Raw genomic sequence first — 72,089 nt, forward strand, 5'->3', positions numbered from 1 at the left:
ATAGATTTTTCTTTTGACAGGTAATACACTATATAACTCTTCATATCAAGAGAGGTATACTTGTTTGAATTTAGGTCTTGTGCGAACTCACTTGAAACTTAGTCTATTATGAAATTTCCAACTTCAACATTCGATGCCGAAACCTATCGAATCAAGTCCGATTGACCTCAAATTTTGCACACAAGTCATAAGTGACATAATGGACCTATTCCAATTTCCAGAATTGGATTCTGACCTCGTTATCAAAAATTCAACCTTCGATCAAACTTTCCGAAAATCATCTATTTTCCAACTTTCGCCAAAATGCGTCGAATTGTCCTACGGACTTCCAAATCCAAATCCGAACACGCGCCTAAGTCCAAAATCACCATACGAAACTATTGACATCATCAAAATTATATTCCGAGGTCGTTTGCTCAAAAGTCAACTCTTTAAGCAACTCTTTCCATTTAAGCTTCAAAATGAGAATTTCTCTTTCAATTAAATTTTAAATCTTCCAAAAATCAAACTCGACCACACCCGCGGGTCATAATACATATTATGAAGTTGCCCGGGACCTTAAGTCGTTGAACATGGTGTTAATTCTTAAAACGACAAGTCGGATCGTTACATTCTCCACCTCTTAAATATACGTTCGTCCTCGAACTTGCCAAGAATCTTTCTGAGGACTTTAAATTACTGAGTGTATTTTTACACACATACTTGTGGGTGATTCTACGTTCCCACAATTTAACACGGGTCCGACGACACCATCTCAATTGAGATTATTTCTTTTCTCCATTCTTATAAGCTTTAAAGCAAATTCCCTAACTCTCCAATCATTTTCATAAGGCCTGATTTTCACTTTGACACACGGTATTAGTCTCAACTAGCTATAGTAACTCGTGCCTACGCACACATCAACTTTCTTGATAGTGTTGAAGTACTTTAAAAAATTTTCGGGTTGCTACATTCTTCCCCGCTTAGGATCATTCGCCCTCAAATAGATAACATATTTATCTCTTCCTTTGCAAATCTCAATCCTCCAAATTTTACTAACTATCTCAATCCTCCAAATTTTACTAACTCCCAAATTTTTCAGAAATTTCGGCAGAGTCCCCCTTGTAATTGGACCTATCCACCTGCCAGAGTAACACTAAAATCACTCCAAACAACACATCCACAACACAACAAAATACCATAAGGTATATATCAATAACACCAATCTCAGCATTACAAGCACTGCATTATCATAATGATATCAGGACATGAAACACATCATATGTATGCTCATCACCACATCTCTGGTCTTAAAAGTTATTCATAATTAATTCCAGCATCATCAATTAATCTTGTAACACCCCAAAAAATTTTGAAGTAGTTCAGTGTAAAGCCTCGAACTTTTCGCAAGTGAATTCAAGGTTTCGTGGTGTCGGAGTAGGCTTACATGTTTGAGGATGCCGCGATTCAGACTTTTTGGGTTGAACAATGCACTAGAAAGTAAAGGAAAATATTTGGCAGAAAAGCGCGTTTATGCGGCCCATTATGCGGCCGCATAATCACTCTGCGGACCGCATAATGGCCGCAGAGTGAAGTAGTAAGTTTGGCCAACTTGAGGTCCATTTTGCGGTCAATTATGCGACTGCATATCAATCGCATAATCCCTCTTGGGTTTTTTTGGAGGGAGTTCTACGGTGCATTATGCGACCGCAGAACGAGTATGCAGATCACATACTGGTCGCATACCTGGGCCGAAAGTTTAGGCCCCTGAGGGCCATTTCTGCGGTCACTTTGCGGACCGCATAACCATTATGCGGTCGCATATACGACCGCGGACCTGTGTCGGGGCATCCATTTTCTTAATTTAAAACCCGACCCACATTCCGTTAAAACACCTGTTTAGTCTATTTTAAAGCTCATTTATGATATTTCTAGTGTGAGAAAGGGAGGGTTCTAGAGGGAGGGCCTAATTTTCATCAATTGATCTTCAACCATCACTCAAAGCCTTGGAAATATTCAAGTAGAGCACCAAAATTCTTCATCCTAAAAGGTAAGGCTTCATCACCCTAGCTCTTAATTTCAAACATAACTATAATGGGGTATTAGTGTGATACTTCATGGGTATGAGGGTGGTTCATCTTGCATGCATGTGATAAAGAGTGCGGGAAAAATAAAAAGTGAACTAGAACCATGAACGTTTTCCTATTTTTGGGTTCAATTTGTATATTGCTAAAATAGATTGAGGTTGCTAAGGGTTTCAGATAATTGTAGAGTCTAAAGAAGCGCGATTGAGGTATGTTGGCTAAACTTTCTCTCTTGGAATTAAATTCCATAATATTTCTGTAAGTTTCAAAGTGTGGGTTACGTATTAAAAGGTTATGGCTTTGAGTCGTGTTTCAATGAAAGATAGAATTATCTAAAAGCTTTTGTACTAAATTCATGCCCATTAGTGGCTGCTTTAACTAATGCTTTGATTTATAAATATATCTAGTGTGATTCGAGTTCTATATACTCATGTGTTGAAATTATACATTGTCATTTCTGGGGGAGAGTATTGTAAGAGTAAATGGTGTATTGACTATTTATGATTTTTTATGTGTGTTTCTATTGTTGGTTGGTATACTTCATTCTTTGGGAAGAAACCTTTGTGTTTGAAGTTTCCATTTCAAATGGATTTGAAGTATATGATTTTAAAAAATATCCTATGTGTTGATACTTGATGGTGATCTTTGAAATTAAAAGAGGTAAAAGTGTGGAATATGAAATATGGCCATTGTGCCAGGAATAAAGAATCTTGTGAATGGCATAATGAGCCAAGGAAATATTGTCGTTGTGAATAACTGGAAATACTAATGAGATTTCATACAATGTGAAATATGTTGAGGTGAGTACAATTGTATTTATGATATTTCTGTTTGCAAATCAAATCAAAACTATTTTTGGGAGCATCATTAGCAATACCGAAGAAGGGTGGGTCATAAGGCCCACACCTGAAACTACACGTGCCGGTGTAGGGGTGGATGGTAATATTATTCCCCTTAATTGGGATGAAATTAGAACTTTTGTGGATTGGAAAAGTCAACCCGCACGGCATATGTGGGAAGGCGGCCTAGATGATCTGGTGGAGATCAGACGCCATATTGTGCATATGGTGGTACTACTCTTAGTAACAACTTTCTTTCGCATCACATGTCAAACCACATTGTTCGTGGGGAGATGGCCTAGCCGATCGTGCGTGATCGGACTCCGTGCTAACAAAGACGGTGGTATATCGGTGCTAATGATCTCCCAACCAAAATTATATATGAAGTTTGTATTTTGGAAATTATTATGTTTTAACTGGACGTTTGGATATTGTTGATTGTAACTTGTTGTTTCTATGTGTTGCCTTTTCTTATATGGGCATTCTATTTTGAAAGAGGATTTTTAGCTATACATACTAGTGCTATTCAACAGTACTAACGTCCCTTTTGCCGGGGGCGCTGCATCTTTAATGGATGCATGTGGTTCTTCAGCAGACGCATTGATCAGTGATAGCAGTATACTCTTTTCAGCTGATTTGGTGAGCCCTACTTCATTTCGGGGTCATGTATCTTTTGCTTCTCATGTACAGTATTTTGAGGTATAGCTGGAGCCTTGTTGCCGGCATTTCCATATTACTCTTCTATTGTATTTAGAGGCTCTGTAGACCGGTTGTGGGTTATGGTTGATATTGGGAATTGAACTAGAAATGTTGGTACTTGGAAATTATGTTTTTTATTAATTCTATAAACTCGTAATGTTTTGAAAATTATGAATGAAGCTACTAATAGGAATGAAAAGGAAGTTGTTAATAAAATCTTTTCAGTGATTGATTAATGGAGTACATCTCCTCTTTATTCATGGATGAGTTTGGATAGAAGGAAGTCTAATAGGCTTGCTCGGTCGGGTTCTCTCGGTTGAGCGCCGGTCCGCTCCCTGAGTTTGGGGCGTGACAAATCTCATATTAACTACCACCTCATTTCGAATTTTCACAACACTGACAATAGAATGTGAGACATGAAGACCTCATGATTGCTTACTCTGATTGGTGAGTCACATTTAACGTCACCTGGGCACTCATCTCATAGGTCAAAACTCAATGTTTACAACACGAAAATGGCTGAATATACAGAGAACAATATACAAGAATTATCAGATAAGCCTAACAGGCATGACTCCCTATTAATATTATTTTATAATTAAATTTCACAAAGGGAGAATTTTAAACTCGTAAACATTTCACCACAAGGACCTCGTCCTTATATAGCTTCCACCGTGGCTTGTAGCCCGGTTTAAATATTTCACATCATATAAAAATGCGAGGATCTCGTCCTCAACTCCGAATTACAAGTATTTTGCACATTGAGTCAACTGAAATTTTCAATTTCCTTTCTTTCTTCTTTTTAATATATTTCATAAATAATTTTCACAACATATAAAGAACCTTCATACCGGTAGGGCATATAATTCATAAAATTGAAATCAATTATTCTGAAATCACATCAAAACTCACAGTAGTGAGAAATAAAAAGTTACGTTTGGACTTATAGCCCTCAATGATATACAAAATAAAAATGATAGACACAGGCTAAAATCATCAAACCTCCCAACAGGGATACACATGTGAGTGGTTCACAAAATTTCGAAGCTTACCCATAAGCAGAGCATAATAGGAGGACTCAGCTCAATATTCGGATCCAAATCAAATTAAGGGAAATTATCCTTTTTATAACAAATCAGGATCATACTTGTAACGACACCAACTGGTGTATTGGCCTCAACCAAATCATAGCATTTATAACAACGAGTCGGGCCTCCACCTCTTAGGCGCTGACTACCCGTCTATCCTCCACCTCTAACTGAATATGCACATGAAGTATTAACTGGAATAAAGCTTGTAGTTGGAGTGTTATGATGAAATCCACCCCTCCCAAGTCTGGGACAATCTCTCATGATGTGCCTAGTGTCACCACACTCATAACAACCCATCTGAGTGTTTGGCTGCTCACACTGGGTCTGTGCCGGATAACTGGAATAACCATTATAGGAACCCCGTGCTGGTGGTGCATTAAAGAACTTACTGGAATACCCCGAGTATTCTGAAATTGTTTCCATGACCTTGTTGATACTGAAATATAGAATTATTAACGACGCGGGAATACCGCAAGTCCCAGCATCATCCCATACAAATCTCAGCTCTTAATCATATACAAGTTTCAGAGAACCTTTCAATACAACATAAATACATCTCAGGCCAAAACTCATATAACACATGACCCCGTAATCTGATCGTTGATAGTGGACTCCCTCACTTGGCGCGAAGCCATAGGACACATTCTGATAATCCACAACACTAACCTTCATCGCTCGTAGGACACCGGTCATAAGACACCTCAAGCCATTTATCTGGCGCATGTCATCCTTGTGATAGTTAAACTCGCTTCCTCCAGTGCCTTTGTTACGTATGTACCCTTAGCTAAATAGAAATCCCATACGAACTACATAGTCTCTAATACCACCAACTATTTCAGATCTACGTCCACCCCATGACCCTACCACAATTGTGATGATTAGGCAATTAATTAAACCTTCTTAATATCATACTTATCAACCAGATGTCAGAACTTACAGCACCTCAATGTGCACAACTGAATTATCTCACAATACTTCCGCATCCTCGATCTGGACGACACGTTGTAATAATGATTGAGCAACCCTGCCCCCCTTATAACCCCTCTATAGTATCACGAACTGTTGGTGCATAGTTGATACCGAGTGCACAATTTCATACATGAGTGGATGCAAAAGAACATAAAATATATGCTTCAAGCTGAATAAATGCCGCACGATAATGAATGAAAGATGTGAAATTTCCTAACAGTTCTGTAGCCTCTCGAAGATAAGTACAGACGTCTCTGTACCGATCCGCAAGACTCTACTAGACTTGTTCGTAACTCGTAGAACCTATGAACCTAGTGCTCTAAAACCAACTTGTCATGACCTAAAATCCCACCACAAGCGTCGTGATGGCACCTAGTCTCTAAGACTAGGTAAGCCGATTTTTATTACATTTCGAAGTCATTTTTTTTAATTATAAACGAAACCAACAACGGACACAATTATAACAACCTCCCAAAACTGGTATTACTGAGTCACGAACTCTAACATAATACATGAAATGATTTCAATGATTGAATACTCAATACTGTTTGATTAAAAATTAACAGTACAATAAAATTAACAGACTCCAAGGGACTGCGACGACCAAGCAGCTCTACCTTGAATCTTTGCGATCACACTCTAACTCTATCCAGGTCCGATACCTCCAATACCTGGCTCTACACAAAAATATGCAGAAGTGTAGTATGAGCATACCACGGTCAGTACCCAGTAAGTATCACGACTAACCTCAGTGGAGTAGAGACGAGGTACAGTCAAGACACTCACTAGTCAAATAACTTGTACAATATAGCAGTATACAATAGTACTGGAAAATAACTAGCAATGATAATAACAAACTCAACCAGTGACATAACAACAAGGCAATTAGAACATCATAATTATTACTCAGGCGAATAAGGAACACAAGTACAATCAACAAGTCAAGTTTCAAATATAATTCCTTCACATATTATTCTTTAAGATAAATATCTTTCGAATATACTTCTTTTGAATAATTACCTTTCAAATATAATTCTTTTCAATAAATATATTTTCAAGTAAAAGTCACCATGTGACACCTCATTTCACAATCATAAAAATTACGGGTCTCAGCCCACTTTTATATTTTCCATGACACCTCGTGCCCATATTTCTATCACCATCACACCGACAACTCACGTGTCAATAATAAAATTATTATATTTTTCTTCAGCACCTCATGCCCATATTATTTTCATAACTGCACGGACAACTCACGTACCAAAATATCAATGTATATAAGGTCCGCATGATCAATTTATTTTCAATAAAGTAAGGTTAAAAATCTTTAAATTAAGTAAGAAATCAACAAAAAGATAAGTTTATTTTAGAAATCGTTTGAGTGAGGAAAAATGACATTTTCATTAAAATAAAGCATCAACTAAACTACTGATTTGGATATAGAATTTATTAAATATAACATACTAGAAATTTTTTTTTATATTTAAAACAACTCAATCATCAAAAACAAGTACAACCGAAAAATACAAATCCTCAAAGTCTTATACGAAAAAGTCAAGGTCAACACAATACACCAAGAAATACAAAACACTTAATATTAAGTCAAATAATACATCACGAAAAATACAAGAATTTATAAATTACGGAAAAACCAAATAACCAAAGGCAAGTACATCCATAGAAAATATCAACAAAAGGGCACACCCGAAGTACCGCTTCATAGTCCCAAAAGTAAATATGCAAGACAGGGAAAATCTCCCGAGGTACCGCCTCGTAGTCCCAAAAGTAAATATGCAGTGGAATCTCCCGGAATAGTATTCCGTAGTCCCAAAGTAAATGTGCAGGGGAATCTCTCAGAATACCGTTCCGTAGTCCCAAAGTAAATGTGCAGGGGAATCTCCCGGAATACCATTCCGTAGTCCCAAAGTAAATGTGCAGGGGAATCTCCCGGAATACCATTCCGTAGTCCCAAAGTAAATATGCAGGAAAATCTCCCGGAATACCGTTCCGTAGTCCCAAAGTAAATGTGCAGGGGAATCTCCCGGAATACCGTTTTGTAGTCCCAAAGTAAATGTGCAGGGCAGGGGGATCTCCCGGAATACCGTTCCGTTGTGCCATAATAAATATGATTTCAACAACTGCACATCAAGTGCTCACATATCACAACTTGCTACAGAAATCAACAATACATCATTTTCCACAATAAGGAGCCCATGGCTCGACCATAATGTGTACAAAATCTTAACAAAATATATTTCACATAAATTCAAGGTGGCAATCACACCAAATCATCATATAGAAACAATTTCAAAAAACAAGGATCTAGGCATGACAAATAGAGGATTTAATAAGTGTCAATAATTTTCAATTTAATACATAAGGGCATCTAAGGATTTTTAATCAATGAAATGCGTACATATAAACTAAGTACGTACTCGTCACCTCGCGTACATGGTTTTCAATTACACAATTTGCACATAAAACTCAATGCCTAAGGGAAAATTCCCCCACTCGAGGTTAAGCAAGACACTTACCTTTTTGAAGTTAGGCTGATATTTCAAAATCGCCTTCTTTCTTGAATTGACCTCCGGACGGATCCAATCTTTCTTGAGCCTTACTTACATTACTACGAGGTTCAGAAAATTCTAGCAACTTCAATCTATTTAGAAGCATAATAAAAGTGAACCATAATTAGGAAGATTTTCATGGTTTCAGCTCATTTGAGCATTTTATCAAACACTTGGTGTGCAAATTTGGTTACAAGGTTCTTCTATAAGATTTCTTTCATTCCACAACCCAATCTTTACTTATTTGATGTCAACAATCTTCCTACAAATCTTATTGGTACAATCATATATACATAATACTCTTACACCCAAGAATCATACTCCCAATCACCAATCTTTTACCCCACACTCGAAATTGAAGACTAGGGGTTGAATCTTACCTCTTTGATGAAGATCTTGTGATTACCTTCCTTGATTCTTAAAGATTGGATGTTTAGAATATTAAGTTCCCTCCTTATCTCTCTAAAATACTCTTACCTCTCTCTAAAACCCTCAGAAAAATACCCCAAAATAAGCCCCAAAGCCTATTTAGCAAAATGGGGCCGGGTTATAAAAATAAAAAAATTAACCCTCCGAAAACAGGTCTGCGGTCGCATAATGGACCGCAAAATGGGTATGCGGGCCGCAAAACTGATCGCAAAATCGGTGCCCAGAACTGGGCTCTTCTGGTCCATTCTGCGACCAGTTTGTGGTCGCAGAAGCAGTTTTGCGATCGCCTAATTGGTCGCAGAATTAAATTTTTTCAGACTTTGGTAATTTGGTCATAACTTCTTGTAGGAATGTCCGAATGACAAACGGTTTGAAGCGTTGGAAACTAGACACATAGACCTTTCTTTAGATAGGTAATAAACTATATAAATCTTCATATCAAGAGAGGTATACTCGTTTGAAGTTAGGTCTTGTGCGAACTCACTTGAAACTTAGTCTATTATGAAATTTCCAACTTCAATATTCGATGCCGAAACCTATCGAATCAAGTCCGATTGACCTCAAATTTTGCACACAAATCATAAGTGACATAACGGACCTATTCCAATTTCTAGAATTGGACTCGACGTCGTTATCAAAAATTCAACCTTCGATCAAACTTTCCGAAAATCGTCTATTTTTCTACTTTCGCCAAAATGCGTCGAATTGTCCTACGGACTTTCAAATCCAAATCCGAACACGCGCCTAAGTCCAAAATTACCATACGAAGCTATTGACATCATCAAAATTCTATTCCAAGGTCGTTTGCTCAAAATTCAACTCTTTGGTCAACTCTTTCCATTTAAGCTTCAAAATGAGAATATCTCTTTCAATTAAATTCTAAATCTTCTGAAAATCAAACTCGACCACACCCCGCGGGTCATAGTACATATTATGAAGTTGCCCGTGACCTTAAGTTGTTGAACGGGGCATTAATTCTTAAAACGACAAGTCGGATCGTTACAATATTACGCGACGCGATAATCAGGAAGTGGACTTTGAGACGAGGTAAGTCTCTTGTCTAATCTTGTGAGGGAGAAATTACCCCATAAGGATTAAATTGAATAATTATTGCTAATTGCGGGGGCTATGTACGCACGAGGTGATGAGAGTCCGGGCGTAGCTACTATAAATGCTAAAGTCCGGATAGTTTAGGACTCAAAGCATGAATTATTTGTGTAAATTGTATTCCCTGATTAATTAATATTAAATTGATATATATGAATATATTGTGAATTGTTAGATAAAGATATTAAAGGATGAAAATCTCATATGCTTGATTTTATGTTTAAATCAATTAATTGTTAAAAGAAATTGTTCTTCCTCCCGAATTTATCTCATAATAAATATACTCTCCTTCCGGAGGTACATAAGAAAATATGCTCCTTTCTTGTGGAGCGGGCCGAACGCCTCGGCAGGATAGATGCATCTATGGATCGCGCCGCACATCCCTCGGCAGTGTACACGACACTCTGGATCGGGCCGTACGTCCTCGGCAGAAATCGTGCTTAATAATAATAATAATTACACGATAAATTGAAAAATCCTTGGAATTTAATGAATTATTATTCTTGCTTGTTTAAGAATTAATTGTTATTCGTGTAATGATATTTAATTGATAAATTAAAAATTATTTAAATTGAAGGAATTTAATTAATATATTGAGAATTGTTGCATTTGAAGGAATTTATTATTTTCGCTGATTAAATAAATTATTTTAAATTCTGTAAATCATGCTGATTTAAATATCCTAGCTGTATTTTAATTATTATTATCGATCCATAGTGAGTGTCAAAGTCGGCCATCTCGTCTCTATCACTTCGAGATTAGCCTTGATACTTACTAGGTACACGTTGTTTACGTACTCATACTACACTTGCTGCACTTTTTGTGCAGGAACTGAGGCAAGTACTAGTGGGAGACCTATCATCTTACACTCACGTTATCCAAGGGCATAATGGTGAACTGTTTCTCTGATCCGTTCTGCAGCTACTAGTGTCTCTCTTTGTGTTTTTTTCATTATGTCTATTTTTATTTCAGACAGTATTTGATGTTTTGTATAATCTACTAGATGTTCATACACTTGTAACACCAGATCTTGGTACACACATTGATAGAGTTTGGGTTTTATTATATTTTTTTTGATTTTAAATTTTATCAATGTATGCTTAATATATTAGTTGGCTTGCCTAGCTGTAGTGTTGGGCGTCATCACAACTTATAGGTGAAATTGGGTCGTCAGCGCGGGTTATAATACTAGTTAACTTTAGTAGACGAAAAACTTTCCTAAATTTACATTCTGAGTTGCTCAAATTTCCAATCCTAAGATATTTTTGTCCATTTAAAGTCTCCGCTTAGGGACTGTAAAATATGACTGCAGAAAGTGTGACAACTCTCTGACCTGCCAATTCCTCTTTTACAGCTTTAACTCGTTGCCTTCACCGAATAGACTTTGCGGTAACTGCTCCTCCGCGCCGTTGCAACAATTCAAAGTTCAAACCTTACCATATCCAATTTACAGTCCTTCTAGCCTGTTTTGGCGTACTTATTTTTAGCCAAAAGTAATATTTTTTTGCGACAAAAGTATTTTTTTTCTCATAATTAAGTGGGCGTTTGGACATTAGAATTGTAAAATTTTAAAATAGGGGGAAAAGAATTTTCAAGTGAAAATGGTATTTGAAATTTAGAGTTGTGTTTGAACATTAATATAATTTTGGATTGTTTTTGAAGTTTTGTGAGTGATTTGAGTGAAAAATTTTAAAAATATCTTTTTGGAGTTTTTTTTATTTTCGAAAATTTTCAAAATGCATCTTCAAGTGAAAATTGGAAATTTTACGAATAAACGCTGATTTCGAAAAAAGTGAATTTTTTTTAGAAAAAAAGAAAAAATTTCTTATGTCTAAACGGGCTCTAAGAAGTTTGGTCAAGTTTTTAGAACAAAAAAAATGCTTGTGAATGCGGAAAATAATACACATATTAGCTTTGGTATTATTTATCTATTGTTTGGTACTTCCTCCGGTCCACTTTATTTGATTTTTTTTTGGCTATTTTAACATATATTAATGAATCCACATTTAACTAGGGATGTTCAAAACCGAACCGAAACCGAAAAACAAACTGAAATCGAAGCTTAATGGTTTATTAGTATCGGGTTAACGGTTTAACGGACGAGGAACGGATTGAAATTTTTTTATTAACGGCTTATCGGTTTGGGGGCGGATTATTCAATTTTCTTAACAGATAATCCATTAACCCGTTAAGAAAATATATATATATATATATATATATATATATTAAATATCAAAAACCCTTCCACTTCTTCCGGTACTCCATTTCTAAGTTCTAACGCCTAATTCCTAAATAATCAGAACCCTTACGTACTATGCATCAGAAGATCCGAGGCTTGGCTTAGCTTAGCTTATTCTCCCACCCTACAACAAGATTGTTTAAGTTGTTGTCTATGGTTCACCTCTGCTTTTATTTTTTTAAAACTAATGCCTGCTGTCTATGTTTAATAGAAGAACAATAGTGTTGTGCCATAACTTTTTTCACTCTACAACACATGACACACTACATCATTCTTATATAGGCGTTAACAGACATGTATGTCTGGACTCAATATGTAATTTCCTATTCTGAATTTGTATGCTAGGCGGTCAACAAACAATTAATGAACGAAATATAGATTGAATTAGGCCGATAAACCGCCCGATAAGAGCTAAACCGTTACCAATCCGCCTGATATCTTATCAGGTGGCTAGCGGATTAATACATTTAAAAGTCAATAACCGTTAAGTCAAACTGTTACGAGTAATTAACCGCCCAATCCGCCCGATAAGCAGCCCTACATTTAACATTAATTAACAATGAAATCGTCCATATTAACCTTAATTTGTTCATTGAAAATATAACAAACGCTCCTATACTCTTTACTCCAGAGGCAACTTTGGAAAAAAATAAGTTAATTCTTTCTTGATATTTGAAAAAATCAAATATTATGGACCACAAAAAAAATGTCAAACAATCCATTAAAGTAAACCGGAGAAAGAGTGTTTTTCAACTTATGTATGACTATAATACTTATATTAGATATACATCATACTTGATACTATTCTTACATACTAGCAAATTATGACATTAACAATTCATGATTTTTAATACATGAATAAACATGTATAAAAACAGAATCATCCTTTCAAATAATACTTGGATGACTATTTGGAGGATATTTTTATGAACAAATAATTCTTAAAAATATTATATAGTATATGCTATTTATAAAAAATAATCCTAATATAACTAATTCTAAAATTATTAATCTCATCATTACTAATACATGTTATTTAATATTATTTATTCTGCCAAACCACCCGAAAAGTTAAAGAATGGTTACTGAATATGCACGAAGCACAAAGCTTTTCATTGTGACGCGTGTGGGGTTAAAAGTATATTTTCAAACTTTTGAAACTTTCTTTAAATTCATGTTTTTGCATTTTAATTCTCAGAAAGTAACAACTTTGTATATTATACTATGATCCATCGGGATATACACTGTCTCAGTAAAGACCAAACAAATTGGAGAAAAAAAGTAGATAAATTCTCCCATTCCATAAAGCAAAAAGAGTAAAGCTGAATTTACTCCCTTACCTCCTCTCTGTCCCTCTTGTCTGCTACTCACATTTTTTTATATCTGGGATTTGGCTTCTTTCTCTGTTTCTCAGCTTTTTTCTACTCACTTGTTTCTATTTAATTGTCATGTTTTTTGGAAAATCAATTTGATTTATCTTTGAAATTAAATTGGATTAAATTGTTTAATATTTTAAATTAAAATGTGGATGTTCAAAACTATATAAAACATACTATAATTTTCAATTCTTCACATATTAATATGATAAAAAGAATACATATTAAAATGTTAGTCAAAGTTTATGTAGTTTGATTCTCGAGAAGCGAAATACAAAATAAAATAGCACGGGCTAATCAGTTTTTGGACTGATAATTGAAAAATAGCTAGCGTTTGCAAAGTTATTGAAAAATAGCCACTATTTTGTTGCAACACGAAAAGTTCTAGTATAATATACCGGAGATTGGAGCATATGTGTATGAACTTCCAGCATATTATGTTGGAACTCCAGCATACAGAATGTTCCAGCATAATATACTAGAGATTCAAGCACCAGTGTATTGACTTCTAGCATATTATGTTGCAACTCTAGCACATTATGAAATTCCAGCATGTTATGCTACAAGTTCACATGTAAAAAATTCGAACTCCAGCATATTATGCTGGAATATTTCCGGATTTTGAACAGTGTTTTTGTTCAGATTTATCTTTTACATGAAAATTGGTTAAATTTCGATTACTTTTTAAACTATAGCTATTTTTCAATTACCACTTGTAAATCTAATTATTTTTTTTATTTCTATCTAAATACAACAACTAAATGGAAACGAAGGGAGTACAGTATAACCTTAATAGTATCTCTTTGAATTTTCAGTCTCACTGTTTATATTCTTGTTTACCCGAAAAATGGATAGAGTTGAATTTATACGCAGTTCTGAAGATACGCAATATAACTTGGTACAAATCGAAAAAGTAGGTTTAAATATGTATCAGATATTGACTGTAAAAAAGGAATAAAATACAAACCAAATTGAGTAGAGAACGATTTACAAACAAACAAGATGAATCAGTGTCCAAACTCAATAAAGGATAATCTCAACTATATATTAATGTAATAATCTTTAGAATGTGAATGTATCAATGTTTTCTTCTCTAGATGTTGAATGCCCTACTTACAAAAATGATACCCACTCCTAATATAGCGAAAAAATCATGCTTTGGATATAATAAAAAATACATAGTGGAGATCACATAATAGATTATTTAATTAATTTTTCCTTAATTCCTTCCGAGATTCTCTCCCTAAGTACGGCTACAATGACTCTTTGTCTCATAACTCGATCTTGGTTGGCCTTGGTACTGATCGATCTCTGGGTCTCGAGCTCGATATCGACTCGAGCTCGATATCGACTCGGGCTCGATATTGACTCGGGCTTGATATTTGACTCGAACTCGATATCGACTCGGGCTCGGTATTGACTCGAGCTCGATATTAACTTCAAGCTTGGTATTGAATCGAGCTCGATATTGACTTTTGAGCTCGGTATTGATCGGTCCCTGAATCTTGGGTTTGATAACCTGACTTCGGATCTCATCTCGATATTATGAAGACGACCCTCAGTCCATCATATTCCAATCTCAACTAATTACATGAAGGGCAAAATCGGTTTTGACCGTATATAGATAGTCCTCTCGTTTCTCGAGAAGAATGTGGCGAGAAACGACATGATTTTCCATCGATATGACTAGATATGCACTAGCGTTTGCATCAAGCCCGACCATAATGTACGTCATAAATGTCCCGTCGGTTCAGTTACCAAGGCATTAAATGTGCGTCAGATGATGGTCGGCCACTGCTGATATTGAACCGTCATTGCCAACTCTATAAGTTGCTCCCCTCTTCACCATTTTATACTTTTTAAACTTCCAATCTCCAAACTTACTAAGTTCTTCTTTTGCATCTTCTGAGTTTTTCATTTGCAAATCTGCGATTTTCACTGCTAACCTCCTCTTAAAACACCAAATCTTATCATCTCTCCCTAATTTTAATCTTCAAATCTAAAATGGCAAAAACATCAAAAACTGTTCCTAAAAAAGAAAGTGTTTCTTCATCGCGGCCGACCGACGATAAAACACCGGTGGAGCCACGACCTGAGGAGTGCGTTCCCGGGGGGTGCATTCTCACTTCTGATTTTAAGACCGACAAAGCCTCTCCGGTTCCCAGTAGATGTGAGCCAGTATCGAGGTATATGTGCTCGATAACTGAGGGATACCTTAAACAGGTAAGGAAAGATTGCAACTGGGAGAACAAGAAAGTGATAATCCCGGCTCCCGAAGAAGATATTACTACTCATGTGAAAGGGTTTTTAAGTGTTTATACTTACCCTTTCACGTTGGCCCCCCTCGACCCCGTTGTCATCAATTTTTGCCGCCAATATCAAATAACCCTAGGCCAAATCCATCCTTCTTTTTTGGCGAATCGTTATTATGATCCGCTTCTTCGTGAACAAAATCGAGGGGATGCCTTTCACCCTAGACCACCTCATCAGGTTGTACAGCCCCCGTCTCTACCGAGGTGGGCTAATAAAACTCCAGCACCGGGCTACCAAAGTGTTGTTCTCGAGCATAGACGAGGACAAGGACCGAGGCTGGATGGGCCAGTTCGTTCGAGTGAGGACTTCCGACTTAATCCCGGCCGAGAAGATACCATTTCCCGAGCAATGGAACATGAAGCGTAAGAACAATCCTCAGTTAGTTCCTATTAATTATTTTGCTCATTTGCTTCTTCTCATCGATATCCCTTTCCGTGATGTAGCGGTCGCTTAGATACCCGGTGCAATTCCTAACCTCAAGAGCTGGGTTCGGGACCTAGCTTCGACCTCTACATATGTCAAGCGCTCATGGCGCGATCTATCTAAGGGCCGATAGGAGGCCAAAACCCATGGTAAGTCCCGTTTCTGCGTCTTTGATGATTTTGTTTGAAGAATTTCTAACTTTTCTTTCATACAGGCCTTGGCAAAGATGTTGTCACGAGACTCTTATCTGGTGAGGGAGAGACTTCGATCCCGGCACCGAAACCGTCAAAGGACAAAAAGAGGAAAACAATCTCAACCCCCGAGGATCTTGAACCTACGAAGAGGGCAGCTCGTAAGCCGAGAAAGAATATCATCCTCCTGACCGAAGACTCTGTTCGGTGTCTAAGGGATAAAGACGAGGAGAGGAAGAAGACGACTCCGGGCTGGTAGCCCAAGTAGGAATGAGCACCGAGGCCCAAAAAGCCATTGAATCAGTGAAGTCTGTAGAGATTCCATCTCGAGATGAGGGGTCTCGGGAAGAGACTCGGGTGAAGTCCTCAAGTTATCGAGGATTGAAGATGCCTCCTACCATAATGAGCCAACGGTGGGAATGGCTGTAGGGGCTGGTCTCGAAGCCCCTCGAGATGCTAAGAACACGCCGAGTGATCCACATGGGTTAATAGAAATTGGAGGCTCCTCGATTCTTTCCTCATTTTCTGAGGAGATGATTCAAGAGGCTCGGGCCTTGAAGACCCTCTCTATCGAAGGGGTCCACGGAAGGGAGGATCCCTTCCATGATTACTTTACTGGGGTCGAAGATGCTACCGGCCTGAGTGACTTGGAGATCTCAAGGAAGGACCTGGGCGAGGCCTTGAGCCTCTTCAACGAAGTGCAGCAAGCTCTGGATCGGGTAAGCCTTAACTCTTCATGTCGGTATTATACTTGTGTTTGTTTTTCTCTTTGTCTTAACTTCTTTTCTTCTTTCTACGTAGGCCTCAGTGTTTAATCGGGAAGCATTTTCTCGATCTCGAGTTGAACTGAGTCGGTATGAGGCCGACCTTCGAGGGATCACAGAGGAGAGAAATGCCTTTAAACTTCTCTGTGGGCAAAGAGAAGAGGAAATCAAGGACCTCCGAGCCGAGTTGGCCAAGGCTCACCAAGATCATTCCGACCTGATCAAGCAGGTAATGAAAGTTTTTAAAGTTCATGGGCTTGATTCGGGAACGGTGGCTAATATTTCAATCTAGCAGCTGCAGCAGAAGATCGAGGTGATCGGGCAGCTCCGCGAGGAGGTCGATATGATGAAGGCGAAAACCTTGGGTTGGAAAGAAGGTATGGACCACTTAGCTACAGAAAAAGAGACTGCTTTATCCCAATTGTCAATGGCCGAAAGTCAGCTTCGAGGCATGAAAGAGAAGAGCTCGGCTTATGAAGGAAAAATAGCGGAGCTCGAAGCTTGGTTGGCTTCCGAACTTGCGAAGGCCAAATCTGAAGCCGAAAAGGCTAAAGCCAAGGCAGATGCGATCGTGGCCGTCTACTGAGCCGACGCCGAAGTAGCCCAAGTACAAGCGAGAAAAGTAGTCGAGACCGCTCAAACTCAAGCATATTGGATTGCTGAACTCGCCAAGTGTCAATCTCGGAGGGAAACCCTCGAGTAGATCCATGCTTGAGGTTTCGATCTCGCCGACAAGATAATAAAGGCTAAAGAGTGTGAAACCGAAGCTGCGGCACTAGACTCTGATGATGATGACGATGATGATGAGAGAGAAAACGAGTCCGAGAGCGGGGAGGACCTTGATGGAGAAGAAACTGCCCCGGAGAAAATTAGGAACCTTAGGATTTTTCATTTTTGATATTTTGTATAGGGTCCTGACCGGACCATGTAAATATCTTCATATATATAAAGATCCCTTTCTTTTCCGTTTTGGCTTTATTTTATTCTGTGCCTTGTGGAAATTTTGTTTCATTCATGCCTTATTGTTCATAAGTTCGAGGCTTTAGATAATTTGATCGAAGTCGGACTAGTCGAGTGAGTACTTGCTCGAACTTGGAGTAATGTAACCCTTTAGGTTTTATGAGTGAGTGTTTACTCGATCTCGAAATAAGAATAGCTCTTAGACTTAGCGACCGAGTAAGGACTTGCTCGAACTCGAAATAAGGTAGCCCTTGGGCTTTGTAGTCGAGTGAGAATGATTTCTCAAATTTGAATTAATGGCAGCCCTTGGGATCGATAGATAGTCCCCGAGTGAGAGTGGTTGCTCGAACTTGAGTTAGGGTAGCCCTAAGGCTTCATTGTCGAGTGAGTATTTGCTCGAACTCGAAATAAGAATAGCCCTTAGGCTTAGTGGTCGAGTGAGGACTTGCTCGAACTCAAAATATGGTAGCTATTGGGCTTTGTAGTCGAGTGAGAATGATTTCTCGAACTCGAATTAAGAATAGCCCCTAGGCTTAGTGGCCGAGTGAGGACTTGCTCGAACTCAAAATAAGGTAGTTGTGATGACCCAAAATGTCATCTTTAAATTTAATAATTAATTTTATGTTCTAAGACCTTGAAAAGTACTATTTATCATTCCTCGGCTTGCGTGCGCAGTCTATAAAATTTTTCGGAAAGTTTTTATATGAAAAATGGATTAAAATATGAATTAGAGCTTTAAAACTCAACTAAGTTGACTTTGGTCAACATTTTGAGCAAACATACTCGGATCAGTATTTTGACAGTTTTGGTAGGTCCGTATCGTGATTTGAGACTTGGGCGTATGCCCGGAATCAAATTCCGAGGCCCCTAGCCCGAGATATGGAATTTTGATGAAAAATTAAAAGTTTAAGTTCAAATAGTGACCGGATGTCAAATTATGTGCAAACGACCCCGCAATGGAATTTTGATGATTTCAATATCTCTGTATGGTGATTTTGGACTTAGGAGCGTGATCGGAATTTTATTTGGAAGTCCGTAGTGGAATTAGGCTTGAAATGCCAAAAGTTAAATTTTTGGAAAGTTTGACCGGGGAGTTGACTTTTTGTTATCGAGGTCGGAATCCGATTCTGAAAATTGAAAAAGGTCTGTAATGTCTTTTATGACTTGTGTGCAAAATTTGAAGTCATTCCGAATTGATTTGATGCGTTTCGGCACAAGATATAGAATTTGAAAGTTCAAAGTTCATAGATTTTAATTTGAGGTGCGATTCGGGATTTTTGATGTTGTTTGATGTGGTTTGAAACTCGACTAAGTTCGTATTGTATTATGGTACATGTTGGTATAATTGGTTAAGGTATCGAGGGTCTCGAGTGGATTTCAGAAGGTAAACAGAATGGATTTCGGACAAAGAGGGTTGGTGGAAATTTCTGTTGCGGAAATTTCGCCAGAAATTTCTGGTGCGTGGAGCCAACTTTGAAAGCTTATATCTCACAATTCATAAGGAATCGGAATATTTTTAAAACATGAAAATTGTAGTAGTTTGATTCTAGTTTCCCGAAAGTTATACCATTCATTATTTAGATATTTGTAGAGAGAGTTATGATAGATTGAATAAAGGCTAGTAGAGCAGTTTCGCCAGAAATTTCGTCAGAAATTTCTGATACGTGGAGCCGACTTTGGAAGCTTATATCTCGCAATTCATAAGGAATCGGAAAAGTTTCAAAACATAAAAGTTGTAGTCGTTTGATTCTAGTTTCCAGAAAGTTAAATCATTCATCATTTGGACATTTGTACATAAAGTTATGATCGATTGAAGGAAGGCTGGTACAAGCAAGTTCTGGTGGACTTTTAGTGACGGAAAATGGACTTTTAGTGACGGATGGGCAGAAACTTAAGGACCAAAAATGGTCATTTCCTTCATTTCGTTTTGGATTTTTGGAGCACGGTTCTTGGGCGATGTTTGGGCGATTTTCACGGGAAAATAATGGGGTAAGTGTTCCTTATCCTATATTGATTATAATTCATGATTCCAAACTCATTTACATCATGAATCCGTAAATTTATGGAAGAAAAAACAAGATTTTTGCAAAATCTTCCAAAAACGAAAATTTAAGATTTGAGGTCGAGTTATTATCAGAATTTGGTAAAATTGGTTTGGGTGGACTTGTAATTGAATAGGTTGTCGGATTTTATAAGTTTCGTCGGATTCCGAGATGTGGGCCCCACGGGCAATTTTTGAGCTAATTTTGAATTTTATTGAAAAATATAATATTTTCTTATGAAATTGATTAGTATAATTTTTGTTGACTGTATCGAATTAATTATGACTAGATACGAGTCGATCGAAGTCGGAAAATCGAGGAAAAAGCATAATACTTGGTTAAATTGGAGCAAGTCGAGGTAAGTGACTTGTCTAACTTTGTGTGAGGGAAATTTTTCTTAGGATTGGTATTGATGTGATTATTGAAATGTGTTGAAAGTCGTGTGTACGAGGTGACGAGTGTCTACACGGGCTAAATGTGAAAGATTATATTTTTAAATTATGTAGATCACTGTTGCGTATTTATTAAATTATTTTATCTTGTTATATTCTTCATCATTAATCTGAGATATATACTTCAAATTTGTTTGACCTTTTCCTGCTAATTATTTTACTTGTTTAGTTGAAACTTGGTTTCTTTTATTCTCTGCATTATTTGAAGGTTGATTTTCTTTAAATTAAATATTATTAATATGAAATATTTGACATTTTTAAACTTGATACTGAAGCAACGTATTAAAGATTTTGAAATATTATTTTTCTGAATTATTTACTCCTGAATATTTTGGTAAGATTTTCATACTCATTGTGATGGAGCCGTGATCTCTTTATTATGGAAAAATATTATTGATGATTTATTTTGGCATGAGCCATGAGATCTTTATTGTGAAAAAATATTGTTGTTGAATTATTTTGGCAAGTTAAATTATTTGAGCACTTGAGGTGCAAATTATGATATTGATACGCATGCGGTGGTAAAAGGTCTGGGTATTGAAACGCATGCAGTGAGATAAGGGTGGCTTGATACGCGTGGCTAGTAGGGGGAACTACTAGAAGCCATGCGGTGTGATAAGGATGGCTAAAATGCGGGAGATAAGGAAATGAGATATTGTGAATCTGTTTATGATTTGGGACTACAAAGCGGTACCTCGGGATTGCCCTTGTTGATATTGATTTATGGCCGTAGTTGCCTTTGATTATTGTTGTGATTTTCTTAAATTTGAAAAGAATTCTGTTTTGTTTCCACGAGGTATTTATTTTCCATTATTTGATGTAATTAAATGTGACATACTACTTGATTCATTTTCATTGTCATTTTATCTTATAATATTTTAAAACATTTTACCATGCCATTATTTATTCTTCAGTAGGGCCTGACCTGACCTCGTCACTACTCTACCGAGGTTAGGCTTGGTACTTACTAGGTACCGCTGTGGTGTACTCATACTACGCTTCTGCACATCTTTTTGTGCAGATCCAGGTACATCTTATCAGACCACGCATCAGTAAACTAGCTGTACGAGGAGACTTCGAGGTATATCTGCCAGCGTCTGCAGACTCCGGAGTCCCCTTCTATCTTACTATGTTGTCTTCCTTATTTGCTTTAGACTATAATGTATAGAGACATAGAGAATAAATTCTTAAAAACTTGTGACTTATTTATACCGGGTTTTGGGAGTTGAAATTGTTTGAATTGTAGTTTATTTATTTCATATATTTATTATTATTCCGCATTGATAAGCTTACCTAGTATTAGAGACTAGGTGCCATCATGACATCCTACAGATGGAATTTGGGGTCGTGACAAGTTGGTATCAGAGCTCTAGGTTCATAAGTGTTATAAGTCACAAGCAGGTTTAGTAGAGTCTTGTGGATCGGTACGGAGAAGTCTGTACTTATCTTCGGGAGGCTATGGAACTGTTAGCAAAATATTCTATTCTTTGATTCCTTATCGTGCGACATTGATTTAGATTGAAACATATATCTCATATTCCTTTGTATCCACTCGTGTATGACATTGCGCACTCGGTATCAGTTGTGCGTCGACGGTTCGTGATGCCGCAGATGGACTATGAGGGAGCCAGAGATGCTCAAACATTGCTTTAACATGTGGTTCCGACTGAAGATGCAGGCGTATTGATAGATCACCTAGTGAATCATATGCGGGGTGCAACAGACATTGGCATCTGGTTGATTTATACGAGTTGTGAAGGTTGTTATTGTGGATCATCGGACATTGTGACCTATGACTTCACGCCGTCCACTATCAATGGGTGGATTGCGGGGTCATGTATTATATCAGTTTTGGGCCTGAAATGTATATATGTGGTACTGAAAGGTTCCCTAAAATTTACACATGTTTAAGGCCTGAGATTTTGTAGAGGATAAGGTTGGGACTTGCGGTATGTCCGCCTCCTTAATAATCCTATACTTCAATACCAAAGGAGTTATAGAAACAACTCTAAATTTGTAGAAGGTCTACTTAGCGTGGACGTCACTGTTTTGGATTTTGGGGTGCATCGGAGGAAGTACACTTGTTGACGAGAGTATGGACTATGTGGTTCATGACAAGATTTATCTGTATGTAGCTCTACTTTTGTGATCGTTGTGTATAAATAGGGGTAAGGGTTACCCCAAAGAAGAATCGAAGAGTATGTTAAGAAATGGGTCAGCTCAACAGTGTTGAGTCAGCATAACAAAAGAAGAAATTTGCCTTGGGAGAGATAATTCTCCACCGGTGTTCGTGGCAAGCCTATGAAGAGGGCAGACTAGCCAATGCAACACCTCCCACTTGGCTCAGTTCTCAGAAGTGCTTTTGAAAGAGTTTATTTCCCGGACTCTCCGTAATGCGTGGTGCATAGGGTTTGAACAGTTGCATCAGGTCACCATTGACGGTGTTAGAATATGCCATCAAGTTCAATAAGTTAGTCCATCATACTCCTACTTTGCTTCCTACAGCCAGAGGGCGAGTCCACAGACTCATTAAAGGACTCAATAATGATCGTAAAATTTTGTATGACTAGGGAGCTACAAGATGATACTTCATTTCTGCTAGTTGTACAAATTGCCAAGATATTAGAATGTGTTCGGGGTGAGGAAAAAAAGAAAACTAAGGAGACCAAGACGTCTCTAGGTTCTGGGGGATTCAGTGGATTCTACTTTGCAATTATAAATCATTATGGAGGGGGCTCGGGCAGTCGGCCAGCCTAGTTCGCACATCGGATTACTTGGGGTGCTCCAGTAAATTCTTTTAATGCACCACCGACATGAGTTCCTACAATGGTTATTCCAGTTATCTGGCACAGACTCAATATGAGCAGCCTAACCCGCAAAAAGGTTGTTATGAATATGGTGATACTAGGCACATCATTAGAAAATTGTCCCAAACTTGGGAAAGACTTATTTCATCAAAGTACTCAGGCTACGTGCCCCATTCCAGTTACTACACCATCCACACGACTAGTTAGGGGTGGAGGACATACGGGTAGAAGGTGTCCTAGAGGTGGAGACCCAGCCGTTGATATATTTGTTTTATGGTATGGAAGAGGTCGCTATATCAGTTGGTGTCGTTACAGGTACGACCTTGATATAATATAAAGGAATAATTTCCTTAACTTGATTCAATTCTGAGTATCGAGATGAGTCCTCCTATTGTGCTCTACTTATGAGTACAACAACAACAACAACCTAGTATAATCCCACAAGTGGGGTTTGGGGAGGGTAGAGTGTACGCAGACCTTACCCCTACCCCCAGAGGGATAGAGAAGCTCCACTTATGAGTGAGTTTCATAATTTTATAATCTACTTATGTGTTTACTCATGTTGAGAGATTCCATGGAGATAACTATGCCTATCATTCCATGTTGGTCACTAATAAGACTTTGAGGCTAAATGTGGCTTTATGTTACTCATTTCGGTAAGTTTTGATGTAATTTACGGATAATTAATTACAAATTGTGAATTATATGCCCTACCGGTGTGGGGTTCATTATGTGTTGTGATTTTGTTTAACGAAAATTATTTAGAAAGAGCAAATGAAAAGTTTCGATTGGCACGATGTGTATATTACTTGTGATTTAGAACCAAGGACGAGATCCTCGCATTTTAATATAAACTGATATGTTTAAACCGGGCTACGAGCTGCGGTGGAAGTTATATAAGGACGAGATCCTTGTGAGGAAAATTCTTATGTTTAAGTTCTCCCTTGTGAATTTTAATTTGTACTATAGTACTAATAGGGAGTCATGCCTGTTAGGCTTATTTAAAAATTCTATATGAAATTCTCTGTGCATACTTGCTAATTTTGTGTTGTAATTATTTAGTTTTAACCTATGAGGTAGGTTCCCGCCCAGGTGACGTTAAATATGACTCATTAATTCGGGTAAATAATTATGAGGTCTTCATGCCTCGTATCTCGTTATCAGTATTGTGAAGGTTTGAAACGAAATTTTTGTTAACATGAAGTTAATTGACAATTTTGTAATTGATTATGAACAACTATTAAGACCAGATTGACCAAGAAAGGTGATCCGTTCATATGGACCGTGGAATGTGAGGAGAGCTTCCAAAAGCTCAAGACAGCTTTGACTACAGCCCCAATGTTGGTATTATCTACAGGTTCAGTGTCTTATATTGTGTATTGTGATGCGTCGCGTATTGACCTCGGCGCAGTGTTGATGCAAGACGGTAGGGTGATTACCTACGCGTCGAGATAGTTAAAGGTGCATGAGAAGAATTATCCTGTACACAACCTTGAGCTAGCAGCTATTGTTCATGCCATAAAGATTTGGCGGCATTATTTGTAAGATGTCCATTGCGAGGTCTACACCGATCACTGAAGTCTACAACATCTGTTTAAACAGAAGGATCTTAATTTGCGGCAGCGAAGATGGTTGGAGTTGCTTAAGGATTATGATATCACCATTCTCTATCATCCCGGGAAGGCCAATGTAGTGGCCGATGCCTTGAGTCGTAAGGCGGAGAGTTTGGGTAGCTTAGCATATTTACCGGTAGCAGAGAGGAATTTAGCCTTGGATGTTCAGGCCTTGGCCAACCAGTATGTTAGACTGGATGTTTCCGAGCCGAGCTGAGTTTTGGCTTGTGTGGTTTCTCAGTCTTCTCTTTATGACCGTATCAGGGAACGTCAGTATGATGACCCCCATCTGCTTGTCCTTAAGGATACGGCGATGCCAAGGAAGTCACTATTGGAGATGAAGATGTATTACGGATGCAGGGCAGGCTATGTGTGCCAAATGTAGATGGTTTGCGCGACTTGATTTTCCAGGAGGCTCACAGTTCGCGGTACTCCATTCATCTGGGTGCTGCAAAGATGTATCAAGACTTGAGACAACACTATTGGTGGAGGCGGATGAAGAAAGACATAGTGGAATATGTAGCTCGGTGCCTAAATTATCAGCAGGTGAAATATGAGCATCAACGACCGGGTGGATTGCTTTAGAAGTTGGAAATTCCAGAATGGAAATGGGAGCGGATCGCTATGGATTTCGTTGTTGGGCTCCCACGGACTCGGAGGAAGTTCGATGCAGTTTGGGTGATTGTGGATAGATTGACTAAGTCAGCTCATTCCATTCCTGTGATTACTACTTACTCTTCAGAGCAGCTGGCTCAGGTATATATTCGCGAGATTGTCAAACTTCACGGTGTACTGGTATCTATCATCTCTTACCGAGGTACACAGTTTACCTCACAATTTTGGAGGGTTGTACATTGAGAGTTGGGTACTCGTGTGGATTTGAGTACAACATTTCACCCTCAGACGGACGGGCAGTCCGAACGCACTATTCAGATACTGGAGGATATGCTTCGTGCGTGTGTGATAGATTTTGGGGGTGCTTGGGATCAGTTCTTACCACTTGCGAAGTTTGCTTATAACAACAGTTGCCAGTCAAGCATTTAGATGGCTCCGTATGAGGCCTTGTATGGTAGGCGGTGCCGGTCCCTAGTGGGTTAGATCGAACCGGGCGAGGCTAGGCTATTGGGTACAAACTTGGTTCAGGATGCCTTAGAAAAGGTTAAGTTGATTCAGGATCGACTTCGTACAGCCCAATCTAGACAGAAGAGTTATGCGGATCGAAAGGTTCGTGATGTTGCATTCATGGTTGGTGAGCGGGTATAGATCCGGGTTTCGCCTATGAAGGGTGTGATGAGGTTCGGGAAGAAGGGCAAGTTGAGCCCTAGGTATATTTGGCCTTTTGAGATTCTTGAGAGAGTTGGAGAGGTGGCTTACACACTTGCACTACCACCTAGTCTTTCGGAGGTTCATCCGGTATTTTATGTTTCTATGCTTCGAAAATATCACGACGATCCATCTCATGTGTTAAACTTCAGTTCAGTTTGGCTGGACAAGGATATATCTTATGTTGAGGAACCAGTGGCTATTTTAGATAGGCAGGTTCGAAAGCTGAGGTCAAAGAACATTACTTCCGTGAAGGTTTAGTAGAGGGGTCATCCGGTCAAGGAGGCGACTTGGGAGACCGAACATGATATGCACAGCCGTTATCCACACTTATTCCCCAGCTTAGGTACTTTTTCTAACTCCGTTCGAGGACGAAGGTATATTTTAGAGGTGGAGAATGTGATGACCCAAAATGTCATCTTTAAATTTAATAATTAATTTTGTGTTCTAAGACCTTGAACATCACTATTTATTATTTCTCGACTTGCGTGCGTCAGTCCATAAAATTTTTCGAAAATTTTTATGTGAAAAATGGATTAAAATATGAATTAGAGCTTTAAAACTCAACTGAGTTGACTTTGGTCAACTTTTTGAGAAAACGGACATGGATCAGTATTTTGACAGTTTCGGTAGGTCCGTATCGTGATTTGGGACTTGGGCGTATGCCCGGAATCAAATTTCGAGGCCCCTAGCCCGAGATATGGAATTTTGATGAAAAATTAAAAGTTTAAGTTCAAATAGTGACCGGATATCAAATTATGTGCAAACGATCCCATAATAGAATTTTGATGATTTCAACATCTATGTATGGTGATTTTGGACTTAGGAGTGTGATCGAAATTTTATTTGGAAGTCCGTAGTGGAATTAGGCTTGAAATGCCAAAAGTTGAATTTTTGGGAAGTTTGACCGGAGGGTAGACTTTTTGATATCGAGGTCGGAATCCGATTCTGGAAATTGGAATAGGTCTATTATGTCATTTATGACTTGTGTGCAAAATTTAAAGTCATTCCGAATTGATTTGATGTGTTTCGGCACAAGATATAGAATTTGAAAGTTCAAAGTTCATAGATTTTGATTTGAGATGCGATTCGTCGTTTTGATGTTGTCTGATGTGGTTTGAAGCCTCGACTAAGTTCGTATTATATTTTTGGACATGTTGGTATAATTGGTTAAGGTTGCGAGGGTCTCGGGTGGATTTCGGAAGGTAAACAGAATGGATTTCGAACAAAGAGGGTTGTTGGAAATTTCTGTTGCAGAAATTTCGCCAGATATTTCTGGTGCGTGGAGACAATTTTGGAAGCTTATATCTCACAATTCATAAGGAATAAGAAAATATTTAAAACATGAAAGTTGTAGTTGTTTAATTATAGTTTTCAGAAAATTAAACCATTCATTATTTGGACATTTGTACAGAAAGGTATAATGGATTGAATGAAGGCTGGTAGAGCAGTTTCGCCAGAAATTTCTGATGCGTAGAGCCGATTTGGAAGCTTATATCTCGCAATTCATAAGGAATCAGAAAAGTTTTAAAACATGAAAGTTGTAGTCGTTTGATTCTAGTTTCCAGAAAGTTAAACCATTTATCATTTGGACATTTGTACATAAAGTTATGATCGATTGAAGGAAGGCTAGTACAAGCAAGTTCTGATGGACTTTTAGTGACGGAAAATGGACTTTTAGTGACAGATGGGCAGAAACTTAAGGACCAAAAATGGTCATTTCCTTCATTTCGTTTTGGATTTTGGAGCACGGTTCTTGGGCGATTTTTGGGCGACTTTCACGGGAAAATATTGGGGTAAGTGTTCCTTATCCTATATTGATTATAATTCATGATTCCAAACTCATTTACATCATGAATCCGTAAATTTATGGAAGAAAAAACAAGATTTTTGCAAAATCTTCCAAAAATGAAAATTTAAGATTTGAGGTCGAGTTATTATCAGAATTTGGTAAAATTAGTATGGGTGGACTCGTAATTGAATAGGTTGTCGGATTTTATAAGTTTCGCCGGATTCCGAGATTTTTGAGCTAATTTTGAATTTTATTAAAAAATTTTCTTATGAAATTGATTACTATAATTTTTGTTGACTGTATCGAATTAATAATGACTAGATACGAGTCGATCGAAGTCGGAAAATCAAGGAAAAAGCATAATACTTGGTTAAATTGGAGCAAGTCGAGGTAAGTGACTTGTCTAACCTTGTGTGGGAGAAATTTTCCTTAGGATTGGTATTGCTGTGATTATTAAAATGTGTTGAAAGTTATGTGTACGGGGTGACGAGTGTTTACACGGGCTAAATGTAAAAGATTATATTTTGAAATTGTGTAGATCACTGTTGCGCATTTATTAAATTATTTTATCTTGTTATATTCTTCATCATTGATCTAAGATATATACTTTAAATTTGTTTTACCTTTTCCTGCTAATTATTTTACATGTTTAGTTGAAACTTGGTTTCTTTTATTCTCTGCATTATTTGAAGGTTGATTTTCTTTAAATTAAATATTATTAATATGAAGTATTTGACATTTTTAAACTTGATATTGAAGCAACGTATAAAATATTTTGAAATATTATTTTCCTGAATTATTTACTCCTGAATATTTTTGTACTCATTGTGATGAAGCCGTGAGCTCTTTATTATGGAACAATATTATTGATGATTTATTTTGGCATGAGCCATGAGATCTTTATTGTGGAAAAATATTGTTGTTGAATTATTTTGGCAAGTTAAATTATTTGAACACTTGAGGTGCAAATTGAGATATTATGATATTGATACGCATGCGGTGATATAAGGGTGGCTTGATACGCGTGCCTATACTCGATATCGTACCCACCTATTTCTATGGCCCATTTGGCCAATCGACACGTAAGCTCGGGTTTGCACAAAATGTTTCGAAGAGGATAAGTTGTTACAACATGTATCATATGATATTGGAAATATGGTTTTAATTTCCTAGAGGCGCTTATTAAAGCAAGCGCTAAGTTTTCTAAGTGTGGATATCTAGTTTCGGCTTTGCCTAAGGTCAAACTGACATAATAAATAGGGAATTGCATACCTCGTTCTTCTCGAACCAAGACTCGACTTACCGCTATCTCCGAGACAGCTAAGTACAAGTAAAGTTGTTCGTTCACTTTCGGGGTATGAAGCAGAGGTGGGCTCGATAAATACTGCTTTAGTTCTTCCAAAGTGTGTTGGCATTCCGGAGTCCATACAAAGTTGCTTTTCTTATTAAGCAGTGGGAAAAATCGGTGGCTCCTATATGAGGATCTTGAAATGAATCGTCCCAAGGCGGCTATTCTCCCCGTTAACCTTTGCACGACCTTCACAGTATCCACTACCGTGATGTCCTCGATAGCTTTGATTTTATCGGGGTTGATTTCGATTCCTCGGTTGGATACCATGAAACCAAGAAACTTGCCCGAGCCAACCTCGAATGCATATTTTTCGGGGTTGAGCTTCATATTGTATTTCTTTAGCACGTCGAAAGTTTCCTGCAAATGCTTTAAATGGTCCTCTGCTCGTAGGGACTTAACTAACATGCCATCAATATAAACTTCCATTGATTTTCCTATTTGTTTTTCGAACATTCGATTTACTAGGCGTTAATAAGTTGCACCAACAATTTTTAGACCGAATGACATTACGTTATAACAATAGGTGCCATACTTAGTGACAAATAAGGTCTTTTTTTTATCCTCCGGGTTCATTTGTATTTGGTTGTACCCAGAGTATGCATCAAAAAAACTGAGAGTCTCATGGCCGGCCGTGTTTTTCTGAGCTCGGGATCTAACCACGTGCCCAGGTATACCTTTTGCTCGGGAAGATATTCGACTAGCGTGATTTTCTCCAATTCTTCGACCGTTGACTGGGTAGCATCGGTATCTTCGGGGACCACAAATGATCGAGGGATCTCAAAGTCATCGTCATCGTCTTTATCAGTCTTCTGATTCTCTAGTTGGGTTGAGGCTGACGTTTGTGATTGCTATTTGGTATCATGTTCACCCTTCGAATCTGATCCCTTTATCGATGATAGTGTGGATATCGGAATTACCTCATCGATGGAAAACATTTTTTTTTGCGACCGGTTGCTCTCCATAGACCGTTTAGACTCCCTCCGATGTTGGGAATTTCAGAACCTGGTGGAGGGTCGAGGGTAAAACTCTCATATTGTGGATCCACGGTCTTCCAAAAAGAGCGTTATACCTCATGTCGCCTTCGATTACGTGGAACTTCGTTTCTTGGATGGTCCCGACCACGTTTATTGGCAGGATTATCTCTCCCTTAGTAGTTTCACATGCCATATTGAATCCGTTTAGAACCAGGGTTGCGGGCACGACCTGGTCCTGTAGACCGAGCTACTCTATGACCTTTGATCTAATAATGTTGGTCGAACTACCTGGATCAATTAACACACGCTTAACTTGAGTTTTATTCATAAGTACATATATTACCAGTGCATCGTTATGGGGTTGCATGATTCCTTCTGCGTCTTCATCACTAAAGGACACGGTTCCTTTAGGTGTGTAATCTTGAGATCGATTCTCTTTTTCAATCTATATCTTAGTGCGTTTAAGCTCCGGCCCATGGGGAATATCTATCCTACCAATGATCATGTGGATGATGTGTTGTGGCTCTTCTTGTTCGTTTTGTCTTCTGAATTCCCTGTTTTTGAAATGGTTTTTGGCCCAGTCACTTAAAAATTCTCAAAGGTGTCCTTTATTGAATAACCGGGCTACCTCCCCTCTCAATTGCTTGCAATCTTCCGTTCTGTGGCCATGGGTGCCATGATATTCGCACATTTGATTGGGATTCCTCTGGGTTGGATCGGTCTGCAAAGATCGAGGCCATTTAGTATCTTTGATGTGTCCAATAGCCGACACGATGGCGGATGCATCGATGTTGAAGTTATATTCCGATAACTGCTGTGCTTCCTTAGGTACAGTATGCCTGTCAAACCCATTCTTGTTCATCATCCCCCGAGACCCTTGGCCTCGATCACTTCTTTTATAGTTTTGTACGAGGTTACGTCTTGGTTCGTTACCCCTATAATCTCCACTATACGGCCGATATCAGTCCTTGATCAGCCTTTGTTCTCTTTTGATGTCCCTTTTAATAACATACCCATAACCCAACTGGTCGACTTCGACTCTAATCTTCGATTGGTACCGATTGTGAACATCGGCCCAGGTAACAGCTGGGTACTCGATCAGGTTCTGCTTAAACCATCGTGAAGCTATCGAGCTTTGTTCGTTCAGACCTTGAGTAAAAGCTTGAACAGCCCAATCGTCTGTGACTGGTGGTAGGTCCATTCGTTCCATTTGGAAACGAGATACGAATTCTCTCAGCATCTCGTTATCCTTTTGTCTTACCTTAAAAAGGTTTGACTTCCTAGTTTCGACCTTTATGGCTCCAACGTATGCTTTTACGAAAGAATATGTAAGCATAGCAAAAGAATCGATAGAGTTAGACGGTAAATTATGATACCATATCATTGCTCCCTTCGACAGGGTTTCACCGAATATTTTCAATAATACAGATTCGATCTCGTCGTCCTCTAGATCGTTCCATTTAATGGCACATGTGTAAGATGTGACGTGTTCGTTGGGGTCGGTCATTCCATTATACTTATGTCGGTCATTCCATTATACTTAGGAATTTCGGGCATGTGTAACTTCTTGGGGATCGTTTTCGGAGCTGCGCTCGGGGGGAAAGGCTTTTGTACGAATTTTTTAGAATCCAAGCCTTTCAATATCGATGGTGCCCCCGGGATTTGATCAATCCTGGAGTTATACGTTTCCACCTTTTTGTCATTTGCTTCAATCCTCCTTTCCCCTTACTCTATTCATTTTGTTAGTTCCTCGAGCATCTTAACAATTTCGGGATTAGTCCCCGATTCTTGCTCATTTGACCTCACTACAACTGGTCCCATTTTGTGGGTGACTTCTTGGGGTGGACTGTGCTCGAGCCTGGTCGGTGCCTGGGTTTCGCTCTGCAACTGGGCTATTGCTACTTGTTGAGCTTGCAACATTTCAAAAATCATACGCTAGCTGATTCCGTTTTCCTTAGTGTTTTGGGTATTTGGAGCTGCAGATCGAGTTCCACCATGAATGTTATTTTTAGGGTCGGAACGTTGGTTTGCCTCGATGGCCACATGTGAGTTAACTTCTATTGGTTCTTCGACCCGAGCTCCAACAGGATTGACAAGTGGCCTTTCACCCCCGGGCGTTAAGTTGTTATTTTCATCTTGAAAGCCAGCTTCGTTGTCGATAGGTAGGGCCATTAATTGAAAATTCGTTGTTCTCAGCCTGAAATCAAAGACACTTCCAAGAGCAAGTGTAAAATAGTGTGTTTCACAAAGATTCGTATCAAATAACCACTATTATACTTATCCTCACGGTGGGCGCCAAACTGTTTACCCGAAAAATGGATAAAGTTGAATTTATACGTAGTTCTAAAGATACACAGTATAACTTGGTACAAATAGGAAAAGTAGATTGAAATATGTATCAGATATTAACTGTAAAAAAGGAATGGAATACAAACCAAATTGAGTAAAGAACGATTTACAAACAAGCAAGATGAATCAGTATCTAAACTCAATAAAGGATAATCTCAACTGTATATTAATGTAATAATCTTTAGAATGTGAATATATCAATGTTTTCTTCTCAAGATGTTGAATACCCTGCTTACAAAAATGATACCCACTCCGATTATAGTGGAAAAATCATGCTTTGGATATAATAAAAAATACATAGTGGAGATCCCATGATAGATTATTTAATTTGTTTTTTCTTAATTTCCGCCGAGATTCTCTCCCTAAGTGCGGCTACAACGGCTCTTTGTCTCATAGCTCGATCTTGGTTGGCCTTGGTACTGATCGATCTCCGAGTCTCGAGCTCGATATCGACTCGCGCTCGATATTGACTCGGGCTCGGTATTTGACTCGAACTCGATATCGACTTGGGCTCGGTATTGACTCGAGCTCGATATTGACTTCGAGCTTGGTATTGAATCGAGCTCGGTATTGATCGGTCCGTGAATTTTGGGTCTCATAACCTGACTTTGGGTCTTATCTTGATATTATGAAGACGACCCTCGGTCCATCATGTTCCAATCTCGACTAATTACACGAAAGGCAAAACTGATTTTGACCGTATACCATTCTTCTTTTAAAACCCCACCAACAACAAAGACTCAATATGTAAAAGCCAATCCATTTCTGGTCCCGTAAAAGATCCTCTCATTCCTCTATATTCATAAAATATAGTTGTCACATAACTATTTTTTGTACAATTTTGTGTTACAGATAAAGAAGGTGATAAAATGCACATTAAATTGGAAAAAATAAACAAAAGCATGCTACCACCGAAGAGTGTTGTAATAAGGGGAGATTTGCAAAAATAGGGTTATTTAAAGGTGCCGTTTAAATTTCTGCCCCATTAGAAAAAGTTTTGAGAAAATAGCTTCCGCGTCAGAATTTTGAATAGTCTGTTTAGTTTGTAGAAGGAATAATTTAATCACCAAACTAAACTCTGTTTAACTATATACAAAAAAAAATTGGTAATGAATTATATACATTGTTTGGTTGCATTTTTAGTTTTCTGCATAAAATAATAGTACCTGTATAAGTTTAACGGAAATTTATGTATTATTTTATATAGTATAAAATAAGATTTCAGTTGTGAGGTTAAAAAGTTTATCTCAACTTTTGAAACTTTACCTTAAATTGGTGCCATTTACTGATTTGAATTTTCATTGTCAGAAAGCAATAACATTATATTATACTGTAATGATACATCAGTATACACACTGTCTCAACAAAGACCAAACAAATTGGAGAAAAAAGTACTGTAAATAAATTCTCTCAATCCATAAAGCAAAAAGAGTAAAAGCTGAATTTACTGCCTTACCTCTCTCTGTCCCTCTTGTCTTTATATCTGAGCTTTGTCCTCTTTCTCTGTTTCTCACCTTTTTTCTACAGTTAAGGAGTAATATCTCTTGGAATTTTCTCTATTCTCTTCTCTCTCTTTTTTTCCTTTAAAAGCCCACCAACAACAAATGGAAAACTCATTTCAGGCTCCTTTAAAAGATCCTCCCATTCCCTCTTCATATTTATAAAATGAGTCAACTTTGATCAATATTAAATATTCTACTGGTTTCTTTGCTATAACACCAAAATGGATGTAAGTAACTCGTAATCTCTTCTTTAATTTCCCGTTTGTTTTTTTTAATTAGATTATTCCAGGAAATGACATATTGTCACCTTATATCATTTTAAGGTTGTTTTTTAAGGTTGACTTACTGGAAAGTCCATTTTTTTCATATGATATCAGAGTTCTAACTCATCCATATTACTTGTGGTTTTAATGTCAGGGCTATGTTTTATGATATACACAGTCCAATTTATAACCTAACTTTTCAGCTTTAGTTAGGTCAAATATCCATTTTTGTTATCATTTTGAACATGAGTTTATGTTCTTGATTTTTATTTCTTTTTGGTTCAAAACAGGAGAGCAACTACTACTTTAAGAGAAGCCATGTTCCAGCATTTGGTAGCTGGGATTGTAACGATAATGAAATTCCAATTCCTTTTACAGAGTGTTTTGAATCAGCTAGGCAAGCTAGTTTGTTTCACTACAGCTATTCCCAAGACTCTGATTTGTATGTCACTGGTGATCTTTACCACAATGATATTGTTACACCTACCATGATCGTTGTACCTCGTCGTAAGGTAATTTTACTAACTATACAGTGTAATTTTTCGGCAAAAAAAAGTATTTATTAACCCTTGAACAAAGGTGGCTCCGCCACTTATGAGCATTAGCTTCTTAGCTTATTTCTTTGTTATAGCCTATAAAAGCGGATTCAAGATTTAAATTTTATGGGTTCAATCTCAAATTTTAGCATTCAACCTGTTATATTTTAAAGTTATGTATTCATATCTACTACTTAATTTGTTGCAGTTTTAATAAATTTTTGCACATAATTATACTCTGCGTCAATAGTACTTAATCCGGTATCGTAAGGCTGGGTACGTCCCTGTAGCCAATGGCATAGCCATCTTTGTCCAAGAGATTGATACCCTTTTGTTAGAAAATTATAATGTGTAGCTAGATAAGTATATTGAAATCCCTTTTCTTTATATGTGGTTACTTTTTTGAATTTTGACAACCCTTTGTGTGAAATTCGTGGATACGCCACTTGTTATATCCATTCCATTCAAGAATTAAATTAGTTCAACAAGCTTAGGTTACTATTGGATGTGATTTTCTCCGGATATATCCTTTGTTTATAGTATATGAAGTGCAAAAGTTAACTGTAAAATTATGATGGGCAGAAAAAGGCAAGTTACAAAGAAGCAAGAAAAGATGCATGGGTGGTGTGTGATTTTGAGAAAGAAGCACCAAGCCCTGTTCCTATATCTCCTCCAACAGCTAAAAGTGTGCCCAAAAATCCTATTGATGAAGATCTCTACAAGATTTCCCCTGAGTTGCTCTATGCTAAGCCTACAAGGGTAGGTCCTTATAACTACTAATAAGCTAAGTGTGTTCTGTCGAACCTGTGACTTACTGACTTCTGTGAACTCGTAACCTTTATTGTTAATCCGCTCTTGCGTCTATCCTTATCACAAGCACTACTAGCGGCGACCTAGACCTTGGTGCCGCTAGTAGTGATTGCTGATGAGCAAATTGTATCAAAGTTGTAAACGGGTCGAACAAAAATCGGGTTCAAATATAATAATTGTTGAGATTTTAGTAGATTTTACATATATATATATATATATATATATATATATATATATATATATATATATATTCATAATCTGTGTCAATAGAACCCGTAGCCGAAAGGTTGCATTCCTAGTTGTTCCTCCCATTCACGTTACCAGAAATGAAGGGACTTTTTGTGGGTCAAAAACTGAAAGTGATCGCCATTCTTCTTTTGTGGTGTCAAACCATCTGATGAATTATTCTGAAGTGACGGTGCTTAAAGTGGTAATCTTTTTGACAGGGAAAAAGCAAAGATAAGAGTGGTTGATGAGTTCTAACGAAAATGCTACTAGTAAAGTTGATCACTTTTTGGTTTATTTTAAAGATTTTTATTGCACTGCATGTTAAAGTTTAATTCACAAGATAATAGAAAAAAGAATTTTTGAAAACTCCTTTTCCTGAGATTACTATATGCAACCTTATTTAAGTGTGAATATTTTTCCTTGTGCTAAATTTTTCCTTTAATTTATTTAAATTCTTTGCAGAAGGGCGTCCGGGCTATCATCTCGAGCTGTTTGCGGCCTGCTTGTGCTTGTTGAACCTGGTGGAATAATCTTAATCAGAAGAAGAGAACATCCAGAGAGTTAGAACGTGTAGTTTGGAGTATTTTGTTGGGTTTAAACCAGTAAAAAGAGGCCCCAAAAACAAGATAGAATCTTCTCTTTTCTTATATATATTGCTAAACGTATGTTTCTTCTTGGAAGTATTTTGATGTCCTAGTACTATACTAATGTTGAAGGGGAGCAAAGTTGTGTTCGTTGATTTATAGGTCACGGATTCAAGTCGTGGAATCAGCCATTGATGCTTGCATTAGGGTAGATTACCTACATCATACATCCTTGGATACGGTATTTTCCCGAATCATATATAAATGCAAAATGCTTCGTGCACCGGATTACCTTTTAGTACTTATACTAGTGTTGGCTTTTGTAATTTAAAAAATTACGAGGTACTGTATTGAGAGGTGGCATTACAAGCATAGATTAATGTATGCGAAAAATGAGAAATCTCTCCCTCGCGTCTTTATTTATGGTGTCCCCCTCTGCCTTTTTCAGCTTTCCATCTTTACTCCTTAGTAAGATTGTTTTACTCTGGCGTGTTATTAATTACTAGAGTATCAATTAAAGTCTCAATTAGCTAATTGAACCAAGTTTTGGAGGTACCCAACATTCATTTGTTAATGCTTAGCAGAAATTATTTCCGTTCTATGTTCCGAAGAAAAGTTAGCTATTAGTATAAACTTTCACGGCAATAACATGCTGCATTGATTGGGTAGAAATCCTTTCACCGTTGATATTTATAACATAAAGGAGTCGTTTGGTTTGAATTCGGCTTATGTCCGGGATAAGTTATAGTAGGATTAGTTATTCTTGTATTGTTTTTTATCCATTGTTTGATATGTTGTATTAAAAATAACAATTGCATAATTTTTAAGAAGAAGGTATAAGTTATCCTGGCACTAATTACCCCACCCTCTATAAGGTATAAGTTATCCCGTTATTAATTTTAATCCCGGAATAACTTATACAAGTTGCTAACCAAATAAAGTATTAAGGTATATTAAATTTTAATATCAGCACTATAACTTTTTATACCTCGTAACAAACGACCCCTCTGTATATAAAAACTTAAAACTTCGATCACACTAATCATCATTGTCTAAACTGAAAGTGGACTTATGGTCTTATTGGAAACATCTTTATAGTTGCCCTGCCTTTCCCCATAGAGTTTTTTCTCTTTTTCTTTCTTTTGATTAGAATAGGAAGGCTAACCTACATTGTAAGAACGGATCAATAACTCCACTACTTTTTGCTTTTGCCCGTCTAATGGATCAACACTGAAACAAAAGGCGGATTAAAAGGCCCTCTCTTGTAAAAACCCTCACTTTAAAGGGTTGGTTCCGGAAGAATCAATGTCCGGAATCTAAAATGCTATCGGAAAAAAATACATCCGAAGCCGTATATGAAAAGGACGCAAAAATACGTAAATTTTCATAAAAACCCTCACCTAAAAGGGATAATACTCGGAACCAAAATATTTCGAAGAAAAAAATATATCTGAGACTACACATAGTAAAGCGCGAATTGAATAACATGCGTAGAATGCTCGAGCAAATGCAAAAGTTAAAGGCGTGGATAGTCACACGAAAGTAAGTCTTAAACGACACTTGAACAAAAAATTGTGTCTTTATTTACGAGAACGGGCCAAAACGTTACAAGTACAAATGAGAAAAGAAAGGAAAAGCTAAACTGCAGCGCCTCCGGATCAGGAAGAAGAGAAGTATCTGCATTGCCGAAAAGAGTAGTCGTCTTTATTTACAAGAACGAGCCAAAATGTTACAAGTATAAATGAGAAAAGAAAGGAAAAGCTAAACTGCAGCGCCTCCGGACCAGGAGGAAGAGAAGTATCCGCATTGCCGGAAAAAGTAGTTGGTTCCGCCGATAGCTAACGATTTCCCCAGTTTGGCCTTCGGCCTCATCGCCTTCCGAACCTTCTTCAGTTTTCGAAAACTCGAAACCAGAATCAGAAGAACCTGGAGCATCGAGACTACATCGGGAGTCCTTTTTTTGTAGCCAACTCAAGCTCTCGGACCTTAGTAATTTCGACATCAACATCAATTATACCAGCTTTGGCCTCTTCCAAAGTTTTTCTCTTCATGCTATACATGGAATAAGTTTTTTCAACAATGAGGAAAGTCGCTCGTCGCTTAAGTTCTTCTTTGAGTTGAGTAGCCTCGGCGGAAAGGTTTTCCCGGGCGGATCTAGCAGATTGGAGGCTGACGTCGAGCTCACGGACAATTGAACTAAAGAGCCTATTATGCTCAATAGTTTTCCTGTACTTCTCTTCCAGCTGGGCATGTTTCGCCTCCACGACAATAAGCTCTTCACTTTTGGAGTTCAAGGCTGCTTCCAAGTTAATCACTCTTTCAGCGGAGGCAGCCTCGAGGTCGGTTGCAGCAAGAACAACATTCTGGACTTCTGCCCATTTGGCATTAGCCTCATCAAATCTAAGCCTCAGCGGCCCAATTTATTGTCTAAGGGTTACCACTTCTTGCTCGCTTTGCTGCAAACGAGCCTCCGAAACAATGACCTCAGCAGCTCTGGTTTCTAGTTCCGAGAGGTGGAGAACAGTTTGGTCCCGTTCCGCCAAAAGATGATCCCGTTCAGAAGTAAGTTCTTCCTTCTCACGAATCAACCTTTGAAGGCCCTTAGAAGCAAGAAAGTTGGCCTATAAAATAAGAAGAGGTAAAATTTAGAAACATCTTTATACTTGCCCTGCCTTTCCCCATAGAGGTTTTTCTCTTTTTCTTTCTTTTGATTAGAATGGGAAGGCTAACCTACATTGTAAGAACGGATCAATAACTCCACAACTTTTTGGTTTTCCCCGTCTAATGGATCAACACTAAAACAAAAGGTGGATTAAAAGGTCCTCTTTTATAAAAACTCACGTTAAAGGGTTGGTTCCGGAAGTATCAATGCCCAGAATCCAAAATGCCATAGGGAAAAAATACACCCGAAGTCGCATATGAAAAGAACGCAAAAATACGCAAATATTCATTAAAACCCTCACGTAAAAGGGATAATACTATAAACCAAAATGCTTCGAAGAAAAGGCATCCGAGACTACACATAGTAAAGCGCAAATTGAATAACATGCACAGAATGCTCGAGCAAATGCAAAAATTAAAGGCGTGCATGGATAGTCAAATGAAAGTAAGACTCAAATGACACTTGAACAAAAAAATGTATCTTTATTTACAAGAACGGGCCAAAACGTTACGAGTACAAAATGAGAAAAGAAAGAAAAATCTAAAATACAGTGGCTCCGGGACTAGGAGGAAGAGAAGTATTCGCACTGCCGGAAAGAGTAGTTGGTTCTGCCGATGACTCAATGCTTTCCCCAGTTTGGCCATCGTCTCATAGCCTTCCGATCCTTCTTTAGTTTCCAAAAACTCGAAACCAGAATCAGAAGAACCTGGAGCATCGAGACTGCACCGGGAGCCAACTCAAACTCTCGGGGCTTAGCAATTTCGGCATCAACATCAATGATACCAGCTTTGGCCTCTTCCAAGGTTTTTCTCCTCATGCTATACATGAAATAAGTTTTTTCAATAATGAGGGATGCCACTCGGCACTTAAGTTCTTCTTTGAGTTGGGTAACCTCGGCGGAAAGGTTTTTCCGGGCGGATCTAGCAGATTGGAGCCTGACGTCGAGCTCATGGACAGTTGAACTAAAGAGCCTATTATGCTCAATAATTTTCCTGTACTTCTCTTCTAGTTGGGAATGTTTCGCCTCCACGGCAACAAGTTATTCACTTTTGGAGTTCAAGGCTGCTTCCAAGTTAATCACTCTTTCAGCGGAGGCAGCCTCGCGATCGGTTGCAGCAAGAACGGCATTCTGGACTTCTGCCCATTTGGCCTTGGCCTTATCAAATCTAACCCTCAGCGGCCCAATTTCTTGGCTAAGGATTACCACTTCTTCCTCTCTTTACTGCAAACGAGCTTCCAAAATAACGGCCTCAGCAACTCTGATTTCCAGTTCCAAGAGGCGGAGAACAGTCTAGTCTCATTCCGCCAAAAGTTGATCCCGTTCAGAAATAAGTTCTTCCTTCTCAGGAATCAACCTTTGAAGGCCCTCAGAAGCAAGAAAGTTGTCCTACAAAATAAGAAGAGGTAAAATTTAGAATACATTCGTTCAAAGTAGAAGAAATAAAAGAGGAAGGAAGGGACGTACCGCTGTGGCATTATGCATAGCATTGTTCAACAAACACTCTCCCGAAAGTGTCTGAATCTTTTTCAGTCTTTTTCTGAAGCCAAAGGCTTCAGGTAATTAGCAAGCTCCACTGGCCATGATAGCAGGTTGCACCCGGTAGAGATCGAAAGAGTGATGTTCCTCCTCTTTTGTGGATCTTTAGAAGAAGCATCATAAATTTGCCCCAAAATCCCATGAACTGGGGACTGTGGAAGAGGAACACCTTCTTCATGGTCAGGTGCGGCCGATGGAGATGGTGTAGCAACTGCTGGTGGAAGAGTAGACGAAGATGGAAATGATGTAGCAATTGCTGGTGTTGGTGAAGGTGGAGATGAAGCTAATGGAGTTGAAGAGTGAGTAGCAGCTGCATCCAATGCAGTGCTAGTTGTTTGATGCTCGCCAACCAAAGACAGTAGGGACCCGGTACTCAGCCTCGTAGCATCGGTTACAGCAATTGGGGCCCGGAAGCGGGAGTTGGCATATTCTACTAAATCAGATTCTCCCCAAAATGCTGAGACGTCGTCTTCAGTTGGTGCAACTATCTCAACAGGTTGAGCATCCTGTTGAGATGATGAGGATCGTCGCCTTCTTTGTAAAGAAGCTCCCTCATCAACAGCTTCATCATCGTCATCAATCATCATGGTCTCTACGATCGGCCAAGAAGAAGAACCAGTCATCATCGCCACTGTAGACGATTCGGGGGCATTCGTCTTTGCCCTTTTATTCTTTTTCCCGGCCGCGGAGGAGCGTCTTATCTTTGTTTGTTTATCCTCCGTTCGGGGACTCCGTAAAGAAATATTTGCACCCGAAACAGGACCGGAGATACCTGTTCGAGTAAATGCTTCCTAAAGCAGCCTCACTGCATCATCAGGATCAGCCAGAACGTCCTCCTCGGGGACAGCAACAGAACCCGCAGGTAGACCTAATTCCATGAACAAAGTCAGAAGAGGTCAACCAAGTTCTTCATATATAAAAATTGAAGCAAGGTAAATTAGAGTTACCGTGATTTTTGGCCTTCCACCCGTACTTAAGGGCCAGTTCTTTCCACGAACGAGTTTTGGGCGTTATGACGTCCAAAATCTTCTAAATCTATCGGTTCAAACCTTCCACCACCGGTCGGAGCCATCGAGTTACTTAAACATGCGGAAGGTGAAGAGATGATACGGCCATAGAAGAATATCTAGTAAGAGGAATATTACACATAGAACTTACGAGTGCGGTTCTAAGCAACCGGAAATGATAAAACCGTTGTCGGAATGATGTCATTGGTGGCAATTGCAACGAACCATTTCATCCATCCATGGTCGTTGTCCTCATCCATGCTAGACAATTTAGGATTGTGGCCACGCTTACAAAGGTTTATCATTCCCCCGCGGAAGATTTTGGGGGAATAGAGATTTATCACATGATCTAAGGTTAGCTCCTCTATAGTTTCTTGGCACAAGCATCGGAGGCAGGAGATTGTCCTCCACACTAAAGGATTTACTTGTGCCACACTTATCTGGCAGTGAAGGCAAAACTCCGCAATCACTGAATCAAGCTCTCCGCTCAAAGAAAGCGTACCCAAAGTAAAAGGATACATGAAAAAGTATGTAAAACCTTCATTGGGAAGGGTCACTCACTCTGATAAATCAGGAGTGATAATTTCCAACTCATTACAGCGGCAATCCTTTTTCACATCAGGAAATTTCTAACAGCACATTTACGTGGGTTAGCAGTAGGAATTTTCTTTTCAAAATCCTTCGAAGTGCTAAGCATTCTTGCGATGATGGAATCCACTGTTGGAGGAAGGGAATCCTCGATTTTGTTCTTATTCTTTGTAGGACCACCACGTTTGGAGGAAGAAACCATTGGAAAAGAAGAAGGTAACGAGTTTGTTTGGAGAAAATTAGAAAAGGGATGGAAAATAAGGATGCAAATCAGAAGCTCAAGCAATTGAGAAACGCTAAGGAAAAGAAAGTTGCGTATAAGTAAAATATTGGCGGCTAAATTCATGGCCAAGATTACCTCGATAATCGGCAAAAGTTGTGCTGAATCATGGGACTACGCGTGTTCGGGGCAATAAATGCAAAGAGACGTGCGTCTAATCAACTGTCAGAGACCTTCAAAGGAAATTATAGTAATTCCCGCCAAAAAGGTGTCTCTACCAACTTCCCGGTAATACAAATTTATGTCACCGAAAAGCATGGGGACTATCTGTATAGGGTAAAATATGATATGACATGTGGCTGACTAAAATAAGGTCATGTGGAATCCAAGATTGAATGGCTGAGGACCGAACACAGCCACTTCGCTTGTCACCGGAATGGATAACGTCCATAAAAGTATATTAAATGCCCTGCGCCCGGTAGCATTTACTAAGGAATATTCTACAGCATTAAGAGCGACGGTCCGTTATAAAGAATTTGGCATTTATGCTCAACATTACATCTTCATCAATGACCCTCATAATTGGCATTAAAGGAGGGCACGATTCTAGGACCTTTTTCCCTAGGCATAGCTATAAATAGTGAGATCAGTTACTGTCACGACCCGAAATTTTCACCTTCAGGATTGTGATGGCGCCTAGCATTTCACTTGCTAGGCAAGCCAACGTTAAAATAATCTTAACCATTTTTAAACAAATCAATTTAAACGGAAGTCAATTACTGAAATTAAGTGCGGAAGACAATAACAATCGAACCATCCAAATACATCCTCGAATCTGGTGCCACAAGTGCACGAGCTACTAGAATAATATAATTAAAGGTCTGAATAAAATTTAAGATATTTGAAAGATAATACATAACTAAGATAAGATAGAAGGGGACTTTACTCTTCAGAACTACGGACGCTGTACAGTTATGCCTCAAGTCTCTTCTGGGTAGCTGAATCCGAGCAAGTCTATGGTACACTGTTAGGACCAACTCCAAAATCTGCATAAGAAGTGCAGAGTGTAGTATGAGTACAACCGACCCCATGTACTCCGTAAGTGTCGAGCCAAACCTCGACGAAGTAGTGACGAGGCTATGACAAGACACGTACATAAACAACATGTACAAGTATATATAAATATGAAGCAACAATAACACAATAAATAACAATTTATAAATTTGGGAGAGAACATGCGAACGGGAATGATATAGAAATTTCAGTAGGAGAAGTGTCACGAAGCAGCAAATTAATTCATCAAAAATAAAATGAGCAGATGATAATATGAAAATGGCACGGTACCACCCTTCGTGCTTTTACTCTCATTCTTTTCATAAATTGATAAATAAATAATAAGATTGGCACGGCATCACCCTTCGTGCTTTAACTCTCTTCTGGCACGGCATCACCCTTCGTACTTTTACACTCTTTGAAAATGACACGTCATCACCCTTCGTGCTTTAACTCTCTTCCTCACTTCATAATTCAATAAATAATAATGTGAAATTGGTACGGCATCACCTTTCGTGCTTTTACACTTTTTCTTACCATGAAAATAATAATATAAATTCGGAAGAGTATTAAAATGCAGAGATAAAAACTTACCAATCAATTCAATACCAGAATACCGAACTCACCTTCCAAAATATTCAACAATAATTTTATGAAGAATGATCAAATAAACAATAATAACTTAAGCAGGAATATCTTAATTAAATAGGAAATTAATCACAATAAACAAATTCCACCCGCATGCTTTGACTCAACACAATGCATAAGTAATCGTCACCTCACATATACATTGTACCCGCACATTAAATCACGTAGCAAATAGACAAACAAGTCTTACTCCCTCAAGTTAAGGTTAACTACGACACTTACCTCGATTTGCAACCAACTCAAGATTCCTATAAACCTTTGCCTCGCGAATTGGTGTCTGAATGCCTCGAATCTAGTCACAAACAATTCAATATACTCAACACGAATCGTAGGAATCAATTCCATATGAAATTATAAATTTTCCGGATTAAAATTTGAAATTCATTTTAAAAACCGGTAGAGGGACCCACATCTCGAATCCCGAAAAAACTCACAAAATTCGAATACCCGTTCCGATACGAGTTCAACCATACAAAAATTATCGAATTCCGACATCGAATTAACTTTCAAATCCTAAATTTTTGTTTTTTGAAAAGTTTTACAAAAATTCCAGTTTCTTCCTTCTAAATCCGAAATAAATGATGAATATTGACATAGATTTATGAAATATAATCACTTTTGGTTATAGAACACTTACCCAAGTCAAAGTCGTGAAAAAATCCTTTGAAATCGCCCAAATCCGAGACTCAAAACTCAAAAATGAGTAAAAATGGCTAACTCCTGATTTTTATGTATTCTGTCTAGAACTTTCGCATATGTGGACATAATATTCACATTTGCGAAGGTGTGCTGCAAGGCAAGGCCTCGCATATGCGGAGGAAAAATGTGCATCTGCGCTTCCGCTCCTGCAATCGTAGAGTCCGCTTCTGCGGACACGCGGGTGCATTCAAGGTTCCGCAACAACGACTTTTTGCCCAGCTCTCCCAGGCCGCTTCTGTGATGGATTTCTCGCTTCTGCGAAGCCGCTTCTTTGGCCAAGGCTTCGCAGAAGCGAAGGCACCAGAAGCAGCAAAATTCCAGATTTTGCTTAAGTCCAATTTTTGTTCCGATTTCGATCCGAATCACACTCGGGGTACTCGGGACCCCATCCGAATATAACAAGTCCCAAAACATAACACATACTTACTTGGAATTTCAAATCACGTCTAACAACGTCGAAATTACAATTCACGCCTCGATTCGGACTTGTGAATTTCAAACTTTTTGATTTACCAAACTCGTGCTAAAATGATTTAAACGAATCCAGAATGACTTCAAATTTGGCGCACAAGTTATAAATAACATAACAGAGCTATTCAAATTTTAAGAATCGGGCTCCGATCCCGATATCAATAAAGTCAAATACACGGTCAAACTTTAGAATATTTAAGCTTTCAAATTCCAATTTTCAACAAATGCCGATAACTCAAGCTAGGGACCTCCAAATTCGATTTCGGGCATATGCCCAAGTCTCAAATCACACTACAGACTTATCGGAACTGTCAAAACACAGATCCAGGTCCGTTTGCTCAAAATATTAACCAAAGTCAACTTAATTGAGTTTTAAAGTTCTATTTCACATTTTAATCCATTTTCACATAAAAAACTTTCCGAAAAATTATACGGACTGCGCACGCAAGTTGAGAAATAATAAATAGTGCTTTTCGAGGTCTTAGAATACAGAAATGAATGTTTAAATTAAAGATGATATTTTGGGTCATCACATTCTCCATATCTAAAACAAACGTTCGTCCTCGAACGGAATTAGAAAAGTACTTGAGCTGGTGAAAAAGTGTGGATATTTACTCTGCATGTCCGACTCGGACTCCCAGGTAGCTGCCTTAATCGGTTGACCTTTCCATTGCACCCGAACTGAAGGATAACTCTTAGACCTCAATTGTCGGACCTTCCGGGCTAGAATAGCTATCGGCTCCTCTTCATAAGTCAAATATTTGTCCAATTGGACTAAGCTAAAATTTTATACATCGGACGGATCACCATGATATTTTCGGAGCATAGACACATGGAACACCGAATGAACTGCTGATAAACTAGGTGGTAGTGCAAGCATGTAGGCTACTTCACCCACCCTTTCAAGAATTTCAAAGGGTTCGTTATACCTAGGGCTCAACTTGCCCTTATTTTCAAACCTCATTACACCCTTCATAGGTGAAACCTGGAGCAATACTCTTTCTCCAACCATGAATGCAACATCACGAACTTTATGGTCGGCATAACTCTTTTGCCTAGACTGAGCTGTGCGAAGTCGATCCTGAATAATCTTGACCTTATCCAAGGCATCCTTTACCAAATCGGTACATAATAACCGAGCCTCTCCCGGTTCAAACCTGCCAACTGGAAAACGACAACGTCTCCCATATAATGCTTCATATGGAGCCATCTCAATGCTCGACAGGTAGCTGTTATTATAGGCAAACTCCGCAAGTGGCAAGAACTGATCCTAAGAACCTCCAAAGTCTATAACACAAGCGCAAAGCATATCTTCCAATATCTTAATAGTGCGCTCGGACTGTCCGTCTGTCTAAGGATGGAATGTTGTACTCAACTCAACCCGCGTGCCTAACTAACGTTGTACATCCCTCCAGAAGTGTGAGGTGAACTGCGTACCTCGATCAGAAATGATAGACACATGCACACCGTGAAGGCGGACAATCTCGCGGATGTAAATCTCAGCTAACCTCTCTGAATAATAGATAACTGCTATTGGAATGAAATCTGCTGACATGGTCAACCTGTCCACAATGACCCATACTGTATCGAACTTCCTCTGAGTCTGTGGGAGCCCAACAACAAAATCCATAGTGATACGCTCCCACTTCCACTCAGGAATTTCTAAATTCTGAAACAAATCACCAGGTCTCTGATGCTCGTACTTGACTTGCTGACAATTTAGACACTGAGATACATATGCATCTATATCCTTCTTCATTCTCCTCCACCAATAATGTTGCCGCAAATCTTGATACATTTTGGCGGCACCTAGATGAATAAAATACCGGGAACTATGGGATTCTTCAAGAATTAATTCACGAAGCCCATCCACATTAGGCACACAAATATGACCCTGCATCCGCAAAACTCCATCTTCCTCCACAGCAACCTGTTTGGCAACATCGTGTCGTACCGTGTCCTTAAGGACAAGCAAATGAGGATCATCATACTATCGCTCTCTGATACGCTCATATAAAGAAGACCGAGCGATTGTGCAAGCTAGAACCCGACTGGGTTCTGAAATATCTAACCTCACGAACTGATTAGACAAAGTCTGAACATCTACAACTAACGTTCTCTCACCAACCGGAATATAAGCAAGACTGCCCATACTCATAGCCTTTCTACTCAAAGCAACGGCCACCACATTGGCCTTTTCGGGGTGATACAAAATGGTGATATCATAGTCTTTCAACAACTCCAACCATCTTCTCTGCCTCAAATTGAGATCTTTTTTCCTGAACAGATATTGTAGGCTACTATGATCAGTGAATACCTCACACGAGACACCATAAAGGTAATGCCTCCAAATCTTCAGTGCATGGACAATGGTTGTCAATTCTAAGTCATGAACAGGATAATTCTTCTCGTGAACTTTCAAATACCGCGATGCATATGCAATCACCCTGCCATCTTGCATCAATACTGTACCAAGCCCAACGCGAGATGCATCACAAAATACCGTATAAGATCCTGATTCCTGAATGTGTGGGCAATAGCAACACTGGCACCGTAGTCAAAGCAGTCTTGAGCTTTTGAAAGCTCAACTCATACACGTCTAACAATCTGAATGGGGCACCCTTCTGGGTCAATTTGGTCAATGTAGATGCTATATATGAAAACCAAACCGGCGATAATAACCTGCCAAACCTAGGAAACTCCGGATCTCTGTAATTGAAGTAGGTCTAGGCCAATTTTGAACTGCCTCAATCTTCTTAGGATCCACTTTTATGCCTTCAGCCGATACTACATGCCCCAAAAAGGCAACTGAGTCTAACCAAAATTCACAATTTGAGAATTTGGCATATAACTGATTATTTTACAAAGTTTGAAGCACAATTCAAAGATGTTTCTCATTCTCCTCTCGACTACTAGAGTGAATCAAGATATCATAAATGAATACAACCACAAAAGAATCCAAATAAGGTTTAAATACCTGATTCATCAAATCCATAAATGTTGTTGGGGCATTTGTCAGCCCAAATGACATCACTAGGAATTCGTAATGCCCATACCGAGTCCTAAAAGCTGTTTTAGGGACATGGATGCTCTAATCTTCAACTGATGGTAACCAGACCTCAAATCAATCTTTGAAAACACCTTGGCACCCTGAAGCTGATCGAATAAGTCATCAATTATTGGCAACGAATACTTGTTCTTGATAATAGCCTTGTTCAACTGTCGATAATCTATACACATCCACATTGAACCATCTTTCTTCTTTACAAATAATCATGGTGCACCCCAGAAGGAATAGAAATGGGCTGGGTACCCGGAACCAAATCAATACAGAAGTCAATATCTCTATCGGGTGGTATCCCCAACAAATCTATAGGAAATACATCTGGAAATTCATGGACAACTGGGACTGAATCCATAGAAGGAACATCCGCACTAGAATCGTGAATATGAGCCAAATAATCTAGACAGCCCTTCTCAACCATACGCCGAGCCTTCACATAAGAGATAAACCTGCTGGTAGAATGGCCAGGAATCCCTTTCCACTCTAAGTGAGGCAACCGAGGCATAACTAAGGTCACCGTTTTGGCATGACAATCCAATATAGCATGATAAGGTGACAACCAATACATACCCAAGATGACATCAAAATCTACCATATCAAGAAGTTGAAGATCCACGCTAGTCTTAAGATTCCCAATAGTAACCACACACGAACGATAGACATGATCTACCACAATAGAATCTCCTACCGGGGTGGACACACACAGGAGCACTTAGAGAATCACGAGGCATCACCAAATATGAAGCAAAATAAGAGGACACATAGGAATAAGTAGATCCTGGATCAAATAGAACTGAAGCATCTCTATGGCAAACTGGAACAATACCTGTAATCATAACATCGGATGATTCGGCCTCAGGCCTAGCTGGAAAAGCATAAAATCGGGGCTGGGCCCCACCACTCTAAGTTGCGTCCCTGGGACGACCTCTAACTGGCTGGCCTCCACCTCTAACAGCCTGACCTTCACCTCTAATATTCTGACCTCCACCTTTAGCTGCCTAACCCCTACCTCTAGCTGGCTGAGCAGGCGGTGAAGCAACCGGTGCTGGAATCATAGCACGAGAACCCTACTATTGCATGCTGCCCTGAGACCTGGGGCAGAATCTAGCAATGTGTCTCAGATCACCACAAGTATAACAGGACCTCGATTGTTGTGACTGTTGACCCTGAAATTGTCCCTGTCGACCTGAGTAACCACTTTGAAAACTATGGATCAGATGTGTACTGATAGGAGCTGGTGGTGTACTGTAGGATGCCTGGAGCGCTGAATGAAACGGCCTGGGAGGATGACTCCTACCAAAATTACCCCTGCCTCCAGACGAGGCACCACTGAACCTACCAAACTGACGAGGCCTCTTATCAGACCCCTGCCCTCTCTCCTGTGCAAGAACCATCTCGATCCTCCTAGCAACATTAGGAGCCGCCTGAAAGAGAATCTCACTTACGTTCTCCTTGTCCATCTGAAGCCTGATAGGGTGAGTAGGTCCATCAATAAACCTCCTCACTCTCTCTCCCTCAGTAGGAAGTAAAAGGAGAGCATGACGGGCTAGATCCACGAATTGGGTCTCGTACTGAGTAACAGTCATACTGCCCTACTGGAGACGCTCAAATTGCCTGTGGTAATCCTCTCTCAATGTGATAGGGAGGAACTTCTCTAGAAATAGCCGTAAGAACAGCTCCCAAGTCAATGCAGGCGACGCAGCTGGTCTGATCAACATATAATCTCTCCACCACCTCTTGGCGGAACCCGTCATCTGAAATACAGCAAAATCGACCCCATTGGTCTCAACTATACCCATGTTCCACAACACCTCATGGCATCGGTCAAGATAATCATGTGGGTCCTCTGAAGGTGTACCACTGAAGTGAACTAGAAAGAGCTTAGTAAACTTGTCCAACCTCAATAAAGCCTCAAAAATATAGCGGGCCTATCACCGGCCTATGCCGTAACAACTGGATGAACTACCCAACTGGCGGGGCTGCTGGAGCCTGATACTAGGGAGCCATCTGCTCCGGAGCAGGAGTAGTGGGAGTATGTGCTCCTCCCTAAGCCTATGAGACGGTTGGTGCCACTGGAAATGTACCATTTTGGGTCACACCCTCCATAAGACTCACCAAACGGACTAGAGCATCCTGAAGTACTGGGGTAGCTATGAATCTTTCCGGGACCTAGACTGGTACAATAGGTACAGTCTGAGCTGGAACCTCTGCTTCCAAATTCAACTGAGGTTCTACAACAGGTGTTATTTCTCGAACTCTAGACTAAGCTCTACATCTGCCTCTACCTTGGCCCCTAGCACAACCTCGGCCTCTACCCCTAGTCATAGTTGCCACCGGGGGTTTCGGTCCCTGTCCGTCATTAGATGTATTACTTGTTCTCGCCATCTGCGAGAGAATAAGAATATAATGGTTCAATCATCGATGATAGAATAAAATTCACATGACAGAATAAGAAGAAGTGATATTGTTCCTAAACTACATAGACTCTAAGAGATAGGTACAGACGTCTTCGTACCGATCCTTCAGACTATACTAAGCTTGCTCGTGACTCGTGAGACCTAGGTAACCTAGTGCTCTGATACCAACTTGTCACGATACGAAATTCCCACCTTCAGGACCGTGATGACGCCTAATATTTCACTTGCTAGGGAAGCCAATGTTAAAATAATCTTAACCATTTTTAAACAAATCAATTTAAACGGAAGTTAATTACTGAAATTAAGTGTGGAAGACCATAACAATCGAACCATCCAAATACATCCCCGAATCTGGTATCACAAGTGCACGAGCTACTAGAATAATACAAATAAAGGTCTGAATAAAATTCAAGTTGTTTGAAAGATAATACACAACTAAGATAAGATAGAAGGGGACTTTAGAACTATGGATGTTGTGTAGTTATACCTCAAGTCTCATCTGGGTAGCTGAATCCGAGCAAGTCTATGGTACGCTGCTGGGACCAACTCCAAAATCTGCACAAGAAGTGCAGAGTGTAGTATGAGTACAACCGACCCCATGTACTCCGTAAGTGTCGAGCCTAACCTCAACGAAGTAGTGACGAGGCTATGACAAGACACGTACGTAAATAACTTGTACAAGTATATATAAATATGAAGAAACAATAACACAATAAATAACAATTTATAAATTTGGGAAGGAACAAGCGAAGGGGAATGATATAGAAATTTCAGCATGAGAAGTGTCACATAGCAGCCAATTAATTCATCAACAATAAAATGAGCAGCCGATAATATAAAAATGATACGACACCACCCTTCATGCTTTTACTCTCATTCTTTCCATAAATTGATAAATAAATAATAAGATTGGCACGGCATCACCCTTCGTGCTTTATCTCTCTTCTGGCACGGCATCACCCTTCGTGCTTTAACTCTTTTCTGGCACGGCATCACCCTTCATGCTTTTACACTCTTTGAAAATGGCACGGCATCACCTTTCGTGCTTTTACACTCTTCCCTACCATAAAAATAATAATATAAATTCGGAAGAGAATTAAAATGAGGGGATATATACTTATCAATTAATTCAATACCAGAATATCGACCTCACCTTCCATAATATTCAATAATAATTTCATGAAGAATGATCAAATAAACAATAATAACTTAAGTAGGAATATCTTAATTAAATAGGCAATTATTCACAATAAATAAATTTTACCCGCATGCTTTGACTCAACCACAATGCATAAGTACTCGTCACCTCACATGTACGTTGTACTCGCACATTAAATCACGTAGCAAATAGACAAATAAGTCTCACTCCCTCGAGTCAAGGTTAACCACGACACTTACCTCGATTTGCAACCAACTCAAGATTCCAATAAACCTTTGCCTCGCAAATTGGTGTTTGAATACCTTGAATCTAGTCACAAACAATTCAATATACTCAACAGGAATCGTAGGAATTAATTCCATATGAAATTACTAATTTTTCGGTTTAAAATCCGAAATTCATTTTAAAAATTGATAGTGAGACCCACATCTCGAATTCCAAAAAATCTCACAAAATTCGAACAACCGTTCCGATATGAGTTCAACCATTATAAAATTATCGAATTCCGACATCGGATTGGCTTTCAAATCCTAAATTTTCGTTTTTTATAAAGTTTTACAAAAATTCTAATTTTTTCCATCTAAATCCAAAATAAATGATGAATATTGACATGGATATATGAAATATAATCACTTTTGGTTATAGAACACTTACCCAAGTCAAAGTCGTGAAAAGGCCCTTTAAAATCGCTCAAATCCGAGAATCAAAACTCAAAAATAAGTAAAAATGGCTAACTCGTGATTTTTATGTATTCTGTCCAGCACTTTCGCATCTGCGGACATAATTTTTGCACTAGTGAGCTCGCATTTGCGAGAAAAATCTTGCATTTGCGAAGTGGTACTGCCAGGCGAGGCCTCGCATCTGTGGAGGAAAAATGTGCATCTGCGCTTCTGCTCCTGCGATCATAGAGTCCGCTTATGCGGACGCGCGAGTGCGTTCAAAGTTCTGCACCTGCGGCTTTTTACCCAGTTCGCCCAGGCCGCTTCTGCGAGGGATTTCTCGCTTCTGCGGAGCCGCTTCTGTGGCCAAGGCTTCGCAGAAGCGAAGGCACCAGAAGCAGTAAAATTCCAGATTTTGCTTAAGTCCAATTTTTGTTCCGATTTCGATCTGAATCACACTCGGGGTACTCGGGACCCCATCCGAATATACCAACAAGTCCCAAAATATAATACAGACTTACTTGGGTTCTTAAATCACATCTAACAACGTTGAAATTACAATTCACGCCTCGATTCGGACTTGTGAATTTCAAACTTTTCGATTTACAAAACTCATGCTAAAACGTATTAAACAAATCCGGAATGACTTCAAATTTGGCGCACAAGTCATAAATAACATAAGAAAACTATTCAAATTTTCAGAATCGGGTTCCGACCCCGATATCAATAAAGTCAAATCCGCGGTCAAACTTTGGAATTTTTAAGGTTTCAAACTTCCAAGTTTCAACAAATACCGATAACTCAAGTTAGGGACCTCCGAATTAGATTTTGGACATACGCCCAAGTCCCAAATCACAATACGGACCTACCGGAAGTGTCAAAACACTGATCCGGGTCCGTTTGCTCAAAATATTGATAAAAGTCAACTTAATTGAGTTTTAAAGCTCTATTTCACATTTTAATCCATTTTTCACATAAAAAAACTTTTCAAAAAATTATACAGACTGCGTATGCAAGTCGAGGAATGATAAATAATACTTTTCGAGGTTTTAGAACACAGAAATGAATGTTTAAATTAAAGATGACATTTTGGGTCATCACAATTACCATTTTAAAGGACACGAAACTTTTGGCAAGAACATATACTATATTTTATACAAAACTTTATACAATTTTACTCTTTCGCTTTTTGATCTCATCATTGGTGTATTCGAAAACTATGTTCACGGAATCATCATCTTTGCTATCTCATTTACATTCTAAGGCTTTGTATTGTATATTTCTTCAATTATTATATTATTTCAGGATCAAATTAGTTCACTTGTCTAGAAACCACGTATAAATTCAACTGTACCATTTTACGGATAAACAATTAGTTACGTATAAAATACGGTGTAAAAATTCCTATCAATAAATTGCATATGCTAATCCAAGTGCTTGGACTCCTTGGGCCAAAATGAAGTACCTCACAAGATGCTGCATTAATTCGTATCAAGAGGGTTGAAACTGAAACTAAAGTATACCAGAAGTTATATATATATTTGGTAATTTTTTATATATATATATATATATATATATATATATATATATTTGGTAATTATAGTTTTTTTTTGGTCAAACTTATATTTATATTAAAAAAATTCATTAAATATATACAAATTATTAATTTAAAATCTAATAATTTAAAAGAATTAAAATTCTAAGCTCATCAACTTCAAATCTATGGTCTCTGTCTCTGCCACTAGAATACGTAAATAAAGTTGCCGCGACATTATCATTAAGTTCTGCACTAGACCCAATCGTCTTAATTGAAATGGTAGAAACTAGGAATGAAGAATTGAGGGAAACAAAGGACAGACAACTGTCATTTAGCCTTTCTTTATTTACGTAACACAAATGTCGATAAAATTTCAAGGTAGCAAATTTTTTTCTTTATTTTCTAATATCTCTGTTCCTAACTACTATTTGAACTACTAGCTGCACATAATTCGTTGCAATTACTCCCCGAAAAATCAGATGAATTTACTATCGCACTCAAAGCTCATTTTAATTATTGACTTCGTAATTTAATATTTATGTGTATGATGAATTCCTTAATACAATACAGGATCTAAGCATGACACGAACTAATAACCATATTAACATGACACAAACTAATAAGCATGACAGGATCTAAACAACTGTCCACGAACTAATAACCATATTAACAAACTAACAAAGCTAAACCCATGTGCACAAAGATAAATACATGTGTGCACAAAGTGTATAACTAGTCTCAATACACCCCTCCCCCCCTCCCAAGTTGGAAGGGAGGAATTCATTGCCAACTTGCCAAGTAGATCTGAGTGTTTGATTCCAGTTAGTGATTTTGTGAAGATGTCTGCGAGCTACTCATTGGTAGATACATGATGCAAAGAAATCAGCCCCTCTTGCAGCTTGTTTCTAACAAAGTGGCAGTCAGCTACTATATGTTTTGTGCGTTCGTGGAATACTGGATTTCTGTCTATTTACAAGGTAGCTTGGTGGTTGCAAAATACTGGAATAGGCAAGCTCAGGGGAATATTCAATTCTTCAAGGAGTCTAGCCAACCAGACTAGCTCACCCATAACCTGTCTAGCTGCTCTATACTCCGCTTCAGCTAAAGATAGGGAAATAATGGATTGTTTCTTTGATTTTCAACTGATGGGATTATTTCCAAGTAACACAATGTAGCCACTGACTGACTTTCACTCAGGGCATGCTACCCAATCTGAGTCACAAAAGGCCCCAACTCCATAGTCCTTGCTATTAGTAAGGAATATGCCCAGACTTAGATCACCCTTCAAATATTTCAGAGCATGGTATGTAGCTTTCAAATGAGCTTCCCTAGGTGACTGCATGTACGGGCTAAGATGCTGGACACTGTAGGATATATCAAGTCTTGTATTTGTTAAGAAGTTCAACTTCCCTATCAGTTTCCTGTAGTTAGAAGGCTCAGGCAGTAGTGGACTCTCATCTGCCTTTAGCTTTCTAGAAGGATCAAGGGGTAATGACAGACTGGTATACTCAGTACACTCAAACTCTTTCAGCGGATTCATAGTGAACTTTCTTTGGGATATTAGCACTCCATCTTCCTTGTAAAGTACTTCCATCGCTAAGAAATAGTGCAACCTTCCCAAATCTTTTATTTTAAAAATTTCATGCAAGAAGTTGTTCAAGGAGTCAATGTCTTCCTGATGAGTCCCTGTTACAATGACATCATCCACATAGACAACCACAAATACTACTGAGGATCCATTCCTTTTGTGGAACAATGAGTAATCAAACATTGAGTGTGTGTATTCTTTAGAGCATAATGCTACAGTCAATTTCTCATACCACTGCCTACTTGCTTGCTTGAGTCCATATAGAGACTTGTTCAACTTGCATACTAAACTTGGCTTGTCAACCACCAGGCCCTGAGGCACCTCCATGTAAACTTCCTCATGTAGGTCTCCATGAAGGAACTCACTGTTTACATCTAACTGAAATATCTGCCATCCCTTCTTCACTGCAGTTCCAACCAGTGCCCTCACAGTTGTCATCTTCACAACAGGTGAAACTGTCTCTGTATAATCTATCCCTTCTTGATGAGTATATCCCTTCACCACTAGCCTAGCTTTGAACCTCTCAATACTACCATCAGCCCTGTATTTTATTTTAAAACCCACTTGCACCCTATTGCACTCTAGACTCCATGTATTGTTATCGCTCAGTGCCTCAAATTCTTGATTCATGGTTGACTGCCACACAGGACTTACAACTGCCTTTTCATATGAACCAGGCTCACGTTCATGTGAAATATTTATTACCAATTACTGGCTATCAGAACTTAACACATTAAGAGAGAGATATTGTGCATTAGGTACATAAGTTGCAACAGAGAGGGAGGGAATACTCTGACTATCATTAGAGAAGTTAGTTTGTAGTGAAGGTTGATGCTGCAGAGAATGCAACTTTGGGAGAGAGTAGTTATAATCCTTTAAGTATGTAGGAACTTTGTGTGTCCTAGAGGGTCTAATTTATGTGGGGATTAATTGGTGCTCTTGATGACCTGTACTATTTGAGCTATCAATGTGAGGTGAAGATTCTTGGTAATTGTTATTAGGTGACAAGTGCTCACTGTGGTTGAATTCTGTGATTTGTATTTTGTTGGAGCTGGACTGTGGTGACAAATGCCTATGTGAAGGCTTAGGTGACACTATATTGTGATATTGGTCTGGTGAGTTTGAAACTGTTTCTCTGGGAGGAAAGAAATCAGATGTCAAGTCTGTATTGGCTTGAGGAAATGAAGGGAAAACCTTGTTTGATTTGGAAATCAAAGAAAAAGGAAAGACATCCTCATGAAACACTACATCTCTTGAAACATGGATCCTTTTTGTGGCTATATTTAACACTTTGTAACCCTTTGTCCCAAATGGATACCTCACAAACACATGAGGCAAAGTTCTAGCTTCAAACTTGTCCTTATGGGTCTTAAGTGTAGTAGAGAAACACAGGCAATCAAAACTTTTAAGATGTGAGTAGCAAGGTTTTTTCTTGTAAAGTAGTTCAAGAGGACATTTGCCTTTGAGGAAAGAAGAGGTGTTTATTGTATAAGTGGAGATAAGACTGCACTCTTCCTAATATTATAAGGGTAGTTTTGATTGATACAACAATGCCCTTGCTGTTTCCAGTAGATACTTATGTTTTCTCTCCACCACCCCATTTTGTTGGGGGTGTATATGGACAGGTTATTTGGTGTACAACTCCTCAAGACTGAAAGAAAGAGGTAGCCTCTAGACTGGTGAAATCAGTGTCATTGTCTGTTCTTATAGTTTTGACAGAGATGCTGAATTGATTTCTCACCATAGCAAAGAATGCTTTTATGGTTTGTAGGGCATTGCTCTTATAACTCAATAAATTTGCCCATGTACATCTATTGTAATCATCTACAAAGGTGATGAAATATTTGTGTCTGTCATGAGTTGCAATATGATATGGTCTCCACAAATTAACATGTAATATTTCAAAAATTTTGGTTGTGAGGGTGGTTCTTTCTGGAAAGGGTAGTCTACTTTGTCTAGCCATTGTGCATATGGGGCATAGGAAAGGTTATTTAGGTGTGAATTTAGTTGGTATTTCATGGATTCCCTTCATTTTAGCAAAGGGCACATGTCCTAATCTATTGTGCCACAAAAGTTCAACCATGTTTTCATTAGATGTAGATGTGGAAGTAGATGCATTTGACACAGAAATATTTTCTTTACTACTTAAGAATTGAGTATTAACAATGGAGTGTTTATGAGGATCAACACCACTTTTATTACAAGCATGAGATGAAACATGTAAACTAGATGCAACAGAGGAAACAGGATGCAAATGAGGGTGCACATTATTCTTATTAGACATACTAGATGGAGTTTGAGTGGAAGTTATAACAGTCTTGCAGAGATTTGAGATGTGATACTATATGCCATCAGTAGCTTTACCAATTTCCAAAAGCCTCTTCAGTGAAGGGGTCTGCAGAAGAATATATGAAAACTTAGTAAAGATGACATAACAATCAAATTGAACTGTCAAACAATGGATAGATATTAGGTTGAATTTGAAACTGGGCAAAAAAAGGACTCTTTTGAGGCTGAATTTAGGACTTAAGACTACATCACCTACTAGTGCCATCTTTACCTTATATCCATTAGGCAATGTAACTAGAAAAAGGTAAACTAAGGTCTTAATGTTGGTTAAAATGGATTTGTTATATGTCATGTGATTTGTGGTCCCGGAATCAAGTATCCAAGAGTCAGTGTTTGTCTTATAATATTCATATGAACAATTGCAAGAGTCAAAATAAGTAGAGTAAGCTGAAATACCTGCAAAGTTTACTGCTCCTGCCTTCATGCCAGAATTGTCTTCATCATTTCCATTCTGAAAATTTTCTAAGATGCTGATGAGCTGATTGTATTGTTCTTTGGTCAGGTTATGCATCATTCGTCCCTCTTTTTGAGTCTGTAGCTTTTCCCCATCTCATATACGACTATCCTTATCACCATAATCTCCAAACACATTGGCAGCCACTCGTTTTCCTTTATTGAACTTGAAGTCTTGTGAATAACCATGAAGCTTGTAGCACATTTTCTTAGTGTGCCCTGGCCTCTTGCAGTAATCACAAACTGGTCGAGGTCTGTTTGTGGAGTAATTTCCCCGGAAGCCATTGCTCCCAGTGCTACTCGATTGGTTGTAGTTTGTGTAGGAATTCCCTCGAGGTCCATTTCTTTGTTAACCATAGTTGGTTCTGAAGATGTTATTTCCTGTCATGTTCACACTCAAGGCAATGGAATCGATCATCAATTGATTACTTGGTTTCATCTCCCTTTGCTTCTCCTCCTGGATGAGAATGGCAAATGCTTGTTCCAAGGAAGGCAAGGGATTCATCATCAAGATGCTTCCCCTCACAACAGTGTACACCTCATTTAATCCCATTATGAATTCAATTAACCTCCTGTCCTGTTCAGCTTTCTGCATATTTGTCTGGGCACCACATGTACACTGGCACTTGCATTGAGCATGTGTATTCAAGGTGTTCAGTTCTTCCCATAACTTCTTTATCTTAGTATAGTACCATGTAATATCGAGTGTTCCTTGACTCAAATCACTCATTTCTTTCTACAATTGATATAGTTTTGCCACATTGGTTTGATCATATCTGTCCTCCAACTCCTGCCAAAGCTCCTTGTCATCGTTTACATACTGCAGACTGTCTGTTAGATCCTTCGAAAGAGAATTCAAAATCCACGAGGTCACTACATTATCACATCGTTCCCATTGATCAAAAGTGGGATCCTTTGAGTCTGGTTTTCCACACTTCCCATTTATGAAGCCTACTTTGTTCTTCACAGAAAGAGCCCTAAGTACTCCTCGCCTCCATGACTTGTATCCCGATCCATCAAAAGGCACTGGTACAAGCATGGAACCTGCATTTTCGGATGGATGCACGTAAAGAGGGTTGGTTGAATCGAGTAGCGGATTAGGAGAATCCGATGTGCTTTCTTCAATTGCCACGATCCCAGTCGATATGTATGTGCAGAGAACTCTTAATCACCCGATTTCTGTACCAATCCTAAATTTGGGGCTGACCTCGAACCTCAAAACGAAACAATATCGAACCTTGATTTTTATGGACCAAAAATGAAATTAAGCTAGAGATTAGAACCTCCGCTCTAATACCATGACAAAATCTTATGTGAATGAAGTGAAATCGAGCTGAGATGAGCTCCAATGGCAGATGAGCAGAAACCTAGCTAAGAAAGAGGAAATGAGAGAAGAAGATTCGAGAGCTCTGTGAAATATAATTGGGAAAAAATGAATTGAATATTCCAACTGTACAAAATGTCCAAACCCCTTAACAGTACACGTGACTCACACACATGACAACTGGCAACAGATGTCCTCTAACTAATAACCATATTAACAAACTAACAAAGCTAAGCTAACTCACTAGCAAGGAAAAGATAAATACACGTGTGCACAAAGTGTATAATTAGTCTCAATAAAGCAACATAATCAAATTCATTTGAACTCGTACATAATACTCTAACTTCGCCCCGGAAAAAAATACATTTAGAAATGGGTGCTCTTAAAAAGAGAGGTTTGTACTTGGTAATACTCCGTGAGAATGAAATACTCGAGATTAACAAACATCAAGTAATCTTTATTTTTACACATAATAAATTTGAAAATAACGCACAAGATAATTTTTGCAAAATTACTTTTTTTATTTCAAGTATAAGTGAACATAGGAGATTATTTTCTCGTTTTCTACGTACTAACAGAATAAAAATATGTTAAGATTAATTTAACTAGCTCCCACAATAAAAGAAAATTATTTAGTTGGTGAAATGTCTTAAATTCCAACCATAGGGTAGATATACAATGGTGCACTCCAATATATTAGGAAATCGAATGCTCTCTGATAACTTTGAAAATAGCGAAAGAAGTTTATATCAAGGAAAGAAATCAATCCATCAATTGCTGAATTATCATTTGATGAGACAACAATTAACTTTAGTAAACGAAAAACTTTCCTAAATTTTACATTCTGAGTTGCTCAAATTTCCAATCCTAAGATATTTTTGTCCATTTAAAGTCTCCGCTTAGGGACTGTAAAATATGACTGCAGAAAGTGTGACAACTCTCTGACCTGCCAATTCCTCTTTTACAGCTTTAACTCGTTGCCTTCACCGAATAGACTTTGCGGTAACTGCTCCTCCGCGCCGTTGCAACAATTCAAAGTTCAAACCTTACCATATCCAATTTACAGTCCTTCTAGCCTGTTTGGGCGTACTAATTTTTTGCCAAAGTATTTTTTTTTTCGGATCAAAATATTTTTTCCCATAATTCAAGATTTTAGAAGAAGAAAAATCCTTTAAGTAAGGAAAATAATAAATATATTAGTTTTGTATTATTAATCTATTGTTTGGTACTTCCTCCGGTCCACTTTATTTAATTTTTTTGGCTATTTTCACATATTAATGAATTCATCTTTTAACATTAATTAAGAATAAAATTGACAATATTAACCTTAATTTGTTCATTGAAATTATAACAAACACTCCTATACTCTTTACTCCAATGGAAACTTTGGAAAAAAAGAAGTTAGTTCCTTCTTGATATTTGAAAAAAGGGAAAAGGGCCAAATATACCCCTCTACTTTTGGATATTGTCTACATTTATCCTCTATTATACTATCCGGCCAAATTTATCCCTAACGTTATACTATCCGGCCAAATTCACCCCTACCATCAACAAACTTTTAAAAATTACTCCTCAGTCCGTAAGGTGACCCAAAATCTCCCAAATTATTTTAATTAAGTCACTTATTCTTCTTCTTGATCCATTATTTTCGAAATAATTAGCATTTACTCGCTTTCTTAATTGAAAAAAAAATAAGAAAAAGAAATATCAAAATAATACAACTGTTAGTAAACAAAATAAAGTAAATTGAAGAATCTAAATTAGATAGTTTGTCTAAATTCCAAAAGTATTTACATAATTCCAACTATAATGAATTCGTTGTACCAAAGATATGGAGACTTTGCAAGTATTAGTGATAGAAGTTAAGTTCTTTGGAGACTTTACATTGTCGGATTTAACTTTGCTTTAATCAAATATCTACGCATTATGCACTTTTAAGTTAGTCGATCGAACTTTATACTAATAGATAATAACAAAATATATTCGAATATACATGTACATACATGATGACCAGCTGCATATAATACACAATTAATAAACCCATTGAATTCGACGGTGCGTATATGGTTGAAAAATAAATAAAATTTTAAACCAATTCCAAACCCATTATCACAAGAAGAGAAGTGGGTGCATTGGTAATTAAAAATATCCATGAATAATTTGTATAGTCTAGTACCTTTAGCATTCACATCAATAATAATTTTTGAATATAGTAGAGCAACAAGAATAAGTGATTTAAATAAAAGAAAATTGAAAGATTTTGGATTACTTAAGAAATCAAGGGGTAATTTTTAAGAGTTTGCTAATGGTATGGGTGAATTTGGCCGGATAGTATAACAGTAGGGGTAAGTTTGATCGGATAGTATAACTAAGGTTAAATGTAGACAATATCCGAAAGTAGAGGGGTATATTCGGCCTTTTCCCCTTGAAAAATCAAATATTATTAACCACAAAAAAGTCATAAAATCAATTAAAGTGGATCGGAGGGAATAATCTTTTAACTTATGTATGACTAATACTTATATTAGTTGTACATCCTACTCAGTATTATTCTTACATAGCAAACTATGGCATTAACAATTCATGATTTTTAATACATGAAAAAATATGTATAAAGACATAACCGTCCTTTCAAATAATACATGGATAACCACGTGGAGGGTATTTTTGTGAATAAATAATTCTTAAAAAAATTATGTAGTACATGCTATTTATAACACACCAAACCAAACAGTCAATAAGAAATAATCATAATATAACTAATTCTAGCATTATTAATCTAAGTATTACTAATGCATCTTATTTAATATTATTCTTATACGCCCTACAAAACGACCCCTGCTATTTTCCCTAATAGATTCTAGAGGAATTTTCAGAAACCACTATTGTTTAGTGGCTATTAACTTCCTATAGCTACCATATACATAATTACTTCATATAGTTACTATTCAGTTGATACGGTAGTGTATTCGTTGTATTCGCGCTGCTGTATTTATGAGCAGCAACAAAAAATGCCTAAAATCAGGGCAGTCCAGATGTACGCTCATGTATTCACATGTATTCGCGCCATGTATTCATGAATACAGTAATGGCAATCACCTTAAAAATAGGTATGTCTAGCAGTCTAATAAGGGAAATAATATCAATTAGCGTGATACACTTCTAATATAACTCAACAGAATCAATTTTAACATGTCTCATTATCAACACAATTAATTAGAATGATATTTTAGTTGTATATAACTGTTGTATTTAACTTTTGTATTTAGTGTGTTCAATTTTTTTTACTGTTGTATTCATTAGATTCAATGTTTGTATTTACTGAATTCGCTATTTTATATTCAGTATATTCAAATGTATTTGTATTAACAATATTTTAGTTATTCCTAATACATGTTATTACTGTTGTATTCAGTATATTTAATTGGTTGTATTCATTGTATTTCTATTTGTATTCAGTATATTTTACTGTATTTTATTGTATTTTAAAATTAAATGTATTCAATGTTTATATTTTGTTCTATTTTAATATTTGTATTCAGTGTATTTCAATATTTATATTATGTATTCATGCATTACAGTATGTATGAATACAAGTGTATTCAGCTGTATTAAAAAAATACAGATCTTCGAAATACATAAATACATGCACAAAAAATATATTTATATAAAAATATAATGTGTTTGAGTGAATTTGTACAGAATACAATGTATTTGTATCATTTTATGTGACTAAATAGCAAAGAAGAGAAGAAAGTTCGTCGGAGAGGGCATTTTCCGGCCAAGAAGAAAAGAAAGTCGGTCGGATCCATACAATAAATTTATGATAAGAGTTCATTACATTGCTCCATTTCGTTCGAAAAATTCTCTCTTTTCTGTTTCCTGGCTTCCTTCTACTCTATTCTAATGTTTCGCCGACCATTAATACTAAGGTGCGTATCTTGAGTTGCTCGAAGAGAGAGATTCTTCTTTCTCACGGGCCATCAATACTAGGGTTTGAGTTGCTCGAAGAGAGAGAAGGAAGAGAGAGAAAGAAAAAAAATCTGAAAGAGAATTTTGTGTTACTTGAAAAAGAGAGAGGAAAAATATAAATAACGTATTTCATGTATCAATAGTAATATATAATATAAATACTTATTTTGCTATAAAATATAAAAGTTAACTATAAAAAATAATATTTTAAAATAATTTTAATTTATTATTATAAATAGAACGTAAACGACTCGAAAAGTTAAAGAATGGATAATGAATATGCACAAAGCACAAAGCTTTTCATTGTGACGCGTGTGGGGTTAAAAAGTATATTTTCAAACTTTTGATACTTTCCTTAAATTCATGTTTTACATTTAATTTTCAGAAAGCAACAACGTCGTACTGTATTATACTAATGATCCATCGGGATATACTCTGTCTCAGTAAAGACCAAACAAATTGGAGAGAAAAGTAAATAAATTCTCCCATTCCTTAAAGCAAAAAGAGTAAAGCTGAATTTTCTGCCTTACCTCTCTCTGTCCCTCTTGTCTGCTATTCACATTTTTCATATCTGGGCTTTGGTCCCTTCTTTGTTTCTCAGCTTTTTTCTACTGTACTATAACATAAATAGTACTCCCTTCGTCTTAATTTATAAGATTGAGTTCCAATTTCGAGAGTTAAATATTTTTTTATCGCAAAATTTATATATATATTTTAAATATTTTAAATTATTAATTATTATGACTTATAATACTTACTATGTAGTTTACAAATGCATAAAAGTTGTTTTGAAAAAATAACGTAAAAATTCTATATCCGAATTTAAAATTAGGAAATTTGACTATAGGTTCGCCACAGAAGGAGTACTCTCTTTGAATTTTCATTCTCAGTCCTGTTTTCTCTTCTTTTTACCTTTAAAAACCCTCCACCAACAAAAGATCACTATGTAAAAAAAAAACAAATCACTATGTAAAAGAATCCCATTTCAGGCCCTATAAAACATCCTCCGAGTCCTCTACTTTCATAAAATCCATTTACTACTAAAATAAGTACAAAAAAAGAAGGTAAGTTTGAACTCTCAAGAGTTTAAAGAGTGATCAATCTCCAAGATTTTACTGGTTTCTTTGCTATAACACCAAAATGGATGTAAGCATTGAATTTCTTGTTTTTGTCTTTTCAGACATGGGATTTTCAATTTTCTTGATTTTGATTTTGTCTTTTTTTTTTTTTTTTTTTTTTTGGGTTCAAAACAGGAGAACAACTATTACTTTAAGAGAAGCCTTGTTCCAGCATTTGGTAGCTGGGATTGTAACAATAATGAAATTCCAATTCCTTTTACAGAGTGTTTTGAATCAGCTAGGCAAGCTAGTTTGTTTCACTACAGCTATTCTCAAGACTCTGATTTGTATGTCACTGGTGATCTTTACCAGAATGATATTGTTACACCTACCATGATTGTTGTTCCTCGTCGTAAGGTAATTTTACTAACTATACAGCGTAATTTTTCGACAAAAAAAAGTATTTATTAACCCTTGAACAAAGGTGGCTCCGCCACACTTATGAGCATTAGCTTCTTAGCTTATTTCTATGTTATAGTCGATCAAAAGCGGATCCAAAATTTAAATTCTATGGGTTCAATCTCTAAGTTTTAGCATTCAACTTGTTATATTTTTTAGTTACGTATTCATATCTACTACTTCATTCATTTGTTGTAGTTTTAATAAATTTTTGCACATAATTATACTCTGCGTCAATAGTACTGGGTTCAAATTAATCCGGTATCGTAAGGCTGGGTACCTCCCTGTAGCCAATGGCATAGCCATCTTTGTCCAAGAGATTGATACCCTTTTGTTAGAAAATTATAATGTGTAGGTAGATAAGTATATTGAAATCCCTTTTCTTTATATGTGGTTACTTTTTTGAATTTTGACAACTCTTTTGTGTGAAATTCGTGGATACGCCACTTGTTATATCCATTCCATTCAAGAATTAAATTAGTTCAACAAGCTTAGGTTACTATTGGATGTGATATTCTCCGGATATATCCTTTGTTTATAGTATATGAAGTGCAAAAGTTAACTGTAAAATTATGATGGGCAGAAAAAGGCAAGTTACAAAGAAGCAAGAAAAGATGCATGGGTGGTGTGTGATTTTGAGAAAGAAGCACCAAGCCCTATTCCTATATCTCCTCCAACTGCTAAAAGTGTGCCCAAAAATCCTATTGATGAAGATCTCTACAAGATTTCCCCTGAGTTGCTCTATGCTAAGCCTACAAGGGTAGGTCCTTATAACTACTAATAAGCTAAGTGTGTTCTGTCGAACCTGTGACTTACTGACTTCTGTGAACTCGTAACTTTTATTGTTAATCCGTTCTTGCGTCTATCCTTATCACAAGCACTACTAGCGGCGATCAAGACTCAAATGTAGTACTTGTTGATATTTTAGTACAACAACAACAACAATCCAGTATAATCCTACTAGTGAAGTCCGGAGAGGATAGGGTGTACGCAGATCTTACCTCTACTCCTGGGGTAAAGAGGTTGTTTCCGATAGATCCTCGGCTCCCTCCCTCCAAGAATTCTCCACCTTGCTCTTGGGGTAACTCGAACTCACAACCTCTTAGTTGGAATTGGAGGGTGCTCATCACTAGAACAATCCATTCTTGTCGTTGAGATTTTAGTAGATTTTTACGTATATAATCATATATTCAGGTTGCCAGAAATGAAGAGACATTTTGTGGGCCAAAAACTGAAAGTGATCGCCATTCTTTTGTGGTGTCAAACCATCTGATGAATAGTTCTGAAGTGACAGTGCTTAAAATGGTTATCTTTTTGACAGAGAAAAAGCAAAGAGAAGAGTGGTTGATGAGTTCTAACGAAAATGCTACTAGTAAAGTTTATCACTTTTTTGGGTTTATGTTAAAGATTTTTATTACACTAAATGTTAAAGTTTAATTAACAAGATAATTTCATTTATACAGAAAAAAGATTTTTTGGAAACTCCTTTATCTAGATTACAAATATGTAACCTTATCCTTGTGCTAAACTTTTTCCTTTGATTTATTTAAATTCTTTTCAGAAGGGCGTCCGGGCAATCATCTCGAGCTGTCTGCGGCCTGCTTGTGCTTGTTGAACATGGTGCAAGCAAAAGAAGAGAAAATCCAGAAATATAGAACTAGTAGTTTGTCTATATTTATAGTTATGTGTGGAGTCTTTTGTTGGGTTTAAACCAGTAAAAGGTGGCCCAAAAAATAACATAGAATCTTCTCTTTTCTTCTCTATATTGCTAGACGTATGTTTCTTCTTGGAAGTATTTTATGTCCTAGTACTATGTAGTGTTTAAGGGTAGTCTTGGATCAACGGTAACGTCGTTTTTATGTGATTTATAGATTACGGTTTGAGCCATGGAATTAGCCAAGTATGATATGATCCTTCCCTAAACCTTGTGTAAACGCGAAATTTTTCGTGCATCGGTACTACCCTTTAGTACTATACTAGTGTTGGCTTTTGTAATTTAAAAAATCATGAGGTACTGTGTGGGAAATTGGCATTACAAGCATATATTAATGGGGTCAATTGATTTTTTGGGACCCTACCTCTTTTTTTCACATGGAAGATTTATTTTTACACTAAGAAATCTTTCATTTATACATAAGAGATCTAAAAAAAATATTTTCTTAAATTCGACACGGTAAAAGGTCAAGTTAATGTATGAGAAAAATGAGAAATCTCTCACTCGTGTCTTTATTTATGGTGTACCCTCTGCCTTTTTCAGCTTTGCATCTTTATTCTTTTGTAAGACCGTTTTACTCTGTCGTTTTATTAATTATCAATTAAAGTCTCAGTTAGCTAATTGAACCAAATTTTGGAGGTAACCAACATTCATTTGGTAATGCTTGAAGAAAATATTTCCCGTCTATGTTCCCAAGAAAAGAACATGCTACACTGATTGGGTATTTATAACTTAAATCCATATATAAAAACGTAAAACTTCGATTCAGACTAATCATCAACGTCTAAACTGAGTGAATTTACTGTCTTATTGGAAACATCTTTATACTTGCCCTGCCTTTCCCCGTAGAGGCTTCTCTTTTTCATTCTTTTGATCATAATAGGAAGACTAACCTGGTTACCTATACTGTAAGAATGGTTCAATAACTCCACTACTTGATTTTTTGCCTGGCTAATGGATCAACACTGAAACAAAAGGTGGATTAAAAGGCTGTAAAGAGTGATTCACGAAAAGAAGCAACAAAAACAACCTTAGTTGACTAAAGAGGAAATAAAGATATAAATCAAAGGGACTATTTCACACTAGTAAAGTGACAAAATGGTCAAGAATAATCCATCTCGTCAAATAATATAACCAAATAATTCTACAATGTATTTGTTTACCCTAAAAACGAATAAAAATTAAATTTGTAAATGGTTTTAAAGATACATGGATTTATTCAATACAAACGGTAAAGATTACTAGAATAAACAGATAAGAGATGTAATAAATTATCAAACCGCTTAAAAATAAGGGGGATGATTCTGGACTCGAGGGCAACCTCAATGAGGTATCCGTCTTCGATCCCGGGCTTATAATAATGAAACACTGACCAACAAACGTATGAGCTTTGAATAATAGAATAATAGTATACTGCCTTGGTATGCGTGTTATAATGTCGTTAATGAATAATCAGACCCCCTTTATATAGTAGGGGAATCCTACTCTAGGTACAATTCCATAAAAGGTAAAAAATCTTCCGTTTAATTAATTATCGAATTTTCGCCGGTATGAGCCGAGATCCAGGTCGCGATATCCGGTCAGTCACAGATATCACGACCTCCTATTAATCATGTTCGGTTGCCCGATAATGCTCTCTGAAGTCTTTTAATAGTTGGACCGATACCGGGGTCACGACCCCAATATTCTCGAGGGTGGGCGTCGTGCCCACGGAATCTGTCTCGATGAGTCCCTTACCTCGATTCCGGCTCCTTGTCATCATGTCCCTTACTCGATTTATTTCATCGGAAACCGGGCCGTCTCATGGGTCTGGTTTCATCCGTATACAGATAATCCCTTCGTTTCTCGGAGAGTAAGTTTTACGGAAACGACGAGGAACGACATGAGTTCTTCGATTTCTTTTCCAACACGCAGTGACACAAAACGACAAAGAAACCGAAACGTCCCGTCAGTCGCGTCATAATGACCCCCAACGTGTGTCAGCCGTCGGCATGCCGCTCCTGGATGCGAAACGGCGCGAAGCCCCTATAAATACCCATTCTTTCGTTCATATTTTACTTTTGACCAAGCTTCTACCTTCAATCCTTCAAGATATCACTATCTTCCTTCATCCTTCAATATTCTTACCTTCGTTCTTGAGATTGAAACCTTTCTTTTACCCTTCACTTAAGCGAGTGTGCTTGATATTCTTAGCAAGTTCTCACCCTTTATCTCCCCATTCTCCTTCATACTTTCAAACCTTCTTTTCCAGATAAAAAAAATGGCAAAGACTTCCAAGCCCGTTCCCCAGAAAGATGCTTCTTCTTCTTCGCAGCCGACCACTGAGGTCGAGGAGACGCCCCTGATGTGGTCGTCCTCGAAAGGTCTGCTCCCGGCGCGACCACTGATGAACCGGCAGCCGATCCCCTATTTAAAATGTTCGTTCCCGGGGGTGTTTGGTTAATGATGACTTTAAGGTCAAAAAGCCATCTTCGGTTCAAGGCTGATGCGAGGTAGTGTCACGGTACATTTGCTTCATTACTGAGGCCGTTCTAGTTGCAGTTTGAAAGGGTTACGGTTGGGCGGATAAGGATGAAGTGATTCCCGGGCCCGATAATGACATCATTACCCATGTTGAGGGATATCTGAGTGTTTACACTTATCCCTTTACATTGGGCCCGGTGGACCCGGTTATCTTGGACTTTTGCAGGAGGTACGACGTATGCCTCGTCCAAATCCACCCATCGCTGTGGAAGATCGTTATCCTCCTCCGATTCTTTGTGAACAAAATTGACTCATGTACGTTCACCATTAATCATCTACTCCGCTTGCACAGTCCCCGAATCTTCCAGGGGGACTGATAAAGCTTGAAAGCTGGGCCAGCAAAGCCCCATTTTCAAGTATCGACGAGGATCGGGATCGGGGTTGGCAAGGACGCTTTGTCCGGGTATGGACCGCCGACCTGATACTTGCCGAGTGGAGGCCGTTCCCCCAGAAGTGGAACGTATCACGTAAGTATAACTCCTTGAAAACGTTGATTTTATGTTTTATCTTCCCTTTTTCTCATCGGTGCTTGCTGTGGTGCAGCCCTCGCTTGAGTTCCAAACGCCATTCTTCGGCTTAAGGGGTGGATCAGAGGCATTTGTTTACATATGCCTTATGTCGAACGCTCGTGGTGCGAGCTCTCGAAGGGCCACTGGGAGGCCCATTCTCACGGTAAGATTCCTCTCTGTGAGTAAGTAGCACTAGACTTTCTTTTTCAACACTATGTCCTCATTGCTTCTTTTCTTTTTTGCACGCTTGCCTAACACCATCGAGCTTAGGCCCTTGGCTGGGGGCGAGGACCTGCCCGCTGATCCTTCTGCTTTGGGGTAGCCCTGGGCCACATCTGGAGAGAAGAAAAGGAGGAGGGCCCCGAGTTCCCCGAGCTCGGAAAAGAAGAAACCAAGGAGAAGGTTGGCTCATAAGCCAAAGGAAAACTCCAGCTCCCAAGTGCCTGACTCGGATTCACTCTTCCGGCTCAGGGACGAGCCCGATGAGGATGATCTTTTTGTGGCCCGCGAGTCGTCCGTTCCCGAGGAACATGTGGAAGCCGAGGTGGAAACGATGGAGGCTAATCCCCCTCAAGTTCACGAGGCTGGTACAAGGGTGAGGATTAAGACCTCTCGAGCCGCCGACTCCGCTCCGCCCAGTGTTATAGAAATTTTGGGATCGCCCTCGTTCACAGAGTCCATGTTTGATGAAGTACGAGCGACGAAGAAGCGATCCAATGAAGAGGCTCATAGAATGGACGATCCCCTCCGATGCTTCTTTAATGGTGTAGACTCGACCGCCCTGGAAGACTTCTCCGGGTCGGATGACTTAGAGGTGTCGAGGAAAAGTTCATCCTCGGAGGTCGGTGGGCCGAACTCGAGTCCGGGGTTGGTCAACCGGTTCCCCGCTTCGTGCACGGATCCTGGTCGGAAGCGATAAGTTACTATCACCGTCCGGGGGATGCCTGGTTTCTTTTCGCCTCTGTCGGGGTAGCTAGCTATCTCCGGTGCCTGGTAACCTAAGAAGACCAGGAAAACAGGAACGAGGTGGATGCGCCATGCTTGTTCAACGAAGCACAACAGGCGCTGAACTGGGTAAAGTGTTATCATACTCTTTTATCTTCGAATTCAGTTTTTGATGACTCTAATGCCTTTTCTTTTTCACATTTTGCAGGACTCGGTGCTCCACCATGAAACCTTTCTCCGATACTGGGATGAGCTTAGCCAACTCGAGGCCGAGGTCTAAGAGCTTCTTGAGAAGATGGACATATATAAGCTTCTCAGCGAGCAACATGAAGAAGAAGTCAAGAATCTCCGCACTGAGTTGGACGTGGCTCAGAATGAACATGCCGACCTGGTGGAACAGGAAAAGATCTTCGAAGTTAGTGATGATGAGTTATGCTTGGCGACTAACGGTCAAAATTCGCAGGTCCAGCAGAAGCTTGATTAGATCGACCAGCTTCGAGCCGAGATGGACGAGGTCAAGGCCATAGCCGAGGAGTGGAAGAGCAAAATGGACTAATTAGATTCGGAAAAGGAGACTTCCAGGGAGTAGCTGGCCTCAGTGGAGGTCCAACTTCGAGCGGCGAGGGAGAAAGCCGAGGCCCGATCCTAAAAAATCGAAGACCTCTAGTCTCAACTGGGCTCGGCCATTGGTGAACGGGATACCCTTGGCAAGGAGCTTAAAATGGCCAAGTCAGCTGCGAAAATAACCAGGGCCGATGCTGAAGAGATAGTGGCCCAGTACAGAGCTGACGCTGAGGCAGCCCAGGACCGCCTGAAAG

General features: G+C 38.3%; 3 protein-coding genes and 1 long non-coding RNA gene across 4 annotated transcripts; 3 read left to right on the forward strand and 1 right to left on the reverse strand.

Annotated features, from left to right (window-relative positions):
* Positions 1 to 16,725: 16,725 nt before the first annotated feature.
* LOC138894871 (uncharacterized) lies at positions 16,726 to 17,656 on the forward strand. The gene is made up of 3 exons (XM_070179605.1): positions 16,726 to 17,025; positions 17,108 to 17,299; positions 17,366 to 17,656. Exons 1-3 carry the CDS (start codon positions 16,726 to 16,728, stop codon positions 17,654 to 17,656), a joined length of 783 nt encoding a protein of 260 aa, XP_070035706.1.
* A 16,635-nt stretch (positions 17,657 to 34,291) lies between these two features.
* Positions 34,292 to 36,939, forward strand: LOC104085438 (uncharacterized). The gene is made up of 4 exons (XM_009589461.4): positions 34,292 to 34,462; positions 34,789 to 35,010; positions 35,617 to 35,793; positions 36,535 to 36,939. Exons 1-4 carry the CDS (start codon positions 34,457 to 34,459, stop codon positions 36,586 to 36,588), a joined length of 459 nt encoding a protein of 152 aa, XP_009587756.1. The 5' UTR covers positions 34,292 to 34,456; the 3' UTR covers positions 36,589 to 36,939.
* A 21,143-nt stretch (positions 36,940 to 58,082) lies between these two features.
* LOC138893429 (uncharacterized) lies at positions 58,083 to 60,210 on the reverse strand. The gene is made up of 2 exons (XR_011408962.1): positions 58,711 to 60,210; positions 58,083 to 58,360 (listed from the first exon to the last, which is right to left on the reverse strand). It is a non-coding gene; the product is annotated as an uncharacterized lncRNA (long non-coding RNA).
* A 4,590-nt stretch (positions 60,211 to 64,800) lies between these two features.
* LOC104085450 (uncharacterized) lies at positions 64,801 to 67,606 on the forward strand. The gene is made up of 4 exons (XM_009589482.4): positions 64,801 to 65,209; positions 65,317 to 65,538; positions 66,164 to 66,340; positions 67,142 to 67,606. The coding sequence occupies exons 1-4, from the start codon at positions 65,204 to 65,206 to the stop codon at positions 67,193 to 67,195; spliced, it is 459 nt and encodes a 152-aa protein (XP_009587777.2). The 5' UTR covers positions 64,801 to 65,203; the 3' UTR covers positions 67,196 to 67,606.
* Positions 67,607 to 72,089: the final 4,483 nt, after the last annotated feature.

The sequence above is a fragment of the Nicotiana tomentosiformis genome, chromosome 6, assembly GCF_000390325.3.
Source record: "Nicotiana tomentosiformis chromosome 6, ASM39032v3, whole genome shotgun sequence".
NCBI classification, from domain to species: Eukaryota; Viridiplantae; Streptophyta; class Magnoliopsida; order Solanales; family Solanaceae; genus Nicotiana; species Nicotiana tomentosiformis.

Excerpts from the sequence above, each read along its gene's own strand:
- LOC138894871 (XM_070179605.1), top strand. The coding sequence starts at position 16,726 with ATGGCTGTAGGGGCTGGTCTCGAAGCCCCTCGAGATGCTAAGAACACG. Across the intron at positions 17,026-17,107 it reads TGCAGCAAGCTCTGGATCGG|GCCTCAGTGTTTAATCGGGA; the intron begins GTAAGCCTTAAC and ends CTTTCTACGTAG. Across the intron at positions 17,300-17,365 it reads ATTCCGACCTGATCAAGCAG|CTGCAGCAGAAGATCGAGGT; the intron begins GTAATGAAAGTT and ends TCAATCTAGCAG.
- LOC104085438 (XM_009589461.4), top strand. Across the intron at positions 35,011-35,616 it reads TCGTTGTACCTCGTCGTAAG|AAAAAGGCAAGTTACAAAGA; the intron begins GTAATTTTACTA and ends TATGATGGGCAG. Across the intron at positions 35,794-36,534 it reads TCTATGCTAAGCCTACAAGG|AAGGGCGTCCGGGCTATCAT; the intron begins GTAGGTCCTTAT and ends AATTCTTTGCAG.
- LOC104085450 (XM_009589482.4), top strand. Across the intron at positions 65,539-66,163 it reads TTGTTGTTCCTCGTCGTAAG|AAAAAGGCAAGTTACAAAGA; the intron begins GTAATTTTACTA and ends TATGATGGGCAG. Across the intron at positions 66,341-67,141 it reads TCTATGCTAAGCCTACAAGG|AAGGGCGTCCGGGCAATCAT; the intron begins GTAGGTCCTTAT and ends AATTCTTTTCAG.